This window comes from Musca autumnalis, unplaced genomic scaffold (genome assembly GCF_047663935.1).
Source record: "Musca autumnalis isolate F117 unplaced genomic scaffold, ASM4766393v1 scaffold_1, whole genome shotgun sequence".
Classification (NCBI taxonomy): domain Eukaryota; kingdom Metazoa; phylum Arthropoda; class Insecta; order Diptera; family Muscidae; genus Musca; species Musca autumnalis.
In genome coordinates, this window is record NW_027411644.1 from 310,496,365 (window position 1) to 310,568,453 (window position 72,089).

The window sequence follows — 72,089 nt, forward strand, 5'->3', positions numbered from 1 at the left end:
AATGACATTTAATTTGACAATAAAACAAGATCAGAACTCAGTAAAGCAAAGACATTAATCCTTCCGATTATTCTGCTTAATATGACGATGATGGGCACACCACTACCACAATATTGTAGTTGCCTCCATGACTCGACACAAACCACATAACGATGCTTAGCTTTACACGCAGCATACTCCTACTTCTACAAATAAAATTTTTGAATATGCGATGTACATACATATATTCTGAGCGTTTTTTTGTTCTCGCCCATCAATGCTGTTGGACATGCCACCGACTCTGACTACACTACAATTTCTGTCAATGATGTGAGAAAGCGAAAATCCTTTTATAATTCCGTAATTAAAATAATAAGTATTGATTGACATGCGGTTTAAAATCTTCTGTTTAATATTACAAAGGTGTGTGTGTTTTTATGGGTATGTAGGTATATTCATTGGCCTTTAGTTCGTTCATCCTACACATTTTTCGCTTCCGTTTGATTGTTTTCGTTTGTTGTGTTCAGCATAGCACTATAACGGAATGTTATTGCACAGATGGTTTCGGCCAAGAGTTTGTAACTCAATGAAAAGACTTGACGCTAAATGCTTGAATAGTTTACACGATAGACTGATATTAATGTTCACGGTGCGCCTGAACCAACTTTAAATGAAAGGTGCTTACTTACACCTGCGAAGTTTTTGCGGATACTGAAACTATAATGTTCATAGGATCACGGTGCGCCTTAACTAATTTTAAATGGAAGGTGCTTACACCTGGGAAGTTTTTGCAGATTCTGAAACGACAATGCTCATAGATGAGAAATATCAAGAAACAAAAAAAATCGCCGGAGGGATTTTCAAATAAATCGCTTTCAAAATTCACAATTTTAGGGTATTTTTACGTTTTCACGATTTTGATTTCGAAATGAGTCTAAGGAAAATGTTGTAGCTGTGAAAATTCTCTACAAGACTACTAGGTTTTTTCGTAGGTTTTACCATTTTTGAGATATATAGGTTCACTTCAAATTTTTAGGTTTTAATCTTAAATCTTTAAGATTTTGCTTGGAAACCGCAAGTCATATCAAAATAGGACTAAAGAAAATGTTGAAGCTGTGAAAATTCTCTACATGATTGGATAATTTATTTTTTCCTAGGTTGTACCATTTTCTAGATATATAAGTTTTATTTGGGAAATTGCAGTAATGACATTGTTTTATAAGGAGGCGATACAGTCAGTGCATTGTCCCAATTTGAACTTCTATATCTCAAAAACGGTAAAACCTACAAAAATATCGTAAAGATCAATCTTGTGGAGAATTTTCTCAGCTACAACACTTTCTTTAGGCCCAATTATATAGGGCTCGCGGTTTCCAAGCAAAATCGAGAAAGCCTAAATAACGGGTGGAATAGGGTGTCCGTTAAAACCGACAGTGGCACAATCCACTACCGTAAATTTGTATGGGAAATTGGTGTTTTTTACAAATATGTATAAAGTAAACTTCATTTTTAGTCGTACGTACAAAGCAAACTGTTTTATATTTTTAAAGATATTCTCTATCTTCTTCATTTTATAACATATTTTCCATCGTACGCCCTAAAGAACGGCATGTTTACTTTATCCATAATTGTAAAAAACATCCCATAATTGTAAAAAACATTTCCCATACAAATTTACGGTAGTGGATTGTGCCACTGTCCGTTTAAACGGACAGCTAACTTTGCAGTGTAATACAGAAGAATTCTTGCTTTTAAAATAATACTTTCACATATTTTCTAACTAATCTCTGCGTTGTATAAGTGTAAATTACCTGCGTTATTGTGCACATTTTTTGCAGGCGTTAAAACGACCAGTGGCTTTAGGTGGGTTTTTAAGACCTGCTCTCGAATCACTTTGATTTTTGTTGAAGCAACTTGCATTCGCTGCCTCCATTACGACGGTTAAAGTTTTTTTCAGGGGCAAGTCAATACTTCTCGAGAAAATAACCCGATAGGAGTAAAAAACCCTTATGAGGTGGCTGGAGAGCATGATAACTCTGAAACTGATCAACCGATTTGGTCCAAAGTTTGGCATTCGTCATATTTTGTCAACACATAGTTGTAGTTCGAAGATGGGCACAACTTCCGGTACTTCCCCACAATATTTAAAAAAATGTCACTAAAATTGTATGCACGATATCTCTTAAGCGGGGCAACCAATTTAATCCAAACTTATGACCTAATATTTTGTCCATATCGGTCCTCTCCTTAGGTAACGTGACAAAATGATCACGCACAGAAAACCAACAACAGTAAGGCCCCACTTCCTAACAACGTCACAACCTGCCAACCCATACGCATTGTTGGGTTAATAACATACATTTCTTTGGGAGAGGTGCGTAACAGTGCAACTTGAGTTGATCGACAGAATAACAACTGCGGTGTAATTCTCATTCACTTTGTATGTTTGCATACTTAAGTATTTCAGTTTGTTGTGGGAATGGCAGGCTTGCTACTGCAGGGAGCTAGCCACACGGGCTTGAGTACGATTGAGTGTTCGCAGTCGGCCAACTGACACGGATGTGTACAGGGTGTTGGGAAGTATTATTGAGAGCCATCCCTTTGTGTAATACATTCACTCCACCTTCGGGTGTTGTTCCACTCCACCTCCGAGTGTTGTTCCACACCACCTTCGGGTGTTGTTCCACCAGTCAGTACTCGTAGTAGTATACTGTAGAATTTGGAATTAACACTAACTAACCGCGACCCGAACAACCGAACCGTGTGCTGAATCACCGAGCAACCATACGAACACCGAGTGGCCGAACAAATACGAACTCCGAGTGGCCTCACATCTACTATACTAATCGCCGAATGTCCGAACCCTGAATACCGAATCACCGAGTAGCCAAACACATACGAACTCCAAGTGGCCGAACATCTACAACACGAATCACCGAGTGGCCGAACCCCGAACAACGAATCACCGAGTGGCCGAACACATACGAACCCCGAGTAGCCGAACATCTGCAACACGAATCACCGAGTGACCGAACCGTGAATCACCGAGTGGCCGACGACATACGAACCCCGAGTAGCCGAACATCTACAACACGAATCACCGAATTCCCGATTATCTTCAAATCGCATACTACAGAGCAGCGAATCATCGAATTCCCGATTACCTTCAAATCGTCTGCAACCGAACAGCGAATCACCGAGTTCCCGATTATCTTCAGATCGCCTACTACCGAACGGCGAATCACCGAGTTCTCGATCATCATCAAATCATTTACTGATTCCAAGTAGCCGATCGCCCAGCCAATTATCCTTCTTATCGTATTTAAACATCAGTAGATTATAAATTAGTTTTACATCAATAAATATCCGATTTAACCCCCAAGGAAAGGGAGATTACTCGTCTTATTATTCCGTAAGGGTTATTGGGCCCTTATGGCGACCCCGGATATTACTAAGTCTACCCCAGCCTACGACAAAACCGCATTACAGTTAGGGTGGGCTAAATTTTTTGACTGAACTATCCGTAATTTGACATTTGCGGTTCCCAGTGGTCACAGCATTTCTCCATCAAAAGTTGTCTATAAAGGTCCATGTTTTGGTATAGCCCCCATATAACGGTACTTTATGATTTTCGGTGTTTTGAGAATTTTAGCTACATTTTTGACCGAACTACCTGTTATTTGACATTTGAGGTTATTATTGGTCACAACACCTATCCACCAAAAGTTGCTTATATAGGTCCATGTTTTGGTATAAGCCCTATATAAGTGTACCCCTCCCGATTTTCGGTATTTTGAGGAACTTTGCTTCAATTTTGAACCGAATTAGCCGTAATATGTCATTTGAAGTTGAGGTCACCACATTTCTCTATCAAAACTTGGCAATATAGACAACTGTTTTGGTATAGGTCCCATAAAACGATACCTACGGATTTTCGGTATTTTGAGAATTTTATCTAATTTTTTTTGACCGAAATTACAGGTAGAATTTAATATTTGAGATTCCCTGTGGTCGTAAAACGTCTTCACTAAAAATGTTCAATATATGTTCATGTTTTGGTATATCCTCCATATAACGGTACCTTCCGATTTTTGTTATTTTGAGGATTATAGCTAAATTTGTTGACCGCATTAGCTGTTACTTGACATTTGTTGTTCCCAGTGGTCACAACACTTCTCCACCAAAAGTTGTCAATATGGGTCCATATTTTGGTATAGGCCCCAGATAACGGTACTTCCCGATTTTAGGTATTTTAGAAAAAATTTGACCGAACTACCTGTTGTTTGAGGTTCATAGTGATCACAACATATCTCCGCCAAAAATTGTCATTATAGGTCTATAGTAACGGTACCTTACCTTCCGATTTTCAGAATTTTTAAGGTTTTAGCAAAATTTTTGGGCTGAACTACCCGTAATTTGACATTTAATGTTCACTGTAGTCATGAAACTTCTACACCAAAATCATGTCAACACAGTTCCATGTTTTTGTATAGCCCCCATATAACACTTCCTTCCGATTTTCCGTATTTTTATGGTGGAGGTTATAAAAAGTTCGGCGCGACCGAACATAATGCCGTTCTTACTTGTTTTAAATTTGTTTTCTTTGTGGTCTTATATGCAAATGTTTTACTTTTGTATTTTTTTGGAATCCGAGTGATGCACTGTATTCTGTTCCTCCTACAGCCACCATCTGCGTTTTAACTGCATCCTCAACAACAATCGATCACAGCACGTAAAAATAAATTCAATTTATTATTAACAGGAATATTTGCTGTCTTTTATTTTAAATTATTTGTATTGGTGGGTTGTGTGTTTGTTGTTGTTGCTGCTGCTGCTGTTGATGGTACGGGTTTTGTTGCAGCTTGACGCAAGGAATAAATTAAAATGGATTAATGGTTAAGAATGCCATATTAATACGGCTCAATTTATTATTGGACAGACAGACAGACTGCAAATACTTTTCATGCCGCCAGACAGACAGACAGCCATCCAGTCAGCCAGCTAACCGTTCAACGAGACCAGGCAAAAGAGATGAAGAGATAAAACGATGTGAAACATATAAATAATAATTTTAAATGACATTCAATTAATTTGTAAGCATTGGCTGGACCAGATACGAGTATGTTAAGGATGTCCATGCGTGCTGGTGATATTCCGTGATAGTACTTTTCTAGGACATGCCACAACCACAGAGAGAAATTTTAAAGCTCAAAAGTGTTCAGATATTCAAGTAAAGTAAAAATTCAAGTGAAATACTTCCTTAATGTGAATTTTATAGTTTCCCTGAAAATGTTAAGAGTTATTTACTTTTATCTTAATATTACCTCAGATGTGATATTATTAAGAAGTTGTAACAAAATGAGGAAAATAACAAAAGAAAGTGAAAATAAATCATGAATAATTGAAGAAATTTAAAGGAATTTTCATTTGATTGGTTTTCGTGAAAAAGAAAAGAGGTAGGAAAAGACTAGTCGAAATGGGGATATCATACATCACTACTTTTGGTCATTAACTCCAATTTCATTCTGTGGAAATATATATTAAACAAGTAAAAAAGTTTCAGTCGTCTTTGGCGACAGAGATATATCCTCAGCCTATGTAAATTGAAACTTTCATCTATGGGCAGACCAAATGTATTTAGGTCTTTTCAGGACATATTAACTTGCCGACAAAAATGTGGATTAGGATTAAAGTTCAAAAATGTTCCTTACTTAAAGGTTATGGATCGACACAGTGCATTTTGGAAGTGGATCTTATTTTGGGAGTCATATCTTTTCGATAGATATCGCGCACACTAGTCATTTCAGTGGGTCATAGTATAACTTTTGGACCAGTATGCCAGGAAGCATGGATTTGTCCACGGATAACATACATTTCCAAAGGATCTTCGGACAGATCCTAAACTGTACTTAGACACAAATGTTAAACTTTTGTGGGGGATGTCCCTAAGGAAAGGACCAATATGGGTCATTTTAGAAGTTAACTAAATATGGACAAAATATAAGTAGATCCAAAGTTTGAACCAAATTTGTTGCCACGTTCAAGAGATATCGTGCATTTTAGTGACATTTTGTAAATATTATGGGGAAGTACCGGAAGTTGTGGCCCGGTATTGCCCATCTTCCAACTGAAACTAAGTTTGGATAAAATATGAACCAAATTTTGAACCAAATCGGTTAATTACTTCAAGAATTATAGTGCTCTTCTTAAGAAGTATGGACTTTTCTTAAGAAGTATGGACTTGCCCCAAAAAACTTTTACCGTCGTAATTCCAACAAAAATCAAAGTTATTGCAGAGCTGATCTTAAAGTGAATTTATCCGAAACTTTATGTGAGAGGTACCTGAAGGAGTGGACAAATATAGTCCATATTCGAACGTGATCTATATCTGGTAGATATATTAGGATGTGTAAAGTATAGACTAAATTTAAACAAAATATTTCCCACTGCTATGCGTTCGTCGATTCTCGACGAAAAAATTTGTAATTTGTTGGTATTGCATACTACAGCAATAAACAACATTTCGACGGTGCCCAACAAATTAGTTATGTGTTTTTTTCGTCGAGAATCGACGAACGCATAGCAGTGGGAAAGATTTGGTTTTGTTTGCAAGTGAAGTTGCTAGAGTTTAGGTAGTGCCAAAGAAATTCTCGATCAGAGTGTTTCTTTGCGAACGTATCTATTTGAGCTAGCAATTGACACTTGGGTATAAAAAGTTTCTTGTTGAAAAACAAGAAACAAGGGAACTGATGACGATCTGGCGAGATCTGAAACTATAGTCTTCCCTGCCTTACCCCTTGGTAAACATCGCAAATTTTTTCCCACTAATAAATTAAATTTGTTTTAATAAAATATTAAAACAACGACTGTGGGATTAAGCCTAACTATTTTGAAAAACAAAATCAACATTTTTCTGTAAAATGGCGTGAACGATAACGCTTGAAGGGAGCTATTTATTTGGTCTAGACTTTGCACATTGTGTTATTCGTTTTGAAACTTCAGGTACAGACGTTGCACAACGTATTATTTCATCCAGTCATGTATGAGGTTAGAATATGGACTACATCGGTCCACTCCTTCGGGTACCTCCCACACAAAATTCGGAAAAAGTGAAGATTAGGAGCTCCTCTCGCATCGTTTTGATTCTAGCAGCCTCAATACTTCCTGAGATAATGACCCAAAAGCTCCCAAACCATAAAATGGTTTTTGTGCAAAATAACTGTAAGACTTTTTCAAAAATTTCTTCCAAAGTTAGTTTAACGTAATTTAATATTTCGAGTCCATTATGAAGAAATTTGGTTACCAAAATGTTCAGTATATCGATTACGGTGCCTACAGATTTGAAAGCAAACTCATGATACAAAATCAATATATTTTATACACGGCATAATTATTGTGCTTGGTTTTGTTTTGTTTTTGTCAGTGGCTGAGGTATATCTCCGTCAGCACAGCTGACTGATACTTTCTTACTTGTTCGTCATAAATCGGACAAAAATAATAAGCTCAACAAAATATATGAAAACTGGTTTTCGAGCTATCGTTGGCACCGACTTCAAAAATCCCATTTGGAGAAAAACGCGTTTTAAGTTGCGCCTCTACAAGGGCTGCACGATAAATATCTGGCCAAACAACGAAAACGCGAATATTTACCATCTAAAATAGTTTTATTGTTTTCTTATTGTTTTCGATCATGATTTATACACTTTTTCATGCGCTCCAGCCAATTGTTGAAGCTCTGTTCAACTCCGATTGAGACACCTCGAAAAGATGGTTTTTGAACGCTTTTACAGCATCTTCTGACGACAGAAATCATTGATCGTTATGTGAGAGCTCGCATTGTCATGGTGCACAATGATTAGTTTTTCAAATTTCTCAGAGAACTTCAGACAAACAAATTGTAGTGTATCACTCAGAATTAACCGTCCTTCATTTTTCAAGCCGTATAGCCGTCACATGGTCAGTTTAACCGAAGAAACAGGCGGCCATTTCCTATGAAGTGTTTTTTACATGAACAGCTTTCGTTGGATTTGGCTCGCCTTCGAAGACCCATGCCGTCGATTCCTGTTTTGTTTCGGACTCCTAAGCATAGATTCAAAATTCGTCTGTAACGATCTTATGAACGCTGTTCGAGGCACCGCGATCGTTTTTTCAAAATTTTTTTGCACCAATACACAAAGCCTTTTTGAGCGATTGTCCAATTTTGCCGGATCTAACGAGAAAAATCCATTTTTGCAGTCAGGTGTTCAATATCAAATGTTAGTTGGTGGAAAAAATGTCCAGTGTGATCTTTCATTATCCGCTCACGCACAGCTTTTTATGAAAAACGGTTTTTGGACGACCCTCGTGACTAGTGTTTGGGAATTCCCAACTTTTTTACATTCCCGGAAACCCGGGAATTCCCGGGACTATTGGAAATCGAGTTCGTAGGGTATAAACGTAGCAAAGAGCAAACAAAAATGAAATACATACACCTTCTATTTATAATTGTATCATTAGTTATCTCATTGGAACAATATTAATACAAATAGAATTGTACTTATATATAAAAATACAAATACCAATAAACTCGGGATTTTCAAAAAAAAAAAAAAAAAAAATCCCGGGAAATTCCTTCCAAAATATTTCGGGAATTCCACGACCTTGGTTTTTTGGTGAGTGTCGGCCACTATTGAATTCATTAAACCAGTTTTTCATAGTGCTATGGGATGGTCAAGGCTTTGTGATGCTTCAAACACAGCCTCTCCAAAGCAAATGTCAACCCAAGGCTTCAGGCAGCGGTTCCCGTTGCCACATACGGGGAAATGGCGACCGAACATAGGCGGAATAACCTTCTAACCACAAGTTTGGAGGTCATATCTCAAAGCAAATTACATCTATGTAAGGTAGCGACCCTACCACCAAATTACGCAGCACTAGGCCAATCACCCATTGCAGCTGAATCCAACAGATTACAAACAATGAAACGAAAACCAGAAAAACCAAACAAACTGATACTATATCAAACCGGAAAACTAGTCCATCAATGAGCAGAATGAGTCCGACCTCGGTAAAACTAGCATTCTCTCTATCTAATCTATGGTTATAAAAGCTAATGTTAATCAAAATGCATTCCAGTTCAACAACCTCCCAATCCAAAACGTCAAAGCAGCAACATCATAACAAGCGATGGAGAGGCAATAAAGGACGTAACACTTAATTAATTTTCTTTCGAGTTGAGCTTATTAGACCTATTATATACATTGACAAATTATGAGTCTACCGAAGTCCCACACATTCAACCATTACGCTACGTTTCACGGGTGGTTAAGCCGATCTTCAGGCGTATTGAATGTTGTTTTTGTTGCAGACGAAGGCAAGGCTTGGGAACTAGTATATATATCGCACTTCATTAGATAAATGCATATGCGAAATTATGTCAGTTAATTGAAAATCCAAACATTTCCTGTCCTGCTTGGTAATCCCATTTTTCAATGTTCACAAATACTATGGTAAGTTTTATTCCTACGTCATTAGTATTGCTCTCCTATATCAGAAGATTTTTGATCATCAATTATTGTCTACTAAAGTTTTGACAAGTTGATGGTGGCTCAGAACGCTAAGATGCCGGCAACCTTGACACTCAGTTAGTCCACTTAGTCCAACACTTTTATAGCAATTCTATCCCTTGATTAAAATAGTTTTCCTCAAGGTCTTTAAAATAGTGGTTTACAACTGTAATTGCATCTTGATTTGAGGTAAAACGCTTGCCAGCAAGGATTTTTTTTAGATTTGGGAACAAGTAAAAGTCACTGGGAGCTAAAGCGTACTTTAATTCGTTGATTTTAGCCATTGTTAAAACACTCTTGTGCGCTGGTGCGTTGTCTTGATGAAAAAATATTTTTTTGTGTTGTAAGCCAAGACGTTTTTCTCGAATTTGTACATTTAATTGATCCAAAAGGTTGCAATAGTACTCTGAATTTATTGTTTTACCTTTTTGCAGATAGTCAATCAATAAAATACCTTTGATGTACCAAAATACCGTTGCCATAACCTTACCAGCCGATTGAATTGTTTTTGCCTTCTTTGGGACACTTCTTCCAGCTTCAATCTATTGTTTGGATTGTTTTTTTGTCTCTGGAGTATAGTGGTGGATCCATGTCTAATCAAAAGTTATGAAACAACGCTTAAAATCCATTTTATTTCGCTTAAAACGATCCAAACAAGCTTGAGAAATGTTCATTCTTATGCGTTTTTGATTGACTGTTAGCAAATGCGGCACCCATCTTGCAGAAAGTTTTTCATCTGTAGTTCTTCATGCAAAATTAAATGGACTCGATCATTTGAGATGCCCATGATATTAGCAATTTCACGCACTTTTATTCGTCGATCATTTAATACCATATCATGCACTTTGGCTACAATTTCTGTTGTTGTTGCTGTTTTTGGACGTCCACTACGTGGTTCATCTTCAATGCTTGTACGACCACGTTTAAATTCAGCAACCCAATTTTTTACCTATTCATATGAAGGTGCACTTTCACCAAACACATTCACCATATCATTATGAATTTCTTGTCCCGATAAACCTTTTTTATGTAAATATTTAATGACAGTACGCATTTCTAAAGGAGTTGCCAGATCGAAACAAAATTTAACATGTGTTCATAACAGAGATGGAAGTTTACAAAACACTTAACTTTTTTCTGTTTATACCGCGCTTTTTGTTCTAGGCTAAGAAATTACCATCGGAGTCGACTCCGGAGTCAGAGTCGTGAAAAAAACTGGCCTGGAGTCGGAGGTGAAGGAAAAATGGCATGACTCCGCAGCCCTGGTTTTGTGTTTTCTTAATTAAATGGTGCATTTTAGTAAATTATATGCCCAATACATTTTATAGTTGAATCGAAAAGGTGAATGGAATTATTTTTAAGAAATTGCGTTTAATATTGGTAATTACATACATATGTATATTTGAAATATGCCACATCCATATTTATTTATTTTTCATTTCATTTATTTATTACTTAATCCATAAGCCCATCAGGGCCGAAATTGATTAAGATAGTTCTAACAAATATGACACATTTTATGAAAACTTAAAATACAATTACAAATTCACTTTAATTTATAATAATAATAATTACTAAAACACGACTACGGATGAAACTGATTTAACAACAATATATATACCAGTAAATCAGATTAGTTTAATTAAAGAGGAATAGAGAAACCATTAACGCGAAAAATACAGAAATTCTTGCACTAAATACTCAGCAATGCTAGTCTTTTGAATCTATCAAAAGACATTGAGAAATCCCTATTCTCATAGGGAATACTGTTATTCCACAAACGAATGGAACGCACTATAAAAGACCTTTGCATCACTAAGGTGGCAAACCGGGGTAAGTAAAGTGAATGGGCCCTAATAGAAGGACCAAAAACAAATTTTGATGCTAGGTGTGGTGGGTTCCCAAACTTCAATATTTTGAACAAAAGTAAAATTATTCTCAAGTTAATAAAAGTATCAAAAGTACACCCCAAAAACTGAATAGCATAAGAAGTGACGTGATCGCGTACGTTTAAGCGGTATACGTATCGTAAAATACGATTGAAACACATTCGCAGTCGATCAATATTTTCCAAAGAGGTGCCGGAATATACTTCTAAGCCATACATAATATGAGGCATTATCAGAGTCATTGCTAACCGCTTCCGTATTTCCAATGGGAGGTCTGAGCCTGTGTTATACAGTTTTCTCAAGGTAAATGTTACATTTGAAATTACATTACTTATATTATTCTGAAAGGATAATTCATCGTCCAAATGGAACCCCAGAATTCTACAGCAGTTTACTTTAGATATAACAGCATCATTCAAAATAAAGCAATCATTTGAGTTTAAAGCTCCATTAAACACCATCACTTTAGATTTAGATGCATTAATGATTATGAAGTTGTCTTCGCACCATTTATTAATTCTATTCAAATCATCCTTTACTAAATCATGAAACGAAATTGACGTATTATTAGAATCATGCGCGACTAGTTGGAGATCATCTGCATATAGATATCCTTTCATATTTAGTAATTGTTGCAATATATCATTTATGTAGATAGAAAATAACTGAGGTCCCAGAATTGACCCTTGAGGAACTCCTCGAAAAATGGATGACAACGAAGATTTTCCACGAGTTGTTTCAACATATTGCATTCTGTCACATAGGAATGATTTGATTAATCGACATGCTGTTTGGGAAAAACAATAAATGGTGTAAAGTTTGTTTAGCAGAACTTCGTGACTAATAGCGTCAAACGCCCGACTAAAGTCAAGACTTATTAACACAGATTGTGTACCTTTCTCCATATTGTCTCGTATGTCATCAACAAGGTCTATCATAAGGGTTGTTGTACTATTGCCTTTCTTATAACCCGATTGTAAATTTGAGAGCAACGAATTCATCCTCATATGAGACATAATTTGGTCGTTAATGAGGACCTCTAAAATTTTCGACAGCGACGGTACGATGCTAATTGGGCGATAATCGGATATACAATGAGGATTCCTAATCTTTGGTATCGGCAATACCCTTGCACAAGTCCACTTCTTGGGAAATACTGAAGTTGTAATGATGGTATTGAAAATATGCAGAATATGATGAGATATAACCGGCCATACTATTTTTATAAACTTCAAAGGTAATTCATCATTTCCCACTGCATTGGATTTTACATGATTCGAAGCTGTGTACAGTTCACCTGCATCAATATTTCTTAAAGAAAACCCCTGGTAATTAATCTCATCGCACTCAAAATGAACCGATGGGGGATTATTGATGCGAGGCAAAGTAAAATGATCATTGCAACCGCCTGGATCAATATCTATTTCGTTGCTGTTAGCAGGTATATAACCTAGTTTTCTTAGTTCCTGCCAAGTTTCCTTCGTGGACGTGGAATTAAAAATACTACGAAAGTGTCGCTTTCTTTCTTTTTTTATAAGACTTTTTAGGCGATTCCTGTATTTGCAGAAAATTTTCCAGTTTTGATGGGTTCTATTTTCTATGTATGCCCGATATGAAAAGTCCCTCAACTCTGTAGCTAAACTTATACAAGGCTTTCTAAACCACACCGAATTTCTGCGGTCATATATTGTTTTGAGTGGCACATGTCTATTAAATATATCCATGATACCAGCAGTAAATAAATTCACTTGCATGTCTGGGTCATTTGTCAAGTAAAGCGGATCAAAATCAAGTAGTGCAATATCAGCAAAGCATTCATCCAAATTCAAACACGAATAATCGCGAATTTGTTTCGTCTTGGGATTTATGATTTTTTTTACATCATAAGATATGTATACAGAAGCATGATGAGAATTCAAACCCGGAAATAAGAATTGACCCTTAGATTTTACTGCGTTTGAATCAGAAACTAAATAATAGTCAATTAGGGAACAACTCCCATATTGCACACTGAAGTGCGTGGGTATACTGTTGTGCACCAAATCTAGTCCATAAGCACTACAAAAATGTCTAATTTCCATACCCCTTTCAAAAGCATTAATATTGAAATCGCCTACAATCATTACATCTTCATATTTGGAAAGAAGGTCAGCTAGAGTATCTTCACAACTACCTAAGTTGCCACTAGGGAGATAAATGACACCAACTAAAATTTTGGAGCAACCAACTACGTCAATTTCTACAAACAATCCTTCTGATATACAATCGTTCTTAATCTCACATACAACTCTACATGACAAGTTATCCCTCACAAACATGCACACACCACCTCCTCTACCCACAACCCTATCCATTCTAAGCAAACTGTATCCGGACATCATCACAGCTGCACTCTCAACAGTTTCCTTCAACCATGATTCAGATATACAAATCACGTCGAAAATGTTATCTCTAAAAATATTCCTGATTTCGTCAATTTTACTAGCATTTGGACCAGGAACAATACTTTGAGCGTTAAAATGCATAATATTCAAATAATGTGAATTTAATTTAAGATTTTTTAAAGCTTCCGCGCTAATGGTCGGACCGAGATTGTCATACATATTTATTTATACACAGAATCATCCATAATCGTGTTCCAGAAATTAGCTCCCTTAACCTACAACTTACAACAAAAATTAACATTAATAAATATCCAACTTCTTTAACAATTCTCATTATGATTCATTAAAGCTTCCACATAATATTTATAAAACAGTGATATAAAAAAGAAAATCCTTTTGTTAACTATCATTAGCAAGTATGTTCAATATAAGAAATCAATTAAAAGTTCATGCAAATATTAAAAACAATAAAAACTATGTAATAAATTGTGTATTTAAATATTTATGAATGTATAATATAAGGCATAAAAATCATTGTGAACAGCATAACATCAGTATTACTCTTCTTCAAATTACTCGGTCCGAGTGTTACCATTAAAGAAAACTTCCAGTTCCTCCGCAGATAAAATTTTATCCAATCCATCATTATAGGTAACTTTTACCTCCGGTATAGGCTTATTTCTCAGCACAAACTTCTTAATTTTCTTTAATTTAATCAATTTCCGACACATATAGTTAAGTCTTGATGCAGCAGGCGTGAGATTATCATTGATAAAAATTCTGGACTCAATGTCAGTATTGATGATCTGATTCAGCTTCAGACTACGTTCTGCAATGTAATTCTTGAAAAGATGGTCACGTTTATAGATGGAATTAAATTTGACAATGACAGTTTTCTTGTTGCGGATGAAGTTGAAGAAGTTAATATCAACACTTTCAAGATTAACCTTCAGTTGACTGCCGATTTTTATTATTGCATCATGTAAGGCTTCTGTTGAGAGATCCGATGGAAGACCAGTAATTAAAATGTCACTTCTATTTAATTGTCGCCTAAGATTATTATTATCATTCTGCAGTTCTCTGATCTTTTCATGAACAAATTTCTCGGTTTCACTAGCCTTCTGTGTACACTTAGCGACGTCATCTTTGATAGACTGCAATTGAGACAATACTTGCTCTGACACCACTTTTGATAAATTGGCGATGCTTGCCTCTAGAGAGCTTAGCTTTGCACAGATATTCGTAGAAGCAACGTTAGAACTATCATCAGAATTCAAGCAAGTCGTGCATGTAAATGATAAGGCGCCTTTGCTTTTATTGATCATGTTGATCATTTCTTCCGAAAGCTTTCGATAGGCACATTTAGCATGGAAACGTCGGCTACATGAACCACAAGTAATGCTCTGTGTTCCTGCCAAGCTTTTATCACACTCCGGACATTCTTTGGGGGCCATAATTACAATATTTTTGCCACAGAAATTAATAGAATGGTGAAGTTTCTGACTAATGTATTGTAACAAAAAGTCTATTTGACAAGTGCCCAACAGCAACAAATTATACAAAAAAAAAAAAAAACAATTTATTTTCTCTTTATGCTCCGTACTATTTATTCTTTTGTTCCATATTCACACTCTATTATATTGGTAGTTAGAGATAATGCTCAATTCAGAGTTCACAAGAGTTCTATTTATTTCAAGTTAGTATAAGAGTATTCTTATTTATCTGCTTTACATTATTTTTCATAGGAACAACGAATTTATTTGCACTCAATTCAGTTTGCACTCAGTTAAATTTGTTGCATTTATTTCTCGTCACATCAAACAAAAACAAATTTAAGGTAGATGCTCTCGCTTCATAACGGATATTTATTAGGTACTCCAATGCAATACTGATGAGAGAGGGATGAGAAATTTGAATTAAACTAGCCTCTGGTTCTCAATATGATTTCGACACCGGTTTTCTGTTTTCATAGTTTGCTTTACACTTTTGTACTTGGGCAATTTCAATAATTATTGTTTTTTATTAATAACAGGGCAAGTTTATTTTTAGTAGGAAGATGTAAATGCTTCATGTCAATAAATTTCAATTGGTATTTCCATGAACAACTATATATTTCCACTGTTTTAATATTATTTTGCGGAGCCGGTCTGAAACACGTCTACTCTTGTGTCATTCTCACTTATATTACATTACATAATCATTTGATACCAGATGCCGATTCTCCGCTGATGATTTCAACTTTGAGGAAAATGTGTTTTATTTCACAACCAAGGAGAAGCGTTCAACGATGTTTCTATATATATATTTTTTTTATACCCTCCACCATAGTATGGAGGGTATATTAAGTTTGTTTTTCCGTTTGTAACGCATTGAAATACTAATTTGCGACCCTATAAAGTATATATATTCAGGTCAGGGTAAAATTCTGAGTCGATCTGTGCACGTCCGTCCGTCCGTCTGTGGTAATCACTCTAGCATCCACAAAAATGGAGATAGGACGCTGAAATTTTGGGAAAATGTTTGCAGGCAGGTCAAGTTCGATGATGGGATATATCGGTCCACGTTTTGGTATAGCCCCCATATAACGGTACCCCCCGATTTACGGTATTTTGACGTTTTTAGCAACATTTTCAGACTGATGTAGCTATAATTTGACATTTAGGGTTCTTAAGTGTCAATAAACTTATATAACAAAAGTTGTGGACATAGGTCCACCTTTTGGTATAGCCCCCATATAACGGTACCCCCCGATTTACGGTATTTTGCCGTTTTTAGCTACATTTTCAGACCGATTTAGCTATACTTTGACATTTAGGGTTCTTAAGTGTCACTAAACTTATATAACAAAAGTTGTGGACATAGGTCCATGTTTTGGTATAGCCCCCATACAACGGTACCCCCCGATTTACCGTATTTTGACGTTTTTAGCTACATTTTCAGACCGATTTAGCTCTAATTTGACAGTTAGGGCTCTTAAGCGTCACTAAACTTACATAACAAAAGTTGAGGACATAGGTCCCCGTTTTGGTATAGCCCCCATATAACAGTACCCCCGATTTACGGTATTTTGACGTTTTTAGCTACATTTTTAGACCGATTTATCTATAATGTGACATTTAGGGTTCCTAAGTGTCAATAAACTTATATAACAAAAGTTGTGGACATAGGTCCACGTTTTGTTATAGCCCCTATATAACAGTACCCCCGATTTACGGTATTTTGACGGTTTTAGCTACATTTTCAGACCGATTTAGCCATAAATTGATATTTAGGGTTCCTAAGTGCCAATAAACTTATATAACAAAACTAGTGGACATAGATCAATGTTTCGGAATAGCCCCCATATAACGTTGCCGCCCGATTACAGGTATTTTGACGATTTAAGTCGCATTTCTATACCGAATTAGCTATAATTTGATATTTAGGGTTCTTAGTGACCAAACAAATTTATATTCGAAAAAAATATGAACATAGGTAGATGTTTATGAACATAGATAGATTTTTACCTACAAGTTTTAACCGAATTAGCTGTAATTTGAACATTTGACATTTGAAGTTCTTAGTGGTCACCGCACCTCTCCACCAAATTGTGTGAAATTTCGGAAAATGCGTTTTTTGTTTGCAGGCAGGCCAAGTTCGATGATGGGCTATATCGGTCCACGTTTTGGTATAGCCCCCATATAACGGTACCCCCGATTTATGGCATTTTGACGTTTTTAGTTACCTTTACAGACCGATTTAGCTATAAATTGACATTTGGGGTTCTTAAGTGTCAATAAAAATATATAACAAAAGTTGTGGACATAGGTCCATGTTTTGGAATAGCCCCCATATAACGTTACCGCCCGATTTCAGGTATTTTGACGTTTAAATTCACATTTCTAGACCGAATTAGCTATAATTTGATATTTAGGGTTCTTACGAAATAATTATGAACGTAGATCCATGTTTTAGTATAGCCCCATATAACGGTATAACGGATTTCGGTATCCCCATATAAGGGATTTTCGGTATTTTGAGAATTTTACCTACTTGTATTAACCGAATTATCTGTAATTTAAACATTTGAAATTCTTAGTGGTCACCACACCTCTCCACCAAAAATTGTCAAAAAAGGTCGATGTATTGATAAAGCTCCCATATAAAAGTTCCTCCCGATTTTCAGTAATTTGATGATTTTAGCTACAATATTAAACCGAACTAGCAGTAATTTGACATTTGAAGTTCTTAGTGGTCACAACACCTCTCCATAAAAAATTGTCAACAGAGGTCCATGTTCGGATATAGCTCCCGTATAACGGTACCTCCCAATTTTCAGTAATTGGCAATTTTAGCTAAAATTTTTAACCGAACTAACTGTAATTTGACATTTGAAGGTGGTAGTGGTCACCACACATCTGCATCAACAATTTTCAACATAGCCCCAATATAACGATACTTCCTGATTTTCGGTACTTTGAGGATTTTACTTAAAATGTTTAACCGAACGTAGCTCCATGTTTTGTTAACCCTCAAAACATACCTCCCGATTTTCCGTACCTAAGCTTTGTTTTTTTTTTTTTTTTTTTTTTGACGAACTTTCTGTAATTTGAAATTTAAAAGCCAACAAAAATTGTTCATTTAAGTTTATATTTTCGAATAGCCCACATACCTCCGAACTACCTGTTAATGACATTTGAAGTTCCCACGTTATGTACCGATTTTCGGTATTTTGAGGATTCTAGCTACAATTTTTAACCGAATCAGGAGTTATTTGACATTAGAGGCTTCCATCAAAAACTGTCAACATAGGCCCATATTTTATTATAACCCCTATATAACGGTACCTCCCAATTTCTAGCCCACCAAAATTTGTCAACATACATAGGTAGATATAGGCACCATAAAAAGGGCCTACCGAATGAAACATTTTATGTACATTATCTAATTATTCCATTTTAGTTCAGAATATATTATGGTGGAGGGTGTGAAAAGTTCGGCCCGGCCGAACTTAACGCTTTTTTACTTGTTTCTTTTTAAAAGTGTGACTATTAACAAATTATTTTATTCAATTTGTTTTTATTAAAGTGTGTTATGTATTTCTTTGGAATTTTGTATGTACCTATGTGTCTGTTGTTGCTTTGCCTTTCAATAAACAACTACCATTTTAAATGTGTGTATATAATGGAAATAGCCAGTGATCGCTTACTGAGAGCAAGTGAGCATACATTTCAATGTTTTACATTGAAATTTACGCTCCTTTGCTCTCAGTAACCTCCCACTGTGTTTGTTTTTTTTGTGGCTTTTGGGTTTGTATTTGTTTGCACTCAAACATATACATAATTTACATATAATTTGTTTGCACCCAAACAGGACTCAAACATATGTTATGTTTGGGACTGATTGCAAACAAATATATGTTTGCTGCAAAATATGTTTGGGACTATGCTAGGGAGGCCTTTTTTTCTGTGTGTACCCTCTTCGAGCGCATCATTGGGCATGAAGTGCAGATTAGAACCTCCTATCGAATCGATTTGATTTTTCTTGCAACAGGTTGCATTCAAGGCCCCTATTACGATGGTAGAAGTTTTTTCAGTGGCAACTCCACACTTTTCGGGAAAATGACCCGAAAACTGTAAAAAAACCCTACGGCCAGCATGTGTAGTGACGGAATATCGGAAATTTGGTATTTAGTATTATTAAAGCTACAAAACATTTCTTGCAAAAAGGTATACCCAATTTAAGATTTTTTTGAAGATTTTAGTCACATTTTCTACCGAATTGGCGGTTAATTGGTATTTTGCATATGATGAAAGTTTCAGGAAACCCCGTTAAGCGGATGTGTCAGTGTGAGTCTATATAAAACAAACCAAGAAATATGATCTATTTTATATTTAGATTATATCTTAAAGGCGTAACTGCTTTGCTGTATGAAGTGTTCCTATTATTACATTTTGGAAATAAAAAACATCTCACAAAAATATCGTAAAGTTAATTTTTTTAACAGAATAAATCGTTCTCCAACAAAACATTTAAAATGTAAAGTACTCAAATGTTTAATGCCAGGTGCTTTATGTAAAAAAATTGTTGATTTTTCGTTTCTCACAGATTTCAAAATCAATGGCATAACATTAAAATAAATAACATATTCATATTTCAATAAACTATCTTCCAACGACCTACCGACAATAGACAAACATCCACACACATGCCCATATGAATATTTCCAAAACTAAAATATTTCTCAAAATTTTAAAGAACAGACAAGTGAAGTTCAACAAAATATATTTCCTGTTTTTATAGCATAACTCCAATAAAATATAAAAATTCGAATGAGTTCAACACATGTCGTTTAATTTTTGAAGCGACAAAATAGAAAATTTCGAAATATTCAATGTGTTTCATGTTAAATGCGAAACACAAACACACAAAATAATTTAATTCTTTGGGAAATTTTGTTAGAAAATACGTTACTAATGCCATTGTCATGTGATGCAGGGAGAAAATTATATAACATCCTTAAAAGTGGCACAAAAACGAGAAGAAGAGATGTAACATTTATACACTTTCATAGTTTGAAATAATTACCTTAAGGATTTCAACCGAAAAGAACAAACAAAGGATATTCAACCTTAATTTCTGCTCTTCCTGAACTCTTGAAGATGTAGGATGTATGTGTGTATGTACGAATGCTCACTCTTAAGGTCAAAGGTGTAGTGGAGTTAGCGTGGGAGAATTTCATTGTGCGTTTCATTGTGTAAATGGTTTTATAAAGGAGTGCTGTCTGTGTGTGTGTTACTTTTTCACTTTGTATGCATTAAGGATCAGGGACAATTAAAAAAGTTCAAAGGATTGTCGGTAACAACTACATGCCCATGAAGAGATTAAACTCGAGCCACTACAACTACAATAAAACTAAATAAGCATAAGAAAATTAAACAATGCAAAACATAGTTATCTGTTAAAAAAAAAAAAAAACTTTTTTATTGGGGTGTATTGTAGTTTATTAAGGGATGTTCAAATAATATTTTCATAATACCTTAATTTGTGTCAATAATCGGGTCGAAAAAATATGAATCGAATCACATCTTCTCAAAAATTTTTTAATGTTTCCTGAAAAAAATATGATTTTTAATATTAAACCAATGATGGACACGATGAGATCATTTATATGGTACGTATGAGAACGTTAAGGCGAGTGATTATCTTGTTCATCTAGTTTCCGGCAGTTTCTCCTCCATGCCAATGTGCACTTCAATGAATCTCTCTCTATTTAATCCTACACTAACAAAAAACCCCTTTTGCGAAATTAGACAATAGGCGACCACAACTATGGACATTCTTCCTTTCACACATCCACTTTGCCCACATGTGTGTCTCAAGGACTACAACATCATCCACATCACGTACATGCATATTTAGTACAGAAAGAGAAAGAAATGTTTTTATTCACACAGAAATCATGTTAATGAGAGGAATAATGTCTGTCTGGATGCCACCATGACTTTAGGTGTTATTAAAATAACAACTGAAACAACAATAGAAAATCCAGCCATAATACCACCGACGACGACAACAACAACAGCAACATGAAAAATCCACTACAACATTTACAAGAGGCCAAAAATTGTATAGAATTGCGGGTCGGGCGCAACAGACAGACAATGGACAAAGTAATAGCAACAACTAAAACAACAAAAAGGAAAAAGGCAGTTCACAGGATAATAGAATGAAATGTTGTACAACAGTCATCAACAACTAAAAAGTAAATCCTATAGAAAGCATTTCCCAAACACAAAATGAATGAATGAAAAGCAAAACAACTGTATGCAACACGTGCGTTTTTTGCATAGAAGAGGCTACAGTGATTTCACAGGACTATGATATGCACTTTACTTTTTATTTTGATTTTGATACCCTCAATCCTTAGTTTAACGAGGGTGTACTCGTATACACTTTGATTTGAAACGCCCACGCTTGCCTCTATCTCCCGGTATGCCACATGACGATCTTTCATTACCAGTTTAGGCACGGCATCGATGTTTTCTGGCATAGCGGCCGTTTTTGGACGACCTTCGAGCGAGTGTCGTCCACGATTGAATTTATCAAATAGTTTTCATAGTGCTATAGGATGGTGCTTCATCGCCATACAAATATTTAAGTTCATCGATGTACTCTTGGCGTGATTATCCACGACCATAGTTGTGTGTAATTATGGGACGAAAGTGTTTACAAGTTAAATTCCTTTCTTGGCAAATTGATTTTGCAAAATTTGGCCTCGGTCATATTTTTTCCAAATATTTTGTCCAGAATTAGTTTAACTTCTAAAATGGCCCATAATGGTCCTCTTCTTACGGTACCCCCCACACAAGTGCAACAATTGTGTCTAAGTGCAGTTTAGTTCGAACAGATCGCAGATCATTTGGAAATGTATACCGATGCTGTTCGTTGTGGTCCTGTTTACAGCGATATTATGTTATCCGTGGAGAAGTACATGTCTCTTAGCAAACGGGTCCAAAAGTTGTACGATGACCCACTGAAATGACTAGTGGGCGCGATATCTATCGAAAAGATATGACTCCTAAATTAAGATCCACTTCCATAATGGACTATGTCGATCCATTACTTTAAGTACTTCATCCGCAATATTTTTGAACTTTAATCCTAATCCACATTTTTGTCGTCAAGTTCATATGTCAAAAACGGGCCAACAATTCTGAAAAGGCCCAAATTACATTCGATCTGTCCGTAGATGCAAGTTTCAATTCACATAGGCTGAGGCTATATCTCTGTCGCAAAGCCGACTGATATTTTTTACTTGTTGAATATCCTTTTTTCACATCTTCGTGCATCTACCTCTAGGCGAGCACGTTCCCAGGCAGAAGAGATATTGAGGCCGCTAAGAGTAACAAACTAAAACACAACACCACGGTCTCATCTTAATAATAAGTCTTTAATAACAATCAGATGGTTGCCGTGGTCAAGGACAAGGAGGGAAAAAGTCCTCTATTAACACTGCGGAATGGGGTAGAAACTAAGTTGTCTGAACATGTTATGGAACATGTTTTTACAAACGAAAATTCTCCTGTGCCCTATTTCGTCATCAGATGCATAGAGGAGTTCTCAAAGGGATCCCTGGAACAAGGGATTCCTTCAATATGCGTAAAATCTGGAGGTACCTTTATATTGAGAATATACCAAAATATGATTGGTAATTTTCTCCGTGAGAATCCGAAATACCATGATACAGTCAATACAGTAAACTAATCCTTTAAAAGATTTCACATCGAGGGATCTTCCAATTTGAGAACTCGCAATATCTCTGCTACGGGGGCTATATTAAAATGTGCTGACAAAAATCTGAGGGAATGTTTTATTCCCATTTCCAATAATAAATACCAAATTTCAGTCGTTTCGGTAGGATAATGTGGCTAAAACATCCAAAATACCGAAAATCGGGAGGTACCCGGCTATACCAAAACGTGAACCTATACCAACAATTCTCTGCAGGAATGTTGTATATTCCCAGCGAAGACTATGTACCGTACTTTCCCAAAAATGTTGAATGATGCAGCCACAACCTTGAAAATAACCAAAATCGGGCGGTACCGTTCAAAACGTGGACCCTTTACTGACAAATTTCTGGGAGAAAGTTTTACATCGTCAAAAATTACTAAATACAAAATTTTAGGCATTTTGGTAAGATAACGGGCAAAAAATTTCAAAATACCGAAAATAAGTGCAGTTCTATGTGGGCCTATATCAGAACGTAGACCTATACTGAAAAGATGTTTGACAATATTCAGCTAGGTAGGTTATCCTCATCCTCATCATGTTTAAAGTCGCTTCTACATGAACGAAAAGTTTTCAACGTCAGCTATTAAAGCGTATCCTGGCAGCCATACAAGGATAAGCTCTGAGCAAAAAAGTAATCTTGTATTGAATTGAGTAAGACAGCACAACAGATAAGACAGCACCACAAATAAGGCATCTCTACAGTTATGGTCACTCAAATCCCACGTATTAAAAAAAACTCTGCCCAATCCCTTGAAATCCCTCTTGTTGGTTGGATTGCGTAGTGGCTATAACTTTCATAGCCTCAATTACCGTTTTAAAAACCACAACACTTCGGTAGTGATTGTTATTATATAATGAGTTGGCATTTATATCCACTCTGATGAATTTAGAAACCTCAGAAGGTCTCCGAGACTTAGTTCGGTTCGAGAGATCGTGTAGAAGCGGTGGTCCTCGAGTTTTTAATCTTTGTTGTATTTGTACAGGTCTGGAGCGTAGGAAGTATTCAACCGTTTCTTCCTCTTCTGCGTTTCCACAGCTCGCCGTAGTCGTTGTCTGGAATGGGCAGGCGCTTTGCATGGTTACCAAAAGCGACCCAGCGACAGATTAACATCACAATTACTCTAGCAAAGTTCCGTCGTGTTTGCCTAATTAGGAACTAAGTACGTTTGACGTTGTAACGTGACCATGTAGATTTAGATACCTTACAATTTTCAGTCTGGTTCCATCTGACCTCTGCTTGTGATAGAAAGTATTTGGAGATATCGCCTTTAACTATGCACTATGACATTGCCACTGGCCTTACCAAGAATACCCTTATGTCTTGTTACTGAAGTTATATGAGTTGACAGTTGAAATGCTGTAGTGCGTCATGCGGGCCTGTACCGCATGCTGAGCAGATGGTTTGAACGGTGTCATCTATGCTTGCGCTTCCCGAGTGTAGTAGAACCAAAACTAATCGGATATCACGATGCTCTTGAACCAATTTTAAATGGAAGCTGCTTATACCTGGGAAGGTTTTACGGATTCTGAAACTACAATTGTCATAGATAAGAAAAATCAAAAAAATCGCCGAGCGCTTTTTAGGTTTTTAGGTTTTCGCGATTTTGCTTGGAAATCACAAGCCCTATCGAAATGGGGCTAAAGAAAATGTTGTAGCTATGAAAATTCCCTACAAGACTGATTGTTATGATATTTTCGCAGGCTTTACTTTTATTGAGATATAGAAGTTCAAATTGGGACAATGCACTGACTGTATCGCTTCCTTGTGAAACAATGTCAAACATTTTGCGCCTTAACTACCTTTAAGTGAAAACGGCTTACACCTAGGAAGTTTTTTTCCGGATTTTGAAACAGCAATGTTCACAGATGAGAAAAACCAAAAAACAAACAAATCGCCGTAGCACTTTTTAAATAAATCGCGATTTAATTTTACATTTTTAGGGGTTTTAGGTTTTCGCGATTTGATCTACTCCGAGAACCACATTCACACTATAGTTGTTTATGGCATCTGCAACTGCATCTGTGTGAATGCTATTTAAACCTGCTTGCTGATCTAGGGGTCCTCTCTTATATCGTTGGACATATTCCTATACAATGAAGATCCCTGAAGATATCCCAAGGTGGGGGTGTCCAATCCACCGTAGGGTGATAGAGATGACTCTCACGGTAACATCCGTGCAAGTACTGCAACGAGATCATGCTATTGTCTTGCTGTACTGGAAGAATCTTCGACTCCTCATGCATATGTTCCACTGATGACATCAAGAGGCACCCTTTTGCAGTTCTCAGGGTGGTGTTCTGAATATCCTTTCATCGCGTTTCACCTATGTTCACGCGGCGCACTAAAAGTACATACAATCGCGGACATAACTCCCAACGATTTTTTCTTAATTTCAAAATTATTTCGTAGCTTAATTGTGAAATTTATGATTATAAAAATTGTTATCTTTATATATAAAACTCAATTGTCGTTTGTTGGTAATTGAATCAGTTGAAAACGGCTGGAGCGATTTGGATAATTTTTTGTGAAAATGTTAGTCATAGTCCAGTTTAGGTTTTTATGCAAAGAAAAAATGACCACGGCCACTTTTCCGCCCACTTTTATAAATATGTTATATCTACGAAACTACTCAACAGATTTTCTTGAAATTTTCAGGGAACGTAGAGTGATGGCCCCCGCTTGAAATGGGCTACATATTTGGTTGAATTTCGGATCGGGCGGGGCACCTCCCCTATGCCCTATTTTTGTAAAAATGCAATATTTGCAACAATTACAAATGTATCGCTTTGAAAATTAATTTCCGAGTCAATGGCGATTGTGTCTCCGACCTTACGAGCTTATTTGGGGCATTAAGACTGGACAACGTCCACATTTTTAAATATGTTATATCTACGAAACTACTGAATCGATTTTCCTGAAACTTTCAGCGAATGTACAGGGTTGGTCCCCGATAAAAATAGGCTACATATCTTTTGACTTTCGGATCGCGCGGGTACCTCCCCTATGCCCTATTTTTGTAAAAATGCAATATTTGCAACAAATACGAATGTATCGGTTTGGGAATTTATTTCCGATTCAATGGCGATTGTGTCTCCAGCCTTACGTACTTATTTTGGGACTTAAGATCCGACCAAACTCACTTTCTAATTAGGTTATATCTACAAAACTACCGAAGGGATTTTCAAGAAAATCGCGATTTGTCTAAACTTTTAAATCTTTATAAATAAAACTACAAATTCAGTTGAATTTCGGAAAGGGCGGGGTACTTCCCCTATACCCTACTTTTTTAAATTGTTATATTTACAATAATTACGAATGTATCTATTTGTAACTTAATTTGCGATACAATTGTGGTTGTGTCTCCGACCTTACCTACTTTTTTAGGAACCAAAGACTTGATCACACCCACTTTTTAAAATATATTACAACTACAAAACTACTGAACCGATTTTCCTGAAAATTTCAGGGAATGTACGGGCATGTTTTCTTGAATTTTGAAGGGGGCGTATTTAAAAAAAACGCCTTACCTTTATGAATAAAAATTAAATGTTGTCATAACCCAACTTAGGTTTTTTGGAAAGAAAAGTTTACCACGCCCCCGAAAACAGGTTACATATTTTATTGAATTCCAGAAGGGGCGGGGTACCTCCCCTATGCGATACTTAAAAAACGTTATATTTGCAAAAATTATGTATGTATCGGATTAAAAATTTATGGATTAATCTACAATCTAGGTACTTCTTTGGGGCCTATAGGCCCGACCAGGCATGTTTTTTTAATATGTCATAACTGCAATACTACTGAAGGGATTTCCATAAAATTTGCAGCAAAAGCTCAATGTTAGCCGTTATTATGTATATTTTATGAATTTCGGAAGAGGTGGGGTACCTTCCCCATGCCTTTCTATTAAACGCTATACGTATAAGCCAAACTTATGATTATATCCGTTTCACCATACATTTTGGTAGGCAATGAAGTTGTGTGCACCCTAGGTACATATTTGGAGCCAAAATATCGGACCAGGCCCACTTTTTTAATATGTTATATCTTGAAAACTGATGACCACGCCCAATATTTTCAAAATATTATATTTCCTAAACTACTGAATCTAATTTTTCGAAAATGTTCAGGAATGTCCGGTGGTCCAAAATGCTATATATTTGTAGACGAATTTCGAAAAACTATATATTTACAAATGTACTTAAATGGTGAGGTTCAACGGTCCATCAGCCATGAAAATCTAAAACATATAAGTCTCAATAAGCGGGAGAATTCGATTTAAACTTTTATAATTAGATCGCTTTAGGATAAAAACAGGGGACATGGACGATAATCTATCCTAAAAGGCACAAATTGGCGAAAAAATCCGATAAAGTCCGTAAGAGAAAAGAAAGGTTACAGACAAAATCTGTTGATAAATTTAAAATCCTTCTCGGTTTAAATATGGACCGAAGAAGTGAGGTAGAAAATACCTATTTTTGAATTGTCAAGCATAAAGTCGATAAAAAGTTGTCATTAAAACGCATTACGACGGGCCAGCTACGCGGACCGGGGTCTGCTAGTAATTTATAAGTTAGAATGTAAGCGGAATTTTATTTTTTTGTATTTTCTTTAATTGTAAAAATATTTGTTAACAAATCGCGCGATTGTTTTCAAAAATATTTTCGCCTGCGGCGCAACTCCTTTTCAGAATGTATTTCCTCATTTTTATAAAAACTTTTTTTCTTGAATAGTGAAAATATTTTTGGAAAAAATCGCGCGATATTTTCGTCTGCGGCGCTTTTCGTTTTCCAGAAAGTATCTGAATATTTTTACAAAAATATGTATCTTCTTAAAATGTGAAAATATTGTTGTTAAAAATCGCGCTATTTTTTTCAAAAAAATTTTCGCCAGCGGCGCTTTTTGTTTTTCAGAAACTATTTGAATATTTTTACAAAAAATTTTATCTTCTTAAAACGCGCCGGCGGCACCGTTCGTTTTTCAGGAAAATTTGAATATTTTTACAAATATTTTATGTTCTTAAATTGTGAAAGTATTTTTGTAAAAAATCGATTTTTCAAACTTTTTATTTTCTTAAATAGTGAACATATTTTCGTAAAAATTTCACAATGTTTTAAAATATATTCACGTCTGCGGCGCTTTTCGTTTTTCAGAAAGTATTTGCAAAATTTTAACAAAAACTTTTTATGATTGCCTAAGTGTGGAGTATTCCCCCATTGGCTTAACTTCATCATTACCTTTGAGAGTAATGTTTACAAAACGCACTGACAGCATGCCTAATTCTGGGATCACTGGGGCTGGCTCGACAAATCTTGTCGCGCTCATTTGCTACGAGTAATCCAGCCGCCTCTGCTAGGAAATTTAGTATAACTTCGGGTATTCGACCATCTGTTCAATGATGATGTTCTGCTACCAGTTATCTGAAGCTGTGATTGGTGAACTCTGTGAATTTTGGGCCAATTTGCTTTACCATGATAAAGGAAAGTACGGCGTTCAGAGATAATAAAATCGGCGGTCTGATTATGGAGACGATTAAAGCAGATGGCCTGAACCAAGAGAATGATGGTGACACGATCGCTATGTCTGACAAACTATGGCATTCTACGCCAATTCTAGTAGGGCTCCTCATTGACGTAGATCTATCATTCTACTCAACCAGCCCAATATCTCTCTGGTTATTTCCTACGACCGAATGCCACAATCATGATGAGCATCAAAATCTCCTAAGACATGTCGGTTATGAACTTCGAAAAGTGGGATAATTATAACATGGAATACAGCTGTTTATCGACATTTTCATAGCTGACATCTACCGTCATACATTCCATGTACGACTCATTAGCGCCAGGCTCCAGCGAGATAGATCTGACTCAGTATGTCAAACTGGGTATAAACCCAACCTGGGCCCCTTTCTTCAAAATGATCAAATAATAGTTTTAGGAGACATAAATGACCAGCACGACACCTGGTGTTCAGCATTAGGATGTGACGCCAGGGGCAACCATAGCCATGGCACGTGGACATAACACTGAACTCGGGCCATCTTCCCATCATGCTAAAAATCAGCCTGTCCGAACCACATATGCCCTCTGAAGACAGAACCTTTACAAATTTCAACAAGGCAGATTGGGCCAATTTCTATCAAACCACTGAAAAAAATTTTCCATCTTATCACCCCCAACATCAGCCTCAGCGGGGGAAAAAAGCCTTCAGACAATTGCTACTTCGTGCCTGCAAGAGATACATATCTGGGGGTAGGATAAAAAAATCCTCCTAAAATCCATTCCGTACTGCAGCTGCCTTCTGCGTGCAATTCGTAGAACACCCCCGACCAGGAGAAGAGAAAAATCAGCAGAATTTCACGTGCTCTAAGATCAGACGGGGGCTTTGCCAACATCACGTTAGAAAATGTACTGAAAACCATTAAAGCCGCAAAGAACTCAACAGCTATTGGCCCAGATGGACTGGCAACAAAATGTTAAAACACATAGGACCCAATATTGCCTCATACATGGCACACACATTTAACTTATGCTTCAACACACTCGAAATTCCAGATATGCGGAAGATAGGGAAAATATCGGCCAATCACACTGCTGTCCCCAGTAGTCAAAATACTAGAGGCAATAATCCTACCCGAGATCTCCGATCACCTACACCTTGCTGACCACCAACATGGATTCCGACCTGGAAGAAGTACGGTCACAGCTCTTAGTGAGGTAACCTCCAGTATAACGGAAGGGCTCAACAGCAAGAGACCTTAAAAACGTGCAATCCTTGTGGCTCTGGATTTGTTAAAAGCTTTTGATACGGTTAGTCATACCACTCTCTTAAGAGATGTTATGGAGACAACACTCCCTAACAATCTTAAGAAATGGTTAACTAACTACATGGCGGGTAGACAATCCTACGTGGAATTCATTCAGGGGACAAAAATCCCCACCAAGGAAAAACAAACAATGAGTGCCCCAAGCAGATGTCCTGTCTCCTGTTGTTTAATTTAACGTATCCAAAGCCCCCAAACAAAACTGGTGTCATACGCCAATGACTGCACAGTCATATCAACAGGCAGAGAAGTTCAGGTACTAGAGAGCAATCTTAACAACTACCTCCCCTTACTGAAAAACTTCTTCTCCAACAGAAACCTTCAACTCTCCGCCCCCAAATCTACAGCAACAATCATAACATCCTGGACAAAATAAGTGAACCTAAATGCAGATTGGTGATCAAATAATCCCAACAACAAAAAATCCCAAAATAATAGGCGTCACATTGGACAATCTACAATATTTCTGTAAACATGCTAATACAGTACCTGAGAATGCGGAGAAACGCAATAAAATTCTTAAAGCCTTAGCCAGCAGCACTACAAAGCAATTGGGTGTCCCCTAATGGACTATGCGGTACCAATCTGGGCCCCAAGTATCAGCGATACACAATGGAGTAATCTCCAAACCATAAAGTGCCAAAACCCAAACCACCCAAACTGCCTTAGCTCCAAAAAGAACCGAATAGAGAGGACCACGCCCATAAGGCAAGACTTCCGCACAGAATTTAATTTAATTTAACTATATTGAACGACCTAGTTCACTATCTAGTTCAATGGACACCGATCATTTGTATGAACAAACTGCGTATACTTAATATCTCACGTTAGCTTGTATGATGTTACTCATGCATTGTTGAACTAGGACAGTGAACTAGGTCGTTCAGTTGACCAACTCTACTATGCACGCGTGCATAGGCATTTTTGTTTCTTTTCTCTGCTGACCACCAATGTTCTATTCTCAGCAACACCTATGATTAGTTTTTATTTTTAAATACCACAGTGCAGGGTCGCAATTGCAATGACTTTTCATTGAAAGGGGGGGTTTCTCGTGCTCGTGCACAATGTTTTATTTTTGGAGTAAACAATACAAACAGAAGAGGCCAAATGACAGTAAATAATACGGAAACCAACACAAATGTAATGCCCTGAAAGGATGCATGGTTGTAAGGACATTTGTATTGCTTTTTTTGTTTGTTGTGTGTGTTGTTGAAAACATTTTTACCAAACCGCCGCACACATCCACACATGCTTACTCACACATTTCATTTCTAAGGGAAGCATTTGAATGCAAGGGTATTTTTATTTATGTGTCCTTTCACTAAAATACATCTAGGCACACCCACACACCCACCCGCACATAGTAGCACCAGTCCACAGTTATACACTCGGCATTTGTTTATGTGTTTCTGTTTTTGTATTACTGTCGTCGTCGTCCGTCGACAAATGGTTGTTTAGCTTATTCTTTTGTTTGGTTTTTATTATTATTTTATTTTTCTGTTGTCCTGCCAAAGTAGTTAACAGCTTTTATTTACTAAACAAAAACAATGAAACCTCCAAGTGTAGTGGTAGAGTGTCTGTGCGTTTGTGTGTGTGAATGAAAAGGGTTCAACAAGGGCATGTAAGATAGAAAGGAAGTGACCGCTTCAGTTACACAAAGGCATCAATTCAAGTGTCATGTGTTTGAATATTTACATGCTCACACAAAAAGGAAGAAATGGGGAAACAACATGCAAAGGACTTTAAAAAGGATAAAACAGGAAGAAACCGAAATAATTACAAACAGTGTTTTGGTTTTTTGTTACCGTAAAATTTTGTTTATATCATTGTCAAAAATAACATTTTAATTGGAAGGATAAGAATTCACATGAGATTGAGAATGATACCGGTTTAAGGATAAAAGAGGGATTGAAGAATATCCTACTTTTTGTTTTTAGTAAATTGCATGAGTGATGATATGTTAAAATGTTGGTATTATTATGTGGATTTGATGTTTTTAGTTGTTGCAGAGGATATACATATGTACAAAAATACACGATACATAAATAATGCGTTGCTAAATGGATTTTTAGAAGCTACAACTACTTACCAACAATCACAGAGTCTCGAATCTAAAAAAAAGGGAACTAATCAGCAACACATTATCTTATCTGACTGACTGAGAATCCTGGTCTACTGATTGAATCCTACACATTATTGTGGAAGGAAGTCCATACAGGAACTGAATAGTTAAAGATGAAACTACCGATGGCTTATAAGCTACCAATGTCTCGTAGAACAGCCCCATGGGGTTGAAGCTAGTGCTTTGATGACTTTAATCCTGGATTTCACTTTATATAGGTAGCGTGTGACGAGAAATGGAGAAGATTGTCGAAAACTACCCCTTTATATTTAGATTAGTGACTGTGAGTATTCGCTGATAGAAGAGTCAGCTTAAGATACCATCCAAATGTTTGATGGTGCATTGAGTACTTTCGCAACATAAAGATTGAACGAAATGGGGTCTTGTGATATTTAGATTTTTCGCCGCGGGATTCGTCGAATGCTTTCCTACTATTAAGGTAACTAGCAAGCCAACACGTGACACCTTTCGTGGAGAGTAGTCTTCTTTATATCCTCGAACAACTTGGCATGGTTTACAGTATCTGAGGCATTCGATAGGTCAAGAGCCACCATGACTGTTCGTCTGTTTTGGTTCATCCCTGTACTGATATGTGTGGATATGGCGTCTAATGTTGTTGTAGTACTATGCATTTTCCGAAATCCATGTTGATGTTGGGCAACTGGAAAACAGCTTCTCATCGTGGGGAGGAGTAGTGCCTCTAGGAACTTTGCTACTGGCGATAGGAGTGAAATCGGCCTGTTCGAACCCCCTCTGCTGGTATCCTTGCCAGCCTACAGTAGCGGGACCATCCTGCCAACTTTCCAGGCTATTTGTACAATATGGGTGATTAACGATAGGTTGAGGACACTTGCTAAGTACTCAACTCCGGGTTCATCTAGTTGCTTAAGCATTAACATCGACATTCGGTGAGGGCCCAACTCTTTAGATGATTTCGCGTTTCGGATGACATCTGCAACATCGCGCATCTTAAATTGTGGTGGTATCTCCGCGGGTGGGAAGGCCCTTCAGATACTGCCTAGCACACTCTCGGGGTGTTCTATGAACTGCCGGTTAAAATAACACGCGCACCTCTTTGGGTCAGTTACTGTCACGCCGTTAAAAGTAACAGCCGTTCCGTCATCCTTCTTTCCCGGATTCGAGAGTGATTTAACCGTTGCCCACAATTTGCTTAATCCTGTACCAATGTTACATTGCTTCAGGTGATCTAGCCACTTTTTCCGCTTATGTTCGCCTACTATCCTGTTGACTTCAAGAGTAAGCTCTCTAACTCTGGGGTCTTCAGGGTTCGTGCGACGAAGCTCATTACGCTCATTTGCTAGTCCCGTCGCCTCTGCTGGGAAATTTGGTCTTATTTTGGGTATTCGACCAGGAGGTATGTGGCGAGCGGCTGCTGCAGTGATGATGTCCCGGAAAGTTCTCTCAGCTACCTGAGGATCTGAGGGGATGAGCAGCTCTCTGAAGCGGTAAAATCTCTGAACCCTTCCCAATCAGCTTTCCCATAGTTCAGGAAAGTATGGCGTTCAGAGGTTATGAAATCGGGTGGTCTATTTACGGAGACGATGATAGAGAGGTGGTCCGAGCCAAGGGAAATGACGGGTTGCCAGAATACGACCTGGTGGCACAATGGTGATATCAGGCGAGCTGTGGTAATCTCCTCTAATCCTTGTAAGAGCGTCTTCATTCGCCGTGCAAAACAAGGAGCTATCGATTTGCTCGGCCAGCGCTGTACCCCTCTGGTCATTACCTAGGACGGAATGCCTAAGCTTATGATGAGCATTGAAGTCCCGAAGCACCAGACGGTTATTGCCCTCTAAAAGCGAACTAATACCGGGCACAGCTATTCATCGGCGGTATGTACACATTAAGCAGCTCTATCTCGGCAGTACCAGACTTTACTGCTACCCCCGTACATTCCACGTATGTCACTAGAGTCAAGCTCAAGCGAGCTTGGAAGGCAAGTCCTCCTCCGCTTCTGGTGCGATCCCTCCGCAAAACGTTGTAACCATCACAACAAGCAAGCTACAGGTGGCTGTGAGCTTTGTTTCCTGGATCGCGGCAAACATGATGTTTTTCCAAGTCATAAAATCCACAATTTCGCTGACCTTATTGCGGAGACCGTTGCAATTGAATTGCAGGAATGATGTATTTCCGGAATGATGCTGCGTTCGTTGTTGTTGGGGAGACTGCGGGGGCGTCTCGTATTCCGACGGCGACGAAAAGTTAGACGACGAAGTCAAAGACACACTGGGCGATGTTCTCGAGAAAATACAATGTTTTATTCTCATGTGAATGTCACGGCTTCGAGTAGGGTATCCAAATGCAAAGCCTGCCGAAATAATGGTTTTAGACCCCAAGCATATTTGGACGTAATGGGTTGATTTAGCCATGTCAGTCCGTCTGTCTGTCTGTCTGGCTGGAGCGCACAATAACTCTCAAACGGCTCAACCGATTCGGTCCAAAATGTGGCTTTCGTAATATTTTGTCAAAATTTAGTTTAAGTTCGAAGATGGGTTATATCGGTCCACTCCTTCCAGTACCTCTCCCATAAAAGTTCGGAAATGTTCGGAAAATTTGTGCGCACGATAACTCTTGAAGGACGTAACCGATTTGGTCCATGCTTTGCACATCGTGAAATTTCTACCAGGCTTAGATGAGCCTTAAATATGGACTCAATCGGTTGATTCCTTTGAGTACCTCCCACACAAAATTTCGGAAAAGTTCAGTTTAAGACCTGCTCTCGAATCGCTTTGATTTTTGTTGTAGCAACTTTTATTCACTGCTCCCCCATGCAACGATATATGTTTCATCAGGGAGAAGTCCATACTTCATGAGAAAATAGCCTGAAAGGTGTGAAAAACCCCTATGACACCGTGTGTAGTGGCTGGAGCTCTAGATAACTCTCGTACGGATCTGCCGATTCGTTCCAAAATGTGGCCTTCCTAATATTTTGTGCAAACTTAGTTTATATTCAAAGATAAGCCATATCGGTCCACTCCTTCAGGTACGTCCCCCACCAAAATTCAATTCCATGCAATATAGATAAGGTTCGAATATGGACTATATTTGGCCACTCCTTCGGGTACCTCCCACACAAAATTTCGGATAAGTTCACTTTAAGACATGCTCTCGAATCACGTTGATTTTTGCCTCAATTTCGACACCAAAGTTTTTTCAGGGGCAAGTCCATATTTCCCGAGAAAACAGGTCGAACGTTGTAAAAACAACCCCTATGGCACCATATGTAGTGGCTGGAGAGCTCGAACCGAATACTGCGTTAGTCCACACTTACGATATCGTAATATTTTTCGAATATTGGATGAAATTCGAAGGTGGTGCTTATAGGTCCGCTATTTCCGGTACCTCCCCACAAAAATTTGAATATCTCTTAATATTGTCGAACTTAGTTCATGTTCAAATTTGTGCCCTACCCAGCAAAATAAATTGGAAGCAGTGCAATGTAGACTACTACTATCACGGCATCTTTTGATGCAGTTCAAACGGAGTCATGAAAAAGGCACTCCATTCCTCACATTCTAACCGCTTTTGGATGCAATCCAAAGAATCACATCCATTTGCAGTTAAAATGCAGTGCCAAGGGTCAGTTAAAATGCAGTGCCAAAGGGTTAGTTAAAATGCAGTGCTATGGAGTGCATCTTTCAGTATGGAGTGCATCTTTCACTTCTTGTAAAAATCATGAGTGAAAATGCATAATTGGATGCACTTCCAGATTACTTGTACATATAATTTAACTGCATCTTTGGAGGCAAACATTTTGCTGGGTATCTGTCCAATTCTTGGTGTACCACCCACACAAATGTTCAACATTTGTGTGTGTTTAAGGGTGTGTTCGAGTATCCTTTGGACATTTTTACCGAAGGTTTTCCTAGAGGCCTTTTTACAGCGATATTATATTTTTCGTAGGCTAGTATGGTAAACAAGTCCTATGTATCGATATCCCCGCAAGTTTTGGAGCTTTAATCCTATCCATATTTTTGTTGGTTTATACGCCCAAAATTTTGAAGACCCTCTAAATACATAAGTTTTTTCTTTTTTTGGAAAAAAGCATTTCAATCCACACAGGCTGTGGGTATATCTCTGTTCAATTTAATACGCTCCACCATAGTATGGAGGGTATATTAATTTTTCCGTTTGTAACGCATTCAGCATAAGTTCTTGTATTGATATAGTCCCCATATAACGGTACCTCCCGATTTTTGGTATTTTGAGGGTTTTAGCTACAATTTTTAATTTAACATATAACGTCACCTCCCGATTTTCGGTATTTTCAAGGTTTTTGCCTCAATATTCCACGGAAATGGCTCAAATTTGGTAATTAGTCTTTGTTGTGGGTATTCAACTTTCACCTCTAAATTTGTTTATATAGGTCCACGCCTTCATATGGCCACAATAACCCACCGAAATGGCAGAAATTTGGTATTTAGCCTTTATTGGGGAAATAATGATAGCTTTACACTTCCATATAGCCCTCGTAGAATGGCACCTCCCGATTTTCGGTATTCTAAAGTTTTTGACCTCAAAATTCCACCGAAACAGCTGAAATTTGGTATTTAGTCTTCGCTGGGGTATTCAACTTTCCGCCAGAAATTTCTACGTACATGTCCACACCTTAATATAGCCCCCCATAGAAGGGTACCTCCCGATTTTCGGTATTTTGCAGGTTGTGGCCACAATAACCCATCGAAATGGCTGACATTTGATATTAAGTTTTCGCTGGAGGTATTTAACTATTCCCTTTAAATTTTTCGGTATTTTGAAGTTGGTGGCGGTATTTGACTGAAATTTGGTATTTAAGTTGGAGGTAAAAACCTTGCCGATTGAAATTCGTCGGTATAGGTACACGTTTCGACATAGCCCCATAGAACGGTACCTCACGATGTTCGTATATCTGAAGGTTGTGACGTCAATATCCTACCGAAATGACTGAAATGTTTTATTTAGTCTTCCATGGGGTTATAAAATATTCCAGAAGAGAATTATCAGTATAAGTCCACGTCTTCCTACATTCCCCATAGAAGCGTACATCTTGATTTGCGGTATTTTGAAGGTGTTATGCACATTATCTTACCGAAATATCGGAAATTTGGTATTTAGTCTTCCTTCCGCCAGAAATTTTTCGGTATATATCGATGTTGTGATATAGCACACATAGAACGGTACCTCCCAAATTTCGGTATTTTGAATGATAGCCACATTATTTTACCGAAATTGCTGACATTTGGTATTTAGTCTTCTTCATAAACGAAAGGAAACTACTTCTACCATTTTACTTCAATACAACTCGTGGTGGAGGGTATAACAATTCGGCCCGGCCAAACTTAACGACTGTTTTACTTGTTGCCACTTATTTATTGGGAAATATCACTACAGGTGATGGTTTGAGATAAGACTTCAGCTTAGTTCCATAGTTTTCTCATCCTTGTATCGGTCCATGGTCCGTGTGATTGTAGTATTATCTTCGACTATATATGCATTTCTAGAAGCTATGTTTTTAGTTTCGGAGGAACATCCCCTTGCAGTCATGTTTTGATTCATGGAGGATAAAAAGGCCCATAAGGCTGGTTATAACTTTAACAGGTCCATGTCATAACTAAACAGTTTCGATCCTTGTATATGGCCTTTACATGAAAGCTCGATATTTGTCTGTTACAATAGTCAATTGATCTGACCAGACAAAACAATTCATTATAAAATTCAAATATTTTATTTCAAAACATGGAACTTTAAAATTTTCTACATAAAGACTAGCAAATATCCTTTTCAAAAATTAATCAGACATCGTAGTCAAAGGTTGGTGGGTACTGCATAAAATTAATAATTATGTTATATTTAAATGGTAAACTGAATAAATATCAATACTTACACCTGTACCAAAGTCTTTAGCAGCACTTTGACCGTACAATAGGCCCAATACAACAACTCCTAGAACAAGTGATAAACCTTTCATTTTGGTAATAAACGAACAAATGAGTTGCTTCCGAAACGGCAGATTAATTTTTATAGGGGTTTTTCAATAGTTAAAACAAAGACATAAAAAATAAAAATTACTTGCATACATATAAAAGTACGGAGCGTGTGATGGAATACATACATATATGGAAGCTAATTTTGTTTAATGATTCCAAACAAATCTGTTTATTGCCAATAATGGCAAATGAATTTGCAAAATAACACATTTCAATTGATGCTATGATTAATTATTATACCCTACACCTCAACTGGATTTTGAAAAAATATAGATTATAAATACATTGTAGGGGTATTGTTGTATAACACTTATAATATTATAACTTATAATTGTGTCCCATAGGAATTTATAATCCATTAAGAATTACCTTGGCGAATTAAATTACTTAACAATGTATCAGAATACATTTTACAATGTATTTCACATTTTTTGGAAGCATAAATTCCTTTATGGTCTTTGTAAAAATTATTTTGCCCTCTGAAAAGGTCATGTCCAGGTTGTGGTATAGGGTACAACACGCTATGATCCGCCTTTCTATAGTTTTTTTGTTTGAAAATTCTAATAAGCATCTCTACAAATAAAAAAAAATAAAAAAACAAAGCATTAGCCGTCATCTAAGATTTTCACCTTTTAAAAAATGTGTGTGCATACCATTCAAATTTGAGACGTGACTATTACTACTAATTTCACTATTTTCAATTTGTTACCATTGTCTTTTTCAAAACCATATGCAATGAATAAATAAAGTAATGAAGTGCCAGTAAATATAAATAGGCACTGTATTCTGAAATTTCTTATCATTCGTACAAATTGTGTCTTTCAACAGTTTTGCAAAGTTTAAATCCGAACTGCAAAAATGAAACTTTTCGCAATTGTTTTGGGTGTTATGTTGGTATCCCTACCCTATATCTCGGCCTGTTCTCAAGGTGTAAGTAGTAATGCAATTCGTTGCTCTCTGTAACAAAATTTAAATAATACTTCCTTTTTTGTGATAGTGGGTAAGTGATGGCATTGCTGCTGCAAATAGAATGCGCGAAAGACAACAACAAGGATGTTGATTTCATTTGCAAGGGTTCCGGCTAAACATCTACCTATTAATTGAAACAAATAAAGAATTATAATAAAATAATGTTGATATTGGCATTTCATTTCAAATAATGAAAGTGTTAAAAATGTCTATTGTTCGCTCGAATAAATATGTATCCACATAAACAGCCCATTGAGCATTTCTTTGGGACTTCCTTAACTCGAACAAGTAAAAAAGGCCGACATTTTTATACCCTCCACCATAAAATATTTTTAACTCAAATGGAATAATTAGTTTGCACCTGTGTACACAATTTTAGGTGCAAAAAACTACAACAAGTGCTTAAATTATGGCTTTGCCGATAGAGATATACCTCAGCCCATGTGAATTGATATATTCATCATATCTATGCCATAGATATATCGCTGTAAACCAAACCACCAATAGTATCATCGGTACAAATTTCAAAAATCTTCGAGCAGGCCCTAAACTGCACTTAAGGGGTTATGGCAGTTTAGGATCTTATTGAGCACAAAAAAAAAAAAACAATTGTTTATGAACTTTTTACAAAAAATCTACAAAACAATAAAACTTTTTACAAAACTTTTTTTACAATATTTTGTTTTCATCAGAGCTACTTTCGGATTTTTGTTGTTGAAAAATAGTGCACAGTGTTCTGACAAATGGCCGCCTACGAAACAGTGTTTGCTGTGCACACTGTAGTTTCAAAACGAATAAACCGAGGAACATATGTTTTTGTCGGATAATTAAGAACCTAATAACCTTGTCCTTAAGCGAAATGGAATTGAAAAATAACCATTAAAAATGTAGCTGTCAAAGTAAAAAAAATTATATTTTAAAAAAAATTGATGGTTTATTCAAATAATTTTTTTAAATAAGTCTCTCGCTTAGGGACAAGCTTTTTATGTGTATAATAATCCTACAAAAACATATGAAGATCGGATTATCTGTTTTCGAGTTACAGTGGGCGCCGCATTGAAAAGTGACATTTCGAAAAAACCGCGTTTAAAACTTCTATTTTACATAAAAATCAGTATGAATTTTTCCTTTGTAACAATCATATCTCATCTAATTTTTGTCCGATCGACTCCTGTACTTCAAAAAGGACAATAAAAAATTTCCGAGCTTGTAAAATTTGCAAGTGACCACACCCCCTTAAACAAAAATGTTGAACTTTTGTGGGAGAGGAACTCTAGGAGAACACTTATATGGACCATTTTAGAAGTTAAATTAAATTTTGACAACATATTAGGAGATCTAAAGTTTGTATCAAATTGGTTGCTCCATTCAAGACATATCGCTTGTACGATTTTAGTGACATTATTTAACTGTTGGGGGAGGTACCGGATGGTGTGGATCGATATTGCCCATCTTCGAACATAAACAAAGTTTGGACAAAATGTTACGAGACCAAGTTATGGACTAGATCGGTTGATCTGCCACTACACATGGCGCCATAGGGTTTTTTACAACTTTCGGGATATTTTCTCAGGAAGTATGGTCTTACCCCTGAAAAAACTTGTACCGTCGTAATGGGGGCAGTGAATACAAGTTATTCTCAAGAGAATTAAAGCGGATCGAGAGCACGTCTTAAATTGAACTTTTCCGAAAATTTGTGTGGAGTCCGTATTGGAACCTCATCTATGTCTGGTACAAATTTCACGATGTGTAAAGTTTGGATCCACTCTGTTATTGCCTTCGAGAGTTATCGTGTGCACAATTTTATTGACAAGTTTTGAACTTTAGTGGGGGAGGTACCCGAAGGAGTGGACCGATACGACCCATCTTCGAACCAAAATATTACTAAGGCCAAATTTGGGGGGCTATACAGAAACATATATATTGACGGTTTTTTGTTGAGAACTTCCATGACCTTTGAAAACCTCAAATGTCAATTTGAATTTAAAAATTTTAGCTCAAATCCTCAAAATAACCCTAAACGTCAAATTAAAGCTAATTCTGACAATGTGGCTAAAAACGTCAAAATACCTGAAATCTGGCGGTACCGTTATATGGGGGATATATCAAAACGTGGACGTGGAAAAGATGCATATACCCAAAATTTCAGCGCCCTATCTCTATTTTTGTGGATGCTAGAGGGGTTACCATAGACGGGCGGACGGACGGACACGCATATTTATTTATTTATTTCTTTTTTTCAGTGAATGCAATTTTAAGCCCTAGGGCCGATTATAATTAAATTGCAAATTAAACGACTCCAAGTTACATATAAAAATGTTGTTATCTAAAAATAAGTTATAATTATGATAAGTTACTGAGCGTTCGGCAAGTAAATAACTACTCAAATAGAATGATTATCATGAGATAAATACAAATGATTTTTTTTTAATTTATATGTACTAAATATTTTCTCAATGACTGATTGGCAAGTAGAAAAAAACTACTCAAGTATAATAGTGTTGATGAGATAATAACAAATGTTTTAACGATTTTAATAGATATTTATATCGACTCAATATTTAATCGTGGTCAAGGATATATATATGTATATATATATATATATATATATATATATATATATATATATATATATATATATATATATATATATATGTACTTTAAAGGGTCGCAAACGATTATTTCGTTTAATATACTCTATACTATGGTTATAAAAAGAGCATTTAATCAACAATACTGGGTGCCACCGTGATGCAATTGTATGCACGCCCGCCTTGCATGTAGAAGGTCGTGGGTTTGATTCCCAGCCCAGGCAACATCAACGGTGGCAAAATACCCCTCAGTAATGTTGGCGACATTTCCTGAGTATTTTCAGCCATTAAAACTTCTCTACAAGTGGTGTCTTAAGGCACGCCGTTCGGACTCGGCGATAAACAGTAGGTCCAATATCATTGAACTAATATGAATCGGGGTGCACTCATTGATATAAGAGAAGTCTCCCTTGTCCCGTCTAAGCTGTTTGTGGAACAATAATATTATTAAATGCCCAATACTTTTTTATAATTTGAAATTTTATAATTTAATAAAAAAGTTAAATGGAAATATTTTATTGGACATGGAAGAAATCGCATTTTATATTGGTAATTATGTATATTTGAAATATGGATTAACCTATTTATTACATTATATAATCATTTGGTTCCAGATGCCTTTTTCCCGCTGATGATTTCAACTTTAAGGAAAATGTATTTTATTTCACAACTAAGGAGAAGCGTTCAACGATGTTTTTATATTTTGGTTTTCTTTTAAAAGTGTGACTTTTTAAAAACGATGTCATTCAGTTTTTCTTTTATTAAAGTCTGTTAGTTATTTCTTTAGAATTTTATGTACTGTTGTTGCTTTTGTGTTTGGTATTTGTATGTCTTTCAATAAGCCACCACCATGTATAAATGTGTGCATATGTTAGAGATAGCCAGTGAGCGCTTACTGAGAGCATGTGAGCATACATTTCAATGCGTTTTACAGTGAAATTTACGCTCTATTGCTCTTTTGTGGCTTTTGGGTTTGTATTTATATTATATTTAAAAAAATATTTGTTTGCAGCCAAACATAAATTTGTTTGCACCGAAACAAATATTTGTTTGCACCCAAACATAAATTTGACAAATATTTGTTTGAACCCAAACATAAATTTGTTTGCAAATTCACACAATTTTCTTCTTTTCCTCTTCGCTTGCTAGGTTGGTTAACTGTTACAGAAAATAATGACTGCTTGTGGATAAATAAATCGCAACAATAACAACAAAGAACGAAACACCACCAAAGCAAAAACTATTTTTTTTACCCTCCCGTTTTCGCTTCTGCGTCTTCTGTTACACCATACACACAGCTATTTCTCAAAAAGAAAGCCGAGAGCCATGTTGTTAGTCTATTTGACAAAAATTTTCTCTCCACCCATAAAAAATATGTTCTAACATAAAACATTAGAAAATTTTGCAAACACATATTTGTTTGCAACCAGTCCCTATCACATTATGTTTGGATCCCAACATCTATTTGTTTGCAACCAGTCCCAAACAAAATTTTATTTGGATGTAAACCTATTTCTAACATATATTTTTCTGGGTGTAGGAACCGAAGTAGCCTGGTGGAGGCCCTAAAATTCTATTCGAGAATGTCTCCTCCAAGAAGTATTTTTTCTGCTCAAAGGAGGAGAGTTTAGAGTGCCATTGTGATGGCCTTTCTTATTTTTCCTGTTCAATTTAAGCTTCCCCACTGCTACCCTTTTGTTTTTACCTCTTCTTTATTGGGAAATGTCACTAGTAGTGACTCACTACAGGTGATGGTTTGAGACAAGTCATGTTTTGATTCGTGGAGGATAAAAAGGTCCCTAACTAAGGCTGGTTATAACTTTAACAGTTCCATATCATAAGTAAACATCGGTGGACCCTATACATTGTTATGTCTCAAAGAGCAAGCGCTCCTCGTTCGATTTAAAATTTGCATGAAAATACCATCTTATAATTTTATATATTTTATAAACAAAAATATTTTTTTTTTGTTAACTTTTTGTATTTAATTTAGTAGATAATCATTGACTTAATAATTAAAACGAAGAAAAGATCCGAAATATAGTTCAATGGAGCTGCCAGATGTTTTATATTTCATACTATGCCATATGGCATAGTTTTTTCCCAACGGAAATGTTCCACTTTGTTTGACTCCCAGATCTTCTATTGTAAAACCCCTAGACCTTCTATAAGAAGACCTCCAGATCTTGTATAAATAGACCTCCAGGTCTTCTAGAAGAAGACCTCCAGATCTTCTATAAGGAAACCTCCAGGTCTTCTATACGAAGACTTCCATGTCTTCTATAAGGAAACCTCCAGATCCACCATAGTAAAACCTCCAGATGATGTATAACAATTCTTGCAGATTTTCTAAAATAACTCCTCCAGATATTATATAAGATGGCCCCCACTTCTTCTACAAGCTGACCTCTAGCCCTTCTATAGGATGACATTCAGGTGTTCTATAAGAAGTCCTTCAGATCTGCTGTATGAAGACATTCAGGTCTTCTATAAGAAGTCCTCCAGTTTTTCTATAAGAAGGCCTCAAATCTTCCATAAGAAGACCCTTGGTTTTCTATAAGAAGACCCTAGCTTTTCTATAAGAAGACCCTAGGTTTTCTAGGTTTTCTATAAGAAGACCCTAGGTCTTCTATAAGGGGCTTTAAGTGTTCTAAAAGAAGACCTCCAGATATTCTATAAGAAGACCTTCTATGTGAAGACCCCCAAATCTTCTAATAGTAGACCTCCAGATATTCTATGAAAAACCTTCATGTCTTCTATAAGTAGACCTCCTGGTCTTCAATGAGAAGATCTTATGCTTTTCTATAAGAAGGGCCCCTGCTCTTCTATGAGAAGACCATCTGGTTTTTTGTAAGAAGGTCTCCTGCTCTTATATAAGAAGACCTCCTTCTCTTCTATAAGAATACCTCCTGCCCTTCTATATGCAAACGTCCTTCTCTTCTACAAGAAGACGCCCTGCTCTTCTATGAGCAGACCTCCTGCTCTGGTATAAAAAGTCCTCCTTCTCTTCTATAAGAAGACCTCCTGCCCTTCTACATGCAAACGTCCTGCTCTTATATGAAAAGACGTCCTGCTCTTCTATCAGAAGACGTCCTGCCCTTCTATATGCAAACGTCCTGCTCTTCTATGAAAAGACGTCCTGCTCTTCAAGAAGAGGACCTCCTGCTCTACTATAAGAAGATCTCCTGCTCTTCTATAAGAAGATCTCCTGCTCTTCTATAAGAAGACCTCCTGCCCTTCTATATGCAAACGTCCTGCTCTTCTATGTGAAAACATCCAGTCCTTCTATGAGACGTCCTTTTGCTCTTCCAGGAGAAGGCATCCTGCCCTTCTATGAGAGGACCTTCTGCTCTTTTATGAGAAGACGTCCTGCTCTTCTGTAAGAAGGCCTCTTCCTCTTCTATAAGGCCTCCTAGTCTTCTATAAGATGAAATTTAATTAAAATCTTGAATATTTTATTTTTGTTTTTTTTTTCCTTTTTTTTCTATGCCATATGGCATAGTGTCCAAAAACCACTTTTCCAAACAAAATGTTAAAAAATTAGTTTTTATTATTCATATAGTGGGCTTAAGTATATATAAAATTGGAAAAATATATTTTTCAGATCAAAAGAAGCACCGAAAGGGATATGCTATTCACATGAAAACTCGATATTTGTTTATTTAAATAGTCAATTGATCTGACCAGACAAAACAGTTCATTATAAAATTCAGATATTTTATTTCAAAACATGGAACATTTTCACAAATTATTTAAAATCCATCGTAGTCAAAGGTTGGTGGGAACTGTGTAAAATTAATAATTATGAAATATTTAAATGGTAAAGTGAATTAATATCAATACTTACACCTGTACCAAAGTCTTTAGCAGCACTTTGACCATACAATAGGCCCAATACAACAACTCCTAGAACAAGTGATAAACCTTTCATTTTGGTAATAAACGAACAAATGAGTTGCTTCCGAAACGGCAGATTATTTTTTATAGAGTTTTTCAATAGTTAAAATAAAGACATAAACAATAAAAATTACTTGCATACATATAAAAGTACGGAGCGTGTAATAGAATATATACAGTGTTGTGCATATCAAAAGCAACAAATCGAGGATTTTGCAGTAATTCAATTTTTGGATCCGTTACAATTTTTAGAAATGTAATATATTGTAGCCAGTTGTTCTTTATTATGTACAGAGAGCTTCCAACATGTTGTGTTTGTACTTTGTCGTTGGATGGGATAACAACAACAATAATATTGGCTGATCTTCGAGAACGTAGATTGCAAAACAAAAGCAACAATAGAATATTATTAAAAATTGTAGTGTCGTCGGTGTTAATTACCTGTACTTTTGACTTAAATTTGCCTTTTGGGGCATGGTAGTGTCATCTTAGAAAGGATTTGCATTTGTTATCCTAACAGGGTTGCCACTTTCTACCACTTTTCCCATGGTCTGGGGAAAATCTCACAATACCCTCAAATCAAAAATTTTTTCCCTCATATAAACATTTAAATTTTAAAAAATTCATTCGGAAAGTGGATTAATATCAACCGTTCTTTTGTTTGCCGCATAATAAAAAAGTTAAACAACCGAATAGTAGTAAATACGATACATCCTGGTGTAAACCCCTTGAGGCCATTGACACATTGTGACTAGAAACGTTGGGGAAACTTTGAAAATAATGCGAATAGAAGCACCCAAGTATTAGTTGGGGCTCTTATTTCCGATACATGGCACAGAGTACTTCGCAGAGGAAGTTTTGAAAACAATTTGAGAAGTTATACAGCTCCCAACTCAAACAACACAACGGTCAAGAACCCATTGTTTCAACCAACAGTTAGTAAAATATCCTCATATGGCTAAATAATGCAGGTTTTTTTTTATATTTTTTGTTATAAAATCTTATTTTTAATATAATTTATTGAAAATAAAATAAAAAAAAATTTATTGGGTCACTTAAACCATATAAAACATTGCATTTTCTACCAGTGTTTCATAAATTGTCTTTCTTTGGGAATGTCTATGGTTTCTTGGCCAGTGTATAACTTTTCAAATTGTTTTCAAAACTTCTTCTGCGAAGTACTCTAGGTCATATATCGGAAATAAGAGCCCCAACTAATTCTTGGAAGTTCCTATTAGCGTTATTTTTAAAGTTTCCCCAACGTTTTCCGCCAAAATGTGCCGATGGCCTTAAGGGGTTTACACAAGGATGTATTGTGTTTACCAATATTTGTTTTTATACATTTTTATTATGCGGCAAACAAAAGAACGGTTGATATTAATCCATTTTCCGAATGAATTTTTTAAAATTTAAATGTTTATATGAGGGAAACAATTTTTGATTTGAGGGTATTGTGAGATTTTCCCCAGACCATGGGAAAAGTGGTAGAAAGTGGCAACCCTGTTAGGATAACAAATGCAAATCCTTTCTAAGATGACACTACCATGCCCCAAAAGGCAAATTTAAGTCAAAAGTACAGGTAATTAACACCGACGACACTACAATTTTTAATAATATTCTATTGTTGCTTTTGTTTTGCAATCCACGTTCTCGAGGATCAGCCAATATTATTGTTGTTGTTATCCCATCCAACGACAAAGTACAAAAACAACTTGTTGGAAGCTCTCTGTACATAATAAAGAACAACTGGCCACAATATATTACATTTTTAAAAATTGTAACGGATCCAAAAATTGAATTACTGCAAAATCCTCGATTTGTTGCTTTTGATATGCACAACACTGTACATATATGGAAGCTAATTTTGTTTAATAATTCCAAACAAATCCGTTTATTATCAATAACGGCAATTTGCAATATAGAAAAAATAAAATAAGAAAGCATAAGCCGTCATCTAGGAATTTCATCTTTAAAAAATCGGTGTGAACACCACACAAATTCCGAACGTGACTATTACTACTAATTTCACTAATTCCAATTTGTTACCATTGTCTTTTTCAAAACCATATGCAATGAATAAATTAAATAATGAAGTGCCATTAAATATAAATAGCCACTATATTCTCAAATTTCTTATCATTCGTACAAATTGTGTCTTTCAACAGTTCTGCAACGTTTAAATCCGAACCGCAAAAATGAAACTTCTCGCAATTGTTTTGGGTGTTATGTTGGTATCTCTACCCTATATCTCGGCCTGTTCTCAAGGTGTAAGTAGTAATGCAATTCGTTACTCTCTGTAATAAAATGTAAATAATACTTCCTTTTTTGTGATAGTGGGTAAGTGATGGCATTGCTGCTGCAAATAGAATGCGTCAAAGACAACAACAAGGATGTTGATTTCATCTGGAAGGGTTCCGGCTAAAAAACTGAAAAAATAAATAATTATAATAAAGGATGTTCATGTAGACATTTTATTTCAAATAATGAAAGTATTCGTAAAAAATTCTATTGTTACTCAAGTGTCTATTCTTCGCTCGAATAGATAAATTTCCACAGAAACAATTTCATTATATTAGGGTACTTGAACTGATGAGGATATGTTGCGAGATCTGAAACCTTAGTCATGCCTGTTTTACCAGTTTCCTTTTTCTCCATTAGTAAAAAAATTGCTGTAATGAAATATAAAACAAGTAAGAAAGTACCAGTCAGATGTGCCGACATAGATATACCCTCAGCCTCGGACCTAGAGAAAAAAGTCAACATAATATTCTGACCTTTATAGGGCTATAGGGCCAATTTTTTAGGAAGTGTGGACAGAACAGTTTGACGTACGTGTTGTGTTGTTTAAAGTGACTTGTAAAGATCACGTTACAAAAGCATGGAGTTTACTTGTGAACATTTTCGTCCAATCATTTTTCACAATTTTCGACGTGAATAATCACGGCGAGAGTGAATTGATCGTATTAAATCTTTGTATGTCGATAAAGGACCATCGAATAGCACTATCAAAATCTGGTTTAATGAATTGAATCGTGGCCGACATTCGCTAAAGAACGAAGGTTTAGAGTATCGTCCCAAAACGACAGCAAGATAGGGACATCCTTTGTTAATTTCTTCCACCAACTAACATATCGACGCCTCCAAACAATAGTATGCTAAGTCGACTTAGTATGTTTTCAAGTTCTTTACATTTTTGCGTTTTACGTCCTTTAACTTAAATTCTGTCATTTTGGTAATGATCGGTCAATCCGAACAGAAGTTATAAACAAATGTTTGCTCAGAATAGTAGTGAAGGTCAAAGAAAACTGTAAACTTTGAGAGCTTCTCCTGCAAAACTCACTTTTCAGACTTAGCATACTATTATTTGGAGGTGTCGATATGATATTGCATGAATACCTGGTCGCAAAATGGTTTTTTTTTGTTAGATCCAGCACAATTTGAAAACTGTTCTAAAAAAACTCTTGTCGATTAGTGGAAAGAAATTGTGAAAAAATACGATCGCGGTATCTCAATGACGTTTATTAGATTGTCACAGACGACGAATCTTGGATATATGCGTATGAGCCCGAAACACAACAGCAATCGACCGTGTGGTTCTTCGAGGGCGATACCAATCCTACGAATGTTGTTCATGGAAGAAGCACTTCGAAGCAAAAGGTTGCCTGTTTCTTCGGCAAAACTGACCATGTGACTATATGGCTTGAGCAACGTAAGACGGTTAATTGTGAGTGGTACACTACAATTTGTTCGCCTGAAGTCTCCAGAGTCATTGTGCACCATGACAATGCCTTTTCTCGTATGTATTTAGGGGGTCTTTAGAATTTTGGGCGTATGAATTTGCCGGGGGAGGTACTTAAAGGAATGAACCGACATTGTCTATTTTAAAGTGTATCTTCTTTTGGAAGATAGAAGAAGGGGTGGACCTATAAGCAACATCTTCGAATTTCATCTAATATTCCAAGAAATATTACGATATGCAAAGTGTGGACAAAAGCAATACAGTGCACGAAATAAACATATATTCACATGTAAATTTGTATTTTTTTCATAATTCAGATGACGTTTATAGGATTTTATAATTTTGTATTTTGGAGTTGGGCATTCCCCATGATGTCAATATATCAGTTATTTGGTTTTGCGACAAAATACAAATTAAAATTAAAAAAACAAAATAAAAATTTAAAAAAAAAATGTTTCTTATTTTTCGTGCGAAATAATGGTTCAGGGCAATTTTTGCGGATTTACACGTATAAATTTGAGGAAAACTTTTTACAATTTTTGTATTCTTCCTTGGTCGATTCGAGCTTACTAACATTTGTTTACATCGCATTTTCGATACCTGAAGATCAAGTTGACTGTTGTTTTGAGATGCAAAATTATTTTAACTGCAATAAATGGGAAAAATAAGCAATTCTTGCCGTCAAAGTGGCGTTGGAGAACCCTCCAGACTTTTTTGACGTTGAAATTTGCGCCCAATATATGAAACTTTTTAAAAAAACTGGATTTAGTTTTTTGACTGATACTCTTTTCATGCAATCTGAAATGATCCTTGCCTCTGACAACAACATATTCATCTCCTCTCCCACGTTAAAAATTTGTTTCTTAAAAACTACCTTAAAGTGTTGAACAAATCTGCATTTTAAAAATAATTCGGAGACACTTCTAAACTAAATTACTCGTTGGACATCGGCGATCTAAAAAAACAACGATTTGTAAAAAGTTTTCCTCAAATTTATACCTGTAAATCCCCAATAATTGCCCTGAACCTATCATTATTTCGCACCAAAAATAAGGGAAAAAATTTTAAAATTGTACAAATTTTTATTTTGTCGCAAAATCAAATAATTGATATATTGATATCATGGGGAGTGTCCAACTCCATAATACAAAATTATAAAATCCTATAAAAGTCATCGGAATTATGAAAAAAAATAGAAATTTACATGTGAACCTATGTTTATTTCGGGCACTGTATTCGGTTCGGAAGTTGTCGTGCGCACCAGCCACACACATGCTGCCCGTAGGGGTCTTTTACAGTTTTCAGCTCATTTTCTTAAGAAGTATGGACTTGCCACTTAAAAAACTTGTACCATCATAATAGGGGCCGTGAGTGCAACATGCTGCAAGAAAAATCAAATCGATTTGAAATTTTGTGTGCGAGGTACCCGAAGGAGTGGACCGATAGAGTCCATATTGGAATATGATCTATGTCTGGTAGAAATATTACGATGGACCAAATCGGTTACTACCTTTAAGAGTTATCATCGTACAATTTTTCCGAACATTTTCGAACTTTCGTGGGGGAGGTACCGATAAGGCCCATCTTAGAACTTGAATCAACTATGGGCAAAATATTAAGATAGCCAAATTTTGGATTGAATCGGTTTATCCGCACGAGAGTTACCGCGCTCTCGATCCACAACACATGGTGCCAAAGCTGATTTTTACAGCTTTCAGGCCATTTTCTAAGGAAGTATTGACATGCTCCTGAAAAAACTTGCACCGTCGTAATGGGGGCAGCGAATACAAGTTGCTATAACAAAAATCGAAGCGATTCGAGACCAGGTCCTAAACTGAACTTTTCTGAAATTTTGTGTGGGTACCCGAAGGAGTGGACCGATAGAGTCCATATTGGAATATCATCTATCATCTAACCAAATCGGTTACTACCTTTAACGGTTACTACCGAACTTTTGTGGGGGAGGTACCTGAAGGAGTGGACCGATATGGCCCATCTTCGAACTTAAACTAAGCTTAGACAAAATATTACGACGACCAAATTTTGACCAAATCGGTTGATCGATTCGAGAGTTATCGTGCGCACCAGCCAGCCGGGCAGTCAGACGGACGGACATTGCTAAATCGACTCCAAATTGTCTGAAACGGATTTCGTCCAAACATGCTTGGGGTCTAAAACCATTATTTCGATGAGGCACATTTTGCCCGTATGAAAGTGTTAGCATAAATGCTGAGGGTATAAAAACATAATGGAATTTTGACCTTGAAGATAAAGCTGAATGGATTTTATGTGTTCACAATTATCACTATTTAGGAGGAGGGCTACAACCTTGCCTCCACGAGTAATCCCAGTTTCCAAGCTCTTTAGAAGATATATGCCGTACAAAATGATCCCTTTTGATATCAAAGCTTCAGGTCTTTGGGAGCCCATAACCGTGAAAGTTGAAGTGATAGGGAAAAACGTCGGGACACGCGTCTTCTTATTTTTGGTCTTCTATCACGTTGCGGTGTCAAAATAAGGTTAATAATTTTCGTGCCACATAGTGTAATTTAAATTTGTGCGCTGACGAAAATACTTCATGTAAACTTTATCTAATTTATTGTAAGTTGTATAAATTAACATGAAGAATTTGATGTTATGCATTTTTTAATTAAATAGACACATCCCCTGAAGAAAAATGAAATAAAATGAATTCGATTTACTCAACTTAGGTCTGCAAACCCAAACGATAAAAAGTTAAATTGGGCTCAAAAAAAAAGAGTGACCGAAAACGTTGCAGGGTAATGATCTGCGAATCTGCACCTGGAATCTTCTGACTCTTTACAATAGGTGAAGACACTAGGGTACAAAAATGTAGCGCTCTAGCTTAATTATTGTGGAAGCTAAAGTGATTACAATAGACTTATATGCCTATATCTACCTAGAATTTTTGCACTGATCAAACATATCTATATTTATTGGTTCGCAAATGAGTATTTTAATGTGTTACAAAAGGGAAAATAAAACTAATAAAATATACTAAATAAAACAAATCTCATGTGGATTAACCCTATGGAATTTTTAAGACCCATTGTTCACATGTAAATAAGTCAATAAAATTAATACCAACAATGACTTGTTAACAATAAAGAATTTATTTAGCAAAAATACAAATATTTTTTATTTAAAATGTACTTTCTGGACAAAAAGTAACATGAATTTGTATTAATAATTTGCAATTTTGAATTAATTATTTATGTGTCTCAGAAAAATATAAATTGCCCTGCTCCTTTTTCCATTAACTTTAAAAGAAACGAAGGTGCTCAAAACACATATTCCACCGACGAAATGAAATTAGTAGGGACAGGTTTGAGTATTTGCGTAATAGCACTGCAATATACCTTCTGCGAAGCTTTGCCTCCAGTAAGTAAATACGCTAATTAAATAGTGATTTTAAAGCTATTTTATTTCTTATTTGGAATAGTTTAATACGAACTGGGGCTGGACAAAATAATGGTTGAATAAATAACCTAGAAGGGCAATGTATTTTAGCTTTTAGTTGCACTTTACTGTTTACATAAATATACTTAATAAATATAATATAGAACATTGTATGCCTTGATTTAAAAACGCATATAAGTTTTAGTTAATTCGTTTTCAGTCACATAAATTATCTGTTGTATATTAATTGTACACATATGTATTTAGATAAGTTGACACAGTTCAATAAAACGTTCATCCATATGTTCGATGACACATACCATACAAATTCAAAAATTCCTTTGATATCCGAATGACTTTTCGAAAGGATCAAAGTCGGGCGGGGTCGACTATATGATACCTACACCACTGTGAATATGTAAAATATATATGGGAGCTATATCCAAATCTAAACTGATTTCGATATTATTTGTTTCATTTATTTCTAGACCGAATTCAGTCACACATTCCAAATTTCATCGAGATCGGACATACACACAAAAAAACGGCCTCTCTAACATATGTCCCAAACATATTTTGCAGCAAACATATATATGTTTGCAACAGTCCCAAACATAATATATGTTTGGGTCTGCAAACAAATATATGTTTGGGTGCAAACATGTATGTATATGTTTGGGTGCAAACAAAGATATGTTTGGGTGGAAACAATTTTATGTTTGGGTGCAAACATTTTATATGTTTGGGTGCAAAAAAGTACAAACCCAAACGGCACAAAACAAAAAAACAAACACATGCACCAGTTGGCGCTTACTGAGAGCAAGGGAGCGTAAAATTCAATGTAAAACACTTTGAAATGTGTGCTCACTTGCTCTCAGTAAGAACTCACTGGCTATCTCCATAGTATACACAAATGTTGAGGTTGTTTATTGAAAGGAAAAAGAACAACAAACACATAGGTACATACAAAATTCCAAAGAAATGCATAACACACTTTAATAAAAGAAAAACTGATTGAAATAATTTGTAAATAGTCACACTTTTAGAAAGGAAAATATATGTATATAAACGTAGTGTCCAATAAAATAATTCCATTCAACTTTCCGATTCAATTATAAAATGTATTGGGCATTTAATTTACTAAAAATCACAATTTCTTTAAGAAAACACAAAACACTGATTTATTCACTCACTTTACCTTCTTGACTCTACAAAGGCATCTAAAACACTGAAGAAAGAAAAAAATATAATTCATATCATTTCTTCTTTTCTTCGTCGCCTGCTAAGTTGGTTAACAACAACAAAACAAGAAACACACGAGTTTGTCGCATACATGCCACCAAAGCCCCCTTCTTCGCTTCTACGTCTTCTATTATACAATACACACAACTCTTCATTATAAAACAGCATTCCACAGCCGCGAGAGCGCTGTTATTACTCTCGTTGACAAACATCCTCTCTCCAACCATGAAAAAAATGTTCTAACATAAAAAAATATGTTTTACCCAAACATATCAAATTGAGATATGTTACAAAATGTTGCAAACATATATTTGTTTGGACCCAAACATATTATGTTTGGATCCAAACATATATTTGTTTGCAACCGGTCCCAAACATATATTTGTTTGGATCCAAACATATTTCTAACATAAATTTTTCTGCGTGTATATATCACGAATGTTGTCAAAAATTTCATATTCCATTTCAAAAAAAAAAAATGTTAAATTTCTTTCGCGCTACATCAAAGATTTTTGGTACATAGGTTAAGAAAAAAATTCCCAGTACGAATCCGCTCGCGAGCCAGTTTTTTGTTGATGCGGACAAAAGTTATGGCGGTTTTATTTTCGTTTTGAAGAAAAAATTATTATTAAAAAGGCTATTTATTTTACCGCGAGCAATTGCTACTAAAAAGTTATCTGGAAGTGGCTTGAGTTAGTAGATTGCATAATATTTGTTAAATGTTACTCAGTACTCGCGAAATGTATAATAAATTGATAAATTATTGAATGTAAGTCAACTTTTTTCAAAATAAAGGTCCATTTACCCGCTATAAAATTACGAAAAAATTCGTATGGGAGCAAAACTTAACGGCGAATCAAATGAAACTAAAATCATACAGATTGGTATTATAGTTTCGATGTCACATCCAAAATAAACACATATTTTGGTTAAACAAATAATTTTTTGATTGAAAAAATATTTTTTCACATTCAATATGTAGTATAAAATTTTGGAAAAATCTATAGGAATACTTCCTTCATTTTGCTTAAATCTCCCATTAAAATATACGGATTTTGCTTTATAGACATTCATATAAAAGCTTTCCTATTGAGGAAGATAATTGGGTTGCTGAGGATATATCTCAAGGCTTCTGAAATGGAAATAGGGGTCTATGTGACTCATTTTAATTTATATGCATTTGAAATACGTGTAAATCGTGTAATTATCAAAATCATTTTGTCCGCATGTGATTTTCATGTACAGCAAGACCATATCTTTTAATTTGTATATATTTTTCGAAATTTAATTTGGAGGCTAAGATGTAGCATCGGCTGCATCTTAGCACTAAAAACCCTATAAAATATCGCTAATTTGTGCAAAGTGAATACAATTTTTGTCCGCATCCGATTTCAATGTCCACCATGAAAATCTACGTCGATATATATCTATTTCAAGGCGATTAATCAAGAACCGTGGATGTAGCATCCCACACTATTTTTTGGGATAAAATGAAGGTAGTATGATTTTTAGAAAAATGTTCGCACAAAATTTCCGTATTTGGATGCAGATTTCTATGAAGCTGTGTAGACTACATTCACGGCACATATATCAAATAACTCAGAATCGCGAGTTCTACAATCCTATATATAATTTTTTTGAAAAACCTGTTTGCGGAATGAAATTAGTAGAAAATTTCTAAAAACACTGTAAATCTGGCTTCAAAATGTCAGCATCATTTAATGGTAGAAGCAGTTCAAATTTTGAAAAGTAATACATTAGTGAGATGATCCTTATTTAGTTTGTTTCTACTTTTACTTTGACAGGAAAATCGAGAGAAGTGTGGTTTACTTACAAATCGAGAGAAAACAAAAAAAAGACATGTTGGCTTCAACCCATTTTTACTAATTTTTTAACATAAACATAGTCACAGCTTCCACGCAAATTATCTTTTAAGGCCAATATTTTTTGCTATGTCCAAAAACATCTCATTTAAGCCAAAACCATTTAATTTGTATAATATACAATCACAAGTCGCGTGTTCTAAAAGGGTAAACCTTGGCTTCAACTATGTTACATTTTCAAAAATATTGGTGATATAGAGTGTTTAGTACAGAAAATACGTGGGATCGGCCGAAAATATATATCTCGTTCATTGAGCGGATCGATCTTTTTCATTCCGTTCACCAAAAAGATCCGGGTCGTTTACTTCGTTCGTTGGCTCTTTTTCGTTCAACAATACATTTGACTTTATTATTTTCTTTTGAAGTCGTTCGTTCTCTGCTGCATATGACTCTGTCGTTCTTTTCACCGAATCGTTCTTTTGAAAATGTTCGTTCACGAATGACACATTGTGTGCTAATGGGGGTGGTTTTGTTTCTGAACGTAGTGGTGGTGGTTTTGACATGAAAGAACCAGATCAACGAATGATGCAAAAGAAAGATATGACCGAGATGTGCTACTGAACGAGGTGAGTTACTGAGCGAGAGTATTTCTCTGAATCATTGTTTGTTTTGTGTGGAAATTTGTGCTGTTTGCGCTAGAGTTTGACTGCAAAACCAATGCTGCTAATTTTGTAAGCAGCAATGACTCGTCCATCGGGGATCTAAATGAACGATATAAAAGAATGGGCTGGATACGGATCCGTTCGTTCTTTTCACGGAATCGTTCCTTTGAGCCGGTTCGTTCATGAACGACGCAACTCTAGTCCTAAGTAGAGTTGGGTAATCTAGTTCCTAGTTCCTTGTACTAGTTCCAAAACGTATGAGTAACATCATTAAATTTAACGTGTGATATTAAGTATACGCAGTTTGTTCATAGAAGAAATGTTGGCAATTGGAACTGCGAAGTGAACTAGATAGTTCCTATGGCACAGCTCTAGTTCAGCCATGTAAAACTTCTCTGCAAGCCGTTCGGACTCGGTCCAAATCATTGAGCTAATGCGAATGAGAGAAGTCCCTCTTGTCCCATCTGCGATGTTTGCGGAACAATTATTATTATTATCTACCATCTCAAGTCATCTACAGATCCTGTGTTATGTGAAAAATGAGAATTAGATAAAATGTATTATACAGATAAGGGATTGATTGAAGGGCAATACGTGCACCTGCACCAAAGTCTCTACTAGTAGCTGCACTTTGACCATACAATAGGCCCAGCACAACAACTCATAAAACATGTGATAAACCTTCTATTTTGCCATTAAATGAATATGTGATTTTACAACGGAATGTTACAGCGGTATTTATATGGCTTTTAAACAACAGAGGTGTGAGAAAATGAGTTTTATTTACATACATAACTATTTGCATGTTAAATGCGGAGGGTGTCATAGAATATGAAAACCTCTTGATAATTAAACATCTCAATAAAATTTGTCCTAGTCCTCCAGCGATTTTCCCAGGTGTAAGCCGTTTTCAACTAAAGTTAGTTAAGGACACCGTACATGACATTGTTTTATAAGGAGGCAATACAGTCAGTGCATTGTCCCAATTTGAACTTCTATATCTCAAAAATGGTAAAACTTAGGAAAAAGTAGTAAAGGCGAATCTTGTGGAGAATTTTTACCTAAAAGACCCCTAAAGATGTGAACTTTGATCGCGATTTATTTAAAAACCCAACCAGCGATTTTTTCTTGTTTTTGGATTTTTCTCATCTATGAACATTGTAGTTTCAGAAACCGCAAAAACTTCCCAAGTGTAAGCACCTTTCAATTAAAGTTAGTTAAGGCGTTCTTAACTAAAGTAAAGAATGCAGCCGGAACAACAATCATGAAAATTTTCGACTTATATTATTTTATCACGACTTAGTCTCAAACTGTACTCTTAGAAGGGTTTGGAGTCTATAAATCGTAGTCTGTATCTTCCGCTTTTAAATTTCTAAAGTTTCTAATTGGATTACACAGACTCTATCACTTCTGGTAAAAGATCAAATTTGGCGTCATTATGGCATTAAAGAATAGTTTATTCTTAGGTTATCGAGTTATTCTTCTTTTTAAAGGTAATTAGTTTATAGAAGTCATATGGATATATCGATATGTAATTAAAAAATGAGGCGTTATGTTCGGGTTGAACTATACCCCTATACCCTATAACTCCTGTATAACTCAATTCGTCATACTCGCGAATATAGTTAAGGATTGGATTCAAACGTGAATATATTTTAACCACTTTCTGCATGGAGGCTCTTTAACGAAAAGGAATCCTAAAATCTTCCAGCAAAATTTGAAGGAATATGTTCAATGCGATGGCGTGATTTCATTGCATCTTTTGCATTGGTTCAAACGATGTCGTAAATGATCCGATCTTTTCATTAGCTTTGAACCAATGCAAAGGAAATCGTGGAAGATCCGATCTTTTCTTCAGCATTTGAACGCGTTCCATCGATCCAATAGAGATGAATTTTGTGTTTTTATTTAAACAATTTTTTCTGAATATATAAGATTAATTATTTACAATAGGCTTGATGTTGTTGGAGACTCGAAATCACAACCAACGTTGTTAAAACTCTTTTCGTACTGATAATGCCATTGCAAAGGGTTGGTGAAAATTACATGCCGAAGCATTGGTGGAAATGACATGCCATAGCATTGGTGAAAATGACATATCAAAGCATTGGTGTAAATGACATGCTTTGGATCCAAAAATGAATAGCATCTTTTGGGGTCCACGCTAATATAAATTTCATCGATGAAGATGCTAAAAAGATGACATGCCAGCTCACTTGCACCCATGATTGAATGAAATACTGAAAATCTTGCTATAGCAGAAATAATGGCAATTCTCTGTACCTATAAATTTTTAATCATACCCAGCAATAATCCTCATTACAAACCTCCTTTCCCACCCATTATTTTAACAAGGGCATGTCGCGCGAAGTTTCTGGTTATTTTGTAACCACTGAAATATGTAGTCAGAATCTACTCAGTATCTACTTATTTAAGTGGTTACATACTACTTTGTTCAGTGGTTACAAAATAACCAGATATTTCGCGCGACATGCCCTTGTTAAAATAATGGGTGGGAAAGGAGGTTTGTAATGAGGATTTTTGCTGGGTATAGGTCCAAAATATTGAAAACGGGGCGCAACTTTTATATGGCGACTATACCAAACGTGGTTTCAATTTGAATTCTAAATATCCGAGGACTTATATATAATACTCTGTAAAAAGTTAAAATTGTATCCTAAATATTGTCAGCTTTCTCTACTGAATTTATTTATATACTTTGTGTCAATATTTCATATAAAATCAACAGCAAAACCTTAAAAACGCTTTACGTAACGCTACATACCATTTTAAATTTTCATGATTTTTGGTCAAGTTGGGCCCCCCCGAAATGAAATCCTGCGTACGTCCCTGGCTCGCAGGAACTAATGTTTCCATATCCAAGGTATTGGTTATTTTAGGGGCGCCAAATTCTCGTCTCGTTGAACCAGGGATCTTAGGCACTCGGACATTTACTCCGAGACCTCCCCCCAGCTCCGCTGAGCTGTCCACTACTGCTTATTTGATTCGCAGCTACCCAGTATATCTACTGGGCGTTCCACTATCCGCAACCTGTGGACGCGTCCGGTAGCACTCAGCTACGCTCCCCAAAGGCGGAGTAGCATAGAAAATATTTTTTGTTTATTTTTAATTTATAATAAAAGAAATATTCATTTCTCGGAAACCAATATATATCCGGTTAATCTGCCTTGGGTGGGTACTATAAATTGGTTTTGGCTCAAAAGTTTTTGGCACATCGAAGTAATGATCGTAGGCCCAACCATTGTATATCCCACAAATTGAGTGTGTCGAGGAGTTGAGTCCAACAACTTATTATTAAAAAAAAAACTATATGCAGTAGATTCAAGTTGATTAAATTTATTATTCAAATATTTCATATTAATAGGACCTTGGCATTTTTACTGTGCCTATTAACGGAATTATGGATTTCTCATGTGGCTATGTGTAAACGACACTAAGGGAAATTTTAAATTAATTAATTTAAAAAATATGAGAATATATAATTGTTTGCTTACCAGTTGACCACAGGCTACCAGGAAAAATTGCAAAATATATAGTACAAGTTTCATGTTGTTTATTTGTGTCTCAAAGTATTGACAACTGATTTATATGGCAGTTTACTTCTCATGAAGTAACATCTATGCATTAATTAAGCCACAAAGTTAAATACGAGTAAACATTAATTAATATGAAAAATTCTTTAGTATTTACATGTCACCGTTTTGTAACTGAAATATTCCACAACACGAAATGCTTATACATCTTGAAAACGCTAAGTGCATTAATATGATATAACACATTCCAAATTTTTTCCAAAGAAGTATCCAGTAAGTCATTGTTGTTATTTGAGTGAATTGAAATTATCCAAACAAAACACGCTTTAACAATGAAACTTATACCACTAGTAGGGTTTTGGGTTTTTCCGGTTTTTTTTCCGAGAATCACAATGTTTCCATGATTTTTACATCTTTTCACATTTACGTATGTATATGAAATACAATACCGGTTACATGTGTTAGAGACCCAATGCAAATTTTTCTGAGAATTTCGTTCCGAAAAATGGCTGAAACGTTTTCGTTCTATCGAGTAAAAACGAAAAATTATGAAAAAAGACTTGGATTGGATTTCGAATTTGCGCCTCAGCCACTATACTGTCAATTTCCATTACTCAAAGCAAGGGACATGCGTCGTCATAGTCCAAGTTTATGGTGCGGCTCCTATAACTTTTTCCCTCAAAAAAACTTTTGTTGATTAAAGTTATTTCCAAATCTTTTGTCATTTCCTGACACTGTAAAATCTAATCCAATTCTGATTATGTGGTATAATTTCTCATCATAGGTTCTTAACTTATAATAAAGTTTATGCAATCATGCAATATCAGTTGTGATAAATGTAAATAGATATTTCCCGGGAAATATGATTTTAATTCCTGGGAAAATCCCGTAGTCGAAAAACCGAAAATTCCCGGTGCGGGATTTCCCTACCCAAATGGTTGAATCTCCCATCCTAAGTACTTTTTATTTTGGACCTAAAACTCGACCACGGCCACTTTTTTAAATATGTTATATCTCTGAGCCGATTTTCCTGAAAAATTTCAAAGAATGTACCGGGATTACCTCTGGAACCGGGATGACCCCTGAATATTTTGTTGACGGAGTACCTCCCTTAGACCTTATTACACTGTGCAACACGAAAATTATTAACCATATTCTGACACCGCAGTGTGATAGAACACCAAAAATGAGAAGACACGTGTCTCGCCGTTTTTCCCTATCTCATCAACTTTCGCGGTTATATGCCTCCATAGGTTTGAGGCTTTGATGTAGAAAGGTTCATTTTGTCAGGACTATATCCTCCAAACCGTTAGGAAATTTGAATTTATCTCGGAGGCAAAGTTGTAGCTCTTGTCTTAAAGAACAAAAATTGTGAACACATATAATCCATCAAACTTCATCTGCAAGGTCAAAATCGCCATGGTCAAATTTCTTTTAAATTTTTTTCTCAAGTTTTGTTATTAGCTTTCAAACCAATCAAATTTGAAGTAAACCACCAACTACAAAAATTTACCTCAGATCTCAATAAACATCTTTCTAGAATATACGAACTCTGCACAAACGGATCTTAATGGTCAAAATAGCAAAACAATTGCGATTTTTATCCTCCTTTCTAGGAGTCTGCTCCATAGGTATTAAACCGTTCAAAATTCAAGAAAACAATCAACCACAGTAGCGTAGTACAGGCATCAATAAACAACTTTCTGGAATATGCGAAATGTCTATGAACGGTTCTTAATAGTAAAAATAGCAAAAATCTTTTGAAAATATTCAATTTTTATACTTTTTTCTCCGACTCTGGTCCAAAGATACGCAACCGCCCAAAAATTGATGATACCGTCAATCACAAAAATGTACCTAAGATTTCAATAAACAACTTTTTAGAACATCTGAAGATTCTAGGAATGATTCTTAGGGCTGAAATTCACGAACAATTAAATTTTTTTAACATTCCCCCTGCTCAGGTTTGGAAATAAACTGTTCAAAACTCAAGGAAATTTGAAAGGTTTGTTATTTACGGACCTGAACAGGAAAGAATGATCTAAAATAATGGAATTTTGAGCTTGAAGAATCGTTCCTAGAATCTTCATTTATTCTAGAGACTTGTTTATTGAAATCTAAGGTACATTTTTGTAGTTGACTGTATCCTTAATTTTTGGGCGGTTGCGTATCTTTGGACCAAAGTCGGAGAAAAATTATAAAAATTGGATATTTTCAAAAGATTTTTGTTATTTTTACCATTAAGAACTGTTCATAGACATTTTGCATATTCCAGAAAGTTGTTTATTTATTTTGAACGGTTTAATATCTATGGAGCAGAAGCCGAGAAAAGAGGATAAAACTCGCAATTATTTTGCTATTTTGACCATTAAAACCTGTTCCTTCAGGGTTCGTATATTCTAGAAAGATGTTTATTGAGATCTGAGGTACATTTTTGTAGTTGGTTGTTTGCATCAAATTTGATCGGTTTGATAGCTGTATAACAAAACTTGAAAAAATTTTAAAAGAAATTTGACCATGGCGATTTTGACTTTGCAGATGAAGTTTGATGGGTTATATGTGTTCACAATTTTTGTTCTTTAAGACAAGAGCTACAACTTTGCCTCCGAGATAAATTCAAATTTCCTAACGGTTTGGAAGATATAGCCCTGACTATATGACCTTTTTTACATCAAAGCCTCAAACCTTTGGAGGCCTATAACCGCGAAAGTTGATGAGATAGGGAAAAACGGCGAGACACGTGTCTTCTCATTTTCAGTGTTCTGTCACATTGTGGAGTCAGAATATGGTTAATAAAACATGACTCAAAAAATTACACACAGTGTTATTTAACACGCTATTTTTTCAAAACTTCCGAACATATCGGTTAGAAAATTAATTTTAGAGGCAACAATGGTTGAATCTCCGACCCTAGGTGCTTATTTAGGGCCTAAAGACCCGACCAGGACCACTTTTTTAAATGTGTTATATCTCTGAAACTACTTAACCGATTTTCTTCTAAATGTGAAATATTTGGTTGAATTTCTGAGAGGGTGGGGTATCTCCCCTAGAACCAATGAACGGAAACAAACAAAACGATTCCCGTATCAATCACACAAAGCCACAAACTTTTCAGCTTCAGCCATATTTTTTAAACACGCTATTTTTGCAAAACATACGAACGTATCGGTTTTTTAAATATGTTATATCTCTGAAACTACTGATCCGATTTTCCTAAAAATTTCCGAGCATGTACCGGGATGACCCCATTTGAAAATTGGTTGCATATTCTGTTGAATTTCGGAGGGGCCTGGGTAACTCCCCAAGGCCCTATTTTTTTAAAAACGCTATTTTTGCTAAACATACGAACGTATCGATTAGAAAATTAATTTCCGAGGCAACGGTGGTTTTATCTCCGACCCTAAGTACTTTTTTGGGGCCTAACGACCCGACCACGCCCACTTTTTAAATATTTTATATCTCTTAAGCCGATTTTCCTGAAAATTTCAGAGGTTGTACCGGTATGGACCCTGATGCGGGGAACCTCCCAGGTGGTTAAAATAGGTTAAATATTTAAGGTACCTCCCCTTGGCCATATTTTTTAAACACGCTATTTTTGCAAAACTTACGAACGAATCGGTTAGAAAATTAATTTACGAGGCAACGGTGGTTGAATCTCCGTCCCTAATTACTTATTTGGGGCATAAAGATCCGACCACGCCCACTTTTTTAAATATGTTATATCTCTGAAACTACTGAGCTTTAATTCGATAGACAATGGTGGTTGTGTCTCCGACCCTAGGCACTTATTTGTGGCCTTAAGACCCGACCACGCCCACTTTTTTAAAAATTTTATATCTCCAAAACTTCTAAACCGATTTCCGTGTCATTTTCAGATGATGTACAGGGATGGCCCCTGGTGGAAATATGTTATTGAATTTCGGAAGAGCGGGTTAGCCTCTGTGCCATATTTTTAAATGCGCTATATATTTAAAATTTACAAATCATTGGAAATACCAGATGCTACGCATAACGAAGCTTTGGTTTTATTGGAAAGCAAGTGTTTAGATTATAAGGTAAAATGTCTATCAAACTTCATAACTGGAAGGCATTACACCGTCCGACAATTTTCAAAAAATTTTGTTACACTTGAACCGGACTATATACGTTTGAAAGTATAGGCAAAATGGAGTATAATGGTATTTTTAATTTTTCGTTTTCTCATCGTTTTGACCTTTTAGAGGTCAAACAAATTTCAAAGGTCAACATTTTTCAAAAAAAAATATTTTAAATACTTGTAATCGTCGTGCGATGCTGGTATTGGTGTCATATTAAAAAGGAGAGCATAGGCTTTATAAAATAATTATAAATTATTGCATTCCAGGATAAAAAGGACATCTAAAATATCCTTGAAAAATAAAGTCAAAAGTGAGCATTTTGGCAGGCGCATATCTCCTAAACCGCGAAGAATTTTAATTTGCTCATGGAGGCAAAGTTGTACGTACGACGAGTACAAGTATTTAAAATATTTATTTGAAAAATGTTGACCTTTGAAATTTGTTTGACCTCTAAAAGGTCAAAACGATGAGAAAACGACAAATTAAAAATGCCACTTTACTCCATTTTGCCTATATTTTCAAACGTATATAGTCCGGTTCAAGTGTAATTTTGGCTGTCGCACAGTGTTACAATTCAAGAAGAAAAAAGTCTTCGATTGTGTATATGTGTGTATTGAAGAAGGATTCTAGGAAGACCAGAGACACTAGGCTGAATTGATAGTAAAGGCTTCAAAAATACTTGACAACTGCAAATTTGCAATAAGTTTAGTATATCACCAATATTTTTGAAAATTTAACATAGGTGAAGCCAAGGTTTACCCTTTTAGAATACGCGACTTATTGTTCTATATTATACAAATTAAATATTTTTGGATAAAATGAAATGTTGTTGGACGTGGCAAAAAATATTGGCCTTAAAAGATAATTTGTGTGGAAGCTGTGGCTATATTTACGTTAAAAATGTGTAAAAATGGGTTGAAGCCAACTTGTCTTTTTTGTTTTCTCTCGATTTGTGAGTAAACCATACTTCTCTCGATTTTCCTGTCAAAGTAAAAGTAGAAACAAACTAAATAAGGATCATCTCACTAATGTATTACTTTTTAAAATTTGAACTGCTTCTACCATTAAATGATGGTGACATTTTGAAGCCAGATTTACAGTGTTTTTTTGAAATTTTCTTCTAATTTCATTCCGCGAACTGGTTTTTCAAAAAATCATATATAGAATTGTAGTACTTGCGATTCTGAGTTATTTGATACGACTAATGTGAATGTAGTCTGCACAGCTTCATAGAAATCTACATCCAAATGCGGAAATTTTGTGCGAACATTTTTTAAAAAACATATTTTTCGAGCCTAATTTTTACAATTGTCATTCGATTTCCTCGTACTTGATTGCACATTTTAGTTTTTTACGTTCCGGATCTAATAAATCATTCCCCGTGAAAATCCATCTCATAAAACGCGAGTTACAAGAAAGTCCAAAGTAGAAAAATCACCTAAAATTGTTTTTGGAAATATCGCGTATTTTATCGCGTTTTCTGAGGTTCGTTTCCACTGCAATGAAACAACTAATACATCATCTTCGTTTTAGCGGACACAGAGATTTGAAAATTTCACTGCTAAGGGAGCTATATTAATTTTATCCCAAAAAATAGTGTGTGATGCTACATCCACGGTTCTTAATTGATCGCCTTGAAATAGGTATATATCAAATCGGATGCGGACAAAAATTGTATGCACTTTGCGCAAATTAGCAATATTTTATAGGTATTTTAATGCTAAGATGCAGCTGATGCTACATCTTAGCCTCCAATTTAAATTTCGAAAAATATATACAAATTAACAGATATGGTCTTGCTGTACATGAAAATCACATGCGGACAAAATGATTTTGATAATTACGCGATTTACACGTATTTTAAAATGCATATAAATAAAAATGGGTTATTTGACCTCTATTTCCATTTCAGAAGCTTTGACATATATCCTCATCAACCCAATTAGCTTCCCTAATGGGAAAGCTTTAATATGAATGTCAAAAAAGCAAAATTTGTTGGAAGATTTAAGCAAAATGAAGGAAGTGTTCCTATAATTTTTTACAATATTTTCTACTACATAATGCATGTGAAAAAATATTTTTTCAAACAAAAAAAATTTTTTTTGACCAAAATATGTGCTTATTTTGGCTGTAACATCCAGACTATAACATCAATCTGTATGATTGCAGTCTCATTTGATTCGCCGTGAAGTTTGGATCAACAACAATTTTTTATGTAATTATATGACCACTAAATGGTAGAGTTGCGTCGTTCATGAACGAACCGGCTCAAAGGAACGATTCCGTGAAAAGAACGAACGGATCCGTATCCAGCTCATTCTTTTATATCGTTCATTTAGATCCCCGGTGGACGAGTCATTGCTGCTTACAAAATTAGCAGCATTGGTTTTGCAGTCAAACTCTAAACAAACGCTGCGTTAGCGGAAGCAGCACAAATTTCCACACAAAACAAACAATGATTCAGAGAGCTACTCTCGCTCAGTAATTCACATCATTCAGTAGCACATCTCGGTCATATCTTTCTTTTGCATCATTCGTTCATCTGGTTTCTTTCATATCAAAACCACCACAACTACGTTCAGAAACAAAACCACCCCCATTAGCACACAGACAACAGTTGTGTCATTCGTGAACGATCATTTTCAAAAGAACGATTCGGTGAAAACAAGGTTTCGGAGTCGGAGCCGGAGTCGGAGTCTACGAGTCGGAGTCGAGCAAATTTGCTGGAGTCGGAGTCGGAGTCTGAGTCGAAAAAAATAACTCGACTCCGACTCCGTACAAAAATTTTTTTTACATTTATTAACACACGGTTTATTTTATTCTTATATGAAAATTATTCGAACAAAAAATGTTGTTCGCCCGTTTATTCATATTTGTCATGTCAGTATGTCTGTTTAAATTAGTACAGAGTTTTAAGTTATATGTTTTAAATTCGTCACAGAATTCTTATCAAGCCGAATTGTTTTAATTTCACATATTGATTCTTATGTAGGTCAGCGTTCTTAAATCCCCTGCAATTTCACAATGTTCAAAGCTTAAAGATTTTCTCATGGGGAAGGGTGCCAATCGAACTTAACTTCGGTTTTATTGAGTTTTATTTTTAATGGAATAGGTTCAGGATTTATGTATATGCAAGTATTATATGAGATCGAATGTTCTCTCAAGGAATATCTTATAAAAAAGCCAACATATAGGAAAAAATTGGAAACATGTACATTAGGGTAATCTTTTTTTTACAACCGTGCAACCCTCTATCATAGCGTGATGAGTTTCCAAATAATATTACATAAAATTTTAATTAAAAGGTGATTCAGTTAAAAAAACTGAGAATTATAAAAATGTCGTAAAAGCTTTTTCAAAGATATAAGTTTAAAAAAAATATTTTTTTTCAAAGTGGTTGGTGGTTATAAGTAGGATTAAGTTTATTCATTCGTGCAACAGCAAAAAATTTTTAGATTTTTTCATTTCAAACTCAAAAAAATAAGTTTTTTAAATCGATTTGTGCGTGATTTTTTTTTTTACATTTCAATGCAATAAAAGTTAGTTTAGTGATTAATAAACAAAAGTTCATTCACCCGTGCTACAGGAAATCATTTTTGAAAAAAAAATGTCGAAAACTCATAACCCTATTGTACATATAACATTAATTTTGAGTGGTATGTAAAAATTTCCCTCGGAGTCGACTCCGGAGTCTGGAGTCGTGAAAAAAGTCGACTCCAGAGTCGGAGTCGGAGTCGAAACAAAAATTGCTCGACTCCGAAACCATGGGTGAAAAGAACGACGGAGTCATATGCAGCAGAGAACGAACGACTTCAAAAGAAAATAATACAGTCAAATGTATTGTTGAACGAAAAAGAGCCAACGAACGAAGTAAATGACCCGGATCTTTTTGGTGAACGGAATGAAAAAGATCGATCCGCTCAATGAACGAGATTGCCCAACACTACTTAGGACATGTCGCCCACATTTCTGAGGGGTATTTTACCACCGTTCAACATTTTTGGTACACTGAGGGAAAATCCCCGTTGCGAAATCAAGCACGTATGTTGTCATTTTCGCAACGACCCGTTGTTATATTTTTCAACAACGGCTGTTGGTGAATTGTACACGAACGTGCTCAAATTGACACCGAGACGTGGTCAACTATCGGTACCAACAACGGCCGTGCTTAATTTGTCCACCGATGTGCTCAAAATGACAACGTTGCGTTTTTAATATTGGTAATTGCAGCCGATTACACACGAGTAAAAAATGACAACGGTGGTGCATGACTCATACACGGTCGTTGTCAATTTGACACCGGACGTGTATGAATTATACACCACCACCTGCAAAAATCATGCACCACCGTTGTTACTTTGTACACCGACGTGCATGAATCATACACGGTCGTTGTCATTTTAGCAACGACCGTGTATGAATCATGCACCACCGTTGTCGTTTTTTTACTCGTGTGCAATCGGCTGCATATTTACCATTTTTTTTGTGTTATTGAAAGAGAAAGGACGCATTGTGCAAAAAATTTATTGAAAATGAATAAAATTCAAGAAATTAATTCGCAAGAGCCTCAAAATATCATTGGTGAGTTGCTAGAAATCGATGGCAATATTGTTGTGGTTCGCGATACAAGCCATTGCAGCAGTCAAGATGCGGAATACAATGAGGACGATTATATGTTAATGGAGTTCTTAAAAGGAATAAATATGGAGTCGCTTTTTGAACACTTAAAATGTAAGTAAATAAAAATGAAGTTTTCAGTTAATCAGTGTAATTAACAAAGAATATTCTTTTTTGTTCTTTTAGCATCACATGTAATATTTCGCAGTTTGCAGTACTTGAAAAAAGAAGATTTAAAGGAAGCAGTGCCACCTTGGGACTGCGTGTTGAATTCAGAGAAAAGCTCTTTGCTTGGAAAAAACGAGAGGTACGTATTATTTGTATTACAGTGTTGAACTCAGTATTAATATTGTCATAACAATAGCTCGGGATTGATGACGAAACTATGTCAGTTCCATCTAAAATAGGTGAATGGTGGAAACGCAACGAGACACCTGCAAGTACTCCTGGTACTCCCGGTACTCCCGACACTACAGGTTCGAACTGCTCAAAAGCCAAAGGAATTCTGTCAGAGGTAAAGTAAGAGTAATATTTGTGTAAGCATAGTTAATGTAGTTTTTTATTTAATATAGGATCTAAAGGAATTGTTAACACATACCTCGAAGGGGAAACTAGGGCTTGAATGTAGTAGTGCTAATAAGAAATTAAGGGACGAGCAAAGAGATGATATAATTAATATAAATATTGAAGATATTTTAACCAACAATGTCACTCTTTACGCTCAAGACTATATGCGCATATTGGACGAATATTGTTCCGTTTTTCCTCTTGAAAACGAAATGAGGGTAAGATTAACAATATAAATAACGTATCTGATTATGTAGTTTCTTAACTTATAAAACGTCTTTATTTTTAGGATTATTATTACAGAAAAGGAAAGAATAACGCAAGCGGAAAACTTTATGCCAAGTATAGAAACAAGAAGTCCAAAAAATAAAGCTTTTGAATTCAGAGCCTAGCACAAGCAAAGCAGCAACTCACACGTCTCCTAATTTTTGCAACAAAGATGTTCCCGAAGTTGATGAATCAGTTGAAAATTCATTGAAAGCTAAGGATACTAAGAGAATGTAATGATTGGGGATCGATCTGCGAAAATGGAAAAGATCTTTTAACATACGGCAAAGAGATATAAAAAATTTAAGTAGCCATACATTTCGTCTAGAATGGCCGAAGTTGTCCGATGCAAGAGCTTCGTATGAAGTTGGTTCTCTGAAGGGGGATACAACTTTTTACTTATACTTATATCTTATGAATAATGGAAAAGTTTATTTCAGAGTTAAGTTAATTTAATCTGTTTCTATACATTGAATATATGTAATTCGAATTGTTTTGTCAAATCAAATATGTATTTATATTGAATTTATGAATTTGGTTACGTTTAATAAAATACTTTTCAAAAAGTTTCATTTCTTCTACTAAGGGTATAAAATGGGAAAGGAACGGATATCAAAAAAATGACCACCATTGGTTTCAATCTGAAAACGGGGCGTTGACAATCTGACAACGGAGCGTTGACGATCTGACAACGAAGCGTTGACAATCTGACAACGGGGCGTGCTTGAAATGACCACGTATGTGCTCATTTCATGCACGTTTGTTGTTGAAATCGTTGCCAAAATCTCGGTGTCAAAATGACAACGGCGTGCTCATTTTGACACCAAACGTGGTTGATACACTATCATACACGGATGTGGTCATTTCATACACGGATGTTGTCATTTTTGTCTCTGGGTGTATTGCTTAGCCGGAGAATCGAACCGCCTTCTGAGTGCAAGGCGTGTGTGCATACCATTGCACCACGGTGGCATCCAATAGATATGGATAAATGTTTTTACGTGGATATTACACGCAGAAAAAATATGATTGATCCAACAATATTCGAAGAGCAAAATATGTTGTAAAGATATTATTAGATTCTGCATGTTTTTATGTGAGTCCAACAATCGTTTTTGTTAATACCAACAATTGTTGTTGTCATATCCAACAATATTTTGGGTCCGCTAGACAATTGTATTATATTTTCTTCGAAAATTTTATTCTCTTCTCTCTGTATTCGATACCGTGGTAAAAAACCAAATTTGGTGAGTTTTGTTTGTATAAGTTCCCCTTATCTTTGTTTTTATACCCTCAGCCTTTAGGCTAGAAGGGTATATGAGGAAATATCAAAAATTTTTAGTTTTCCATAAAAAAAAATTAAAAAAAGTTTTTTTTTTGTACATAGATTGGGAAAAAAATTCCGATTCTCAAATCTGTTCACGATACTAATTTTGGTTATTGCGCGCAAAAGTTATGGCGGTTTTAATTCTGATAATAAGAAATAAATCTTAAAACAACGCTACTCATTATATTGCGAAACATTGTTAATTAAGGGCTTCCTACGTACTATATGATTACTGAGGTCCCATTAGTGACAAAGGAGTACATTTTCGCGGAAATTAAGAAAGAATTAAAAAAATGCTTGCTTGCAACTTGTTTTATTAAAATTTAAGCTGTTTATGCATCGGAAAAATATTCTAAAAACATGTACGTAATCTAAACATCGCGACGATTCAAATGGAACCAAAAATATAGAAATCTGTTTAGCGGTTTGCACATTTTAGCAAAAACAAAAAATAAACAGGTAAGAAAAGTCTATAGTCGGACGGAGCCGACCATGGGATACCCTATACCACTATCCCTGGACAATCGCTCTCCATGGAACTTCTTTTCAATGATTGTGAACATTTAATTATCAAATATCAGAGATGTAATGTATAATACTTATGACCAAAACCAAAAAGTTATCTAGCATGACAAAGACATTTTTGTAGCAGGGAAGGAAAATTTAGTTCACACAAACTAAAATGTATTGAAACCCACTTATGTAGTACTACTACTTCCGTTGTTTAACCGCTACGTTATTGAAATTTTTACCAATTTCACACAAAAGTTTCAGTCCATTTAACCCGCTAAGTATTATCTCATCTTCACGTTGGTTTGTACGCTTCTTCTTCATCATAAACTCAAACTTTGTTTAAAATTTTGCGGGTTATTATTTTGACCTACAGAGCCGCAACAAAATTGGTTAAAATTTTGTTTTTGGTCCATTTTATCCTCTGAACATTTCACGATCATCACCAAAAACTAATCATTTCTATTCTGGCCCGAACCCAACCTCATTAAAAAATTCGTTACAATCGGTTCATAATTGCGGCCTTAAGCTTGTTTACAATTTTTAATGGACGGACACACATCGCTAAATCGCTTTATCTCGTCGAGATATGAATTTTGGCATACCAAATAAGGGGTCTAGGACGAATATTTCGTGGTGTTACATAAACTTTTGGAGAGACAATATGTAATATGGGATAAAAATGTGGTTCGCTACACAGAACCCATTATATACTAGGCAGTAGGCCCGTTATCTAGCAAACACTTTATTGCAATTTACATCAGAGGAAAGGTCAGTAGTTTTTTCCCATATGTAGGC

General features: G+C 35.8%; 7 long non-coding RNA genes across 7 annotated transcripts; 4 read left to right on the forward strand and 3 right to left on the reverse strand.

Annotated features, from left to right (window-relative positions):
* Positions 1-37,724: 37,724 nt before the first annotated feature.
* Positions 37,725-38,047, reverse strand: LOC141391436 (uncharacterized). Its single transcript, XR_012409648.1, has 2 exons — positions 37,907-38,047; positions 37,725-37,844 (listed from the first exon to the last, which is right to left on the reverse strand). It is a non-coding gene; the product is annotated as an uncharacterized lncRNA (long non-coding RNA).
* Positions 38,048-38,688: 641 nt separating this feature from the next.
* On the forward strand, positions 38,689-39,140 carry LOC141391437 (uncharacterized). The gene is made up of 2 exons (XR_012409649.1): positions 38,689-38,939; positions 39,007-39,140. It is a non-coding gene; the product is annotated as an uncharacterized lncRNA (long non-coding RNA).
* A 6,056-nt stretch (positions 39,141-45,196) lies between these two features.
* On the reverse strand, positions 45,197-45,566 carry LOC141391438 (uncharacterized). Its single transcript, XR_012409650.1, has 2 exons — positions 45,417-45,566; positions 45,197-45,354 (listed from the first exon to the last, which is right to left on the reverse strand). It is a non-coding gene; the product is annotated as an uncharacterized lncRNA (long non-coding RNA).
* Positions 45,567-47,418: 1,852 nt separating this feature from the next.
* Positions 47,419-47,980, forward strand: LOC141391439 (uncharacterized). The gene is made up of 2 exons (XR_012409651.1): positions 47,419-47,733; positions 47,801-47,980. It is a non-coding gene; the product is annotated as an uncharacterized lncRNA (long non-coding RNA).
* Positions 47,981-52,456: 4,476 nt separating this feature from the next.
* On the forward strand, positions 52,457-52,814 carry LOC141391440 (uncharacterized). The gene is made up of 2 exons (XR_012409652.1): positions 52,457-52,607; positions 52,669-52,814. It is a non-coding gene; the product is annotated as an uncharacterized lncRNA (long non-coding RNA).
* Positions 52,815-59,689: 6,875 nt separating this feature from the next.
* LOC141389946 (uncharacterized) lies at positions 59,690-60,005 on the reverse strand. Its single transcript, XR_012409234.1, has 2 exons — positions 59,868-60,005; positions 59,690-59,806 (listed from the first exon to the last, which is right to left on the reverse strand). It is a non-coding gene; the product is annotated as an uncharacterized lncRNA (long non-coding RNA).
* An 8,809-nt stretch (positions 60,006-68,814) lies between these two features.
* On the forward strand, positions 68,815-69,293 carry LOC141391441 (uncharacterized). The gene is made up of 3 exons (XR_012409653.1): positions 68,815-68,927; positions 68,985-69,134; positions 69,193-69,293. It is a non-coding gene; the product is annotated as an uncharacterized lncRNA (long non-coding RNA).
* The last annotated feature ends 2,796 nt before the right edge of the window (positions 69,294-72,089 follow it).